The sequence below is a fragment of the Phyllostomus hastatus genome, unplaced genomic scaffold (genome assembly GCF_019186645.2).
Source record: "Phyllostomus hastatus isolate PE091 unplaced genomic scaffold, TTU_PhHast_1.1 phas_contig_303, whole genome shotgun sequence".
Classification (NCBI taxonomy): Eukaryota; Metazoa; Chordata; class Mammalia; order Chiroptera; family Phyllostomidae; genus Phyllostomus; species Phyllostomus hastatus.
In genome coordinates this window covers 1,067-73,155 of record NW_025333844.1, presented here as the reverse complement: position 1 = coordinate 73,155, position 72,089 = coordinate 1,067, and the positions used below count along the sequence as shown (strand labels likewise).

The window sequence follows — 72,089 nt, the reverse complement described above, 5'->3', positions numbered from 1 at the left end:
TACACTGCTAATGCCCTAGTCATTTTGCAGTTTTGGTTGTTTACCTACTCATTGTGAAAGTAAGAGTCAGATGATTGAACTTGCCAGAGAACTCATTTTAGTTGTGGTGCAGATCTCAAACTCACATCTAATCCAAGATACTCTTCTCTTTCCAGTATACTCTAATATTTTTCTCTTAAAATGTTAGAAATGAAACAGAAATGCATACACAGTTCATACAGAACAACTTCAATGACTGATGGCATTAATTCCCAGCCCCAGTGGACATGGCAGTGACTGCAGTTTGCAGGATTATTTGCGAAATTTGTATGAGTTGCAGGAACGGAGTATACAGACTCTGCTTGCTATTCCCCATCACAAGAAGTCTCACCCCATCAGCCTGCGGTCATACCACTGGTAATTTGGCAGTCTTCATGTGCGGGAGGCAGATGTGGAGGTTCTGATGTATCTCATCATTATGTAGCCAATATTCCAGCCTCACCTCATGCAGAGGCTAGAATACTGGAACAGCCCATAAAAATACAAGGATATTTGGAAATGACACAGAGACTCTAGAACTCCCAAGAGTCTGAGTTTTTATAAGGGAAAACTATCATCAATGTCTTTGGTTGTTGGTTTTTGTTCTCGTTATTTGGTAGCAAGATATGCACTTTACTTTCTCACAGACATAGTAGGAGGATTTGGAACACTCAGAAGCAACCATCTTCCTTGCTGTCATCCTTGCACAGTTTCCACTCTTTGGCTCTTGCCAGTTGCTTAACATAGAAGAGAAGCACATAGGTGATGTCAAATATTCATTCACTATTGCATACACAATAAGAGATATTGGTCCAAAATTAAGATGGTAGGTTCTTCTTACTTTATAGAAACTATCCCCTTGGAGCCCTAGGCTTTCCTAAAGAGGACCTTATGAGGAATACAGGCATAATGATGAAAAAAGTCCCTCTCTCCATGTGCTCATTACTGAACTTAAGTCCTTTTGTTGTATAGTATATACATGTATAAGAATATAAATGTTTCTATATATGTTTATGGATTATATGTGTGCATTTTTCATATACTCTTCCACAAATGTAAACCAGAATCTGTAAATGTAAGACTTCTGAGTTTGTTTCTGTCCTAGAGACTTACATTTTTAAAAAGTGTGGTGAGTTATCCTCCCATGTCCAGGAAGTCTTCACACCTTTACGGGACAATCCAATCCAATGGAAAGAGGACAGTTGGCTTTCAAGGAACTTCTGTCATAAAAGAGACTGATTATATGAGTAAAAACCTCTTCATATTTCTGCAGTGAAGTGAAAGTCTTTGGATATTTTTTATTATTGTGAATAAAAAGTATACAGAGATCAACTTTATTCTATTCAAACTGTAAAGTAATGTGATCCTAGTTTTGGTATTTTATTAAATATAGAGGCATAATTAGGAAAAATAAAGCTTTCTTAGTTTAGGTATTTTTATTTAGACTTAAGAATGAAATCTCTTAATTTATTTTCAAAACCATGCCTTGCCTCAAAGATGAGTTCTGAGAAAATTCTGTTTTCTACTTTGAGGTCTTGGTGTGAAAGCTGTGAGATTTCTACAAATGTTGTTTTCTATTTTTCCTCCATAAGGACCATGGATATTTCTTACAAAATGAGCATTGTGATATGGTGTCTACAAAGATGGATGGAAATTATTTTATAAGTATTAAGGTGTCTGGTATTCATCTTGTACTTTAATTTTACAGAGTATATGCACATATAATCTCCCATTTGATCTTCCTAAATATGATGGAAAGAAAATACACCCAGTTTTCTTCTTGTTTCCTGCACCTTTGAGAAGGTAAGGACAACTTAGTTTTTCTACTTAGAAAAAAAATTCACATGTTTCTAGACATAAAATGTACCATTCAATTTCAGCATTTTCATAGGTGTCTTTATTTCTCACTAAGGTACACTAAAGGAAAAGTAGGACTTCTAGACTCTGAAACTTATCTTGGACCCTCTGTACATCTATGAACTCCCAAGTTGAGATTTCTTAATCCAAAACATGCATTAACAGTGGATGACTCAGTAAGAGGACTACCGAATATAGCATCATGTATACTGCTATTCTGAAATTCTATAAGTCTATGAAAAGGCTGAGGGGTAAAGAAATTGAATTAAGAAGCAGACTTTCATAGGAAAAGCCAAATTTCCATGAGCACTTTCACTTCTTTGCTAATGTTTCTGTAAAAATTCAGAATGGTAAGAGTGTACATAGATATTTTTGAAAATCTGGTCACTATCCACTTAAATCCTACAGTTCTTATCTAAGAAAACTATAAATGATTTTTTCACTAAAGCATCATTATTGGTTTGTGATAGACAGAGATAATTATCAGGATACCCCATTCTCGCCCATACATGGCCACTTTTTAACATATTATATTTTCATAGAAGCTCTTTACCTTGTTTGTAAACAAAGTGGGCTTTAAAAAATGTATTTTATCAATAACAATAGATATTTTCTTTTTTTAAAAGTTGAGATGTAATTGACAGATGAGATTGTATTGTTTCAGGTATACAACATCATAGCTTGCTCTCCATATACATGTGAAATGATCTCCATGGTTAAGTCTACTTACCATCCATTACAATACAAGCAGTTTTCTGTTGGAGTACAAATGAGGTAAATCAGACTTTGCAAATGTTTGCTTTCTGGAGTCAAATTTTGCTTTGCTGTATGGTTTTTAAGTTCCTATTTTTTAATAGTGACTTTTGAGTAGTTCAAAGCTAAGCACATGGATTAACTAGCCCAGCACAAAAACATGATTGTTAGTGTTTACTAATCAAGTTTTTAGGGATTATTATACTATTATCCTTCATGTTGAATGTTAGGGTATATTAATGTTTTACAGAAATAATGGTAAAACACTAATTCTGTTTTTAAAGGAAATATAATGATAAAGATCATGAAATATTCAGTTCAGTTTTCTTTGGAAAGTGGTATGAGTTAAATTTTAATATGATTTAGAAACAATTGACCTTCAAACTTATATAAAGTTTTTTTTTCTTTACCTCAAATTCAATGGTAATGCTGTATTTCTTAATTTTCTTAGGGGTATAATAATTTTCTCCAGAAAGTCAGAAGGTAAATTTCTGTAAATTTATCAATATAGGACATGTAATTATTCTTGATAAGATAATGTATTTAAGGAGAAATTTTTCACAATTGTTTCATATTCAACTTTCTTGTGGAAATTCTAACTATGTATGACTTGGATGAATTAGTAAAATTTCTAAATTAATTTCCACTTGTATTTCTGACTTTACCACAGACACTGTCTGGGTCTGAGTCACTTTACAGATGTGAGCAGTGCTGAGAAACTCAAGTATTGTTTAGCATTAAGATTTAACCAAGAACTCATGACTAGATAAATAAAGTAGTGGGTAAAAGGAGATGTAGATTTGTGAGTACATAAAAGTGTTTATTCTTGTATTATTTATTTGTAGTATAGCTGTAAACCTACTATTGCCCACCCTATGCCTTGTGAGCTGGAAAACAGAAAATATACATCACCAGTTCTTTTTCATCGTCTATCTTAAGTAGTGCAGAGTTCATTTTGTTGCAGGATCTCCTACTCTCTTCAAAGCTCTTCAATTCATGGGAAAAATAGTAACACTTCTCTCCACAACATGACCATTTCCTCTCACACGTGCTGTTGTTTCCTTGAAAACAAAAGATATTCGCGGACCACTCAGTGTGTATCCTGAAAGGGAAGTCTGAGGCTCACATACTGAGAAGTCCTTCCAGGTCCTTCTAAAGACATTTATGTAATGAGACTGATGGCTTCATTTCAGCCTTCTAAAAAGTGCCCTGGCCTGAGAAGAAGGTTCTATTACTTACATTTCTCCAAGTTTATGCATAATCTTAGGAAAACATCCTAAGCCAAATTTGTAAGTAAATTAATATTTTTTTCTTACAACTTAAACTGAATGGACTTAACAATGGGAAGAGGCTTCTCTGTATTTCCTAGAACAGCAATTTTTAACCAGCGTGCTGACACAGTTGTGTTCCCAAGAATTTTTAAAAATGCCACAATTGACTATTTAATCAAGGGTCACTGATCTTTTTCACCTTAGATTGTCAAAGAATAAAAATAACATCCCACACAACAATTGCTGTCAGGTGTGAATGAATCAAAATTACACCTATATTTTTTGGGTCTGGTCAGTTGGCAACAAACATATATTTTGGTGTGCTGGAGAACATTAGTATTTTGTTTATGTGTGCCATAATGTGAAAAGGTTGAAAATTGCAGCTCTAGATTTAATAAAACCTATAGCTACAGAGAGATAATGAACTTAGTACCTGATGTACATACCCGTATTCCAGAGTATAAAATAATGATTAGAGAATCTGACAAGGAGATGTAAGTTTTTGTTTGTTTATTTGTTTTTATGTAGAAAGTGTATTACTTTGTAATCTAGTAACTAATCAATGAACAAGTGCTGGAGAGGTTGTGGAGGAAAGGTAAGCCTATATAGTGCACTGTTGGTGTGAATGCAGACAGGTGCAGCCACTGTGGGAAACAGTATGGAGTTTCCTCAGAAAATTAAAAATGGAACTGCCTTTTGAGCTGGAAATTCCACTGCTGGGAATATACTGTAAGAATACTGAAATCTAATCCAAAAGACCCTATGCACCCCAATGTTCATAGCAGCACAATTTACAATAGCCAAGTGGTGGACGCAATGTAGGTGCCCACCAACCAGTAAATGAGTGGATAAAAAACTATGGTACGTTTACACAATGGAATACTCTGCAGCAGAAAGAAAGGAGCTCCTACCCCTTGTGGCAATGTGGATGGAATTGGAGAGAATTATGCTAAGTGAAATAAGTCAGCTGGTGAAACACAAATATCTTATGATCTCCCTCATGAGTGTAACCTAATTGAGAAAACAAATAAGCAAGCAAAACATAACCAGAGACATTGAAATAAAGAACTAATTGACAATAACCAGAGGGGAGGGAGGAAAAGGATAATGGGGGAAAATAGCAGAAGGGCCATCAAGGAACATGTATAAAGGACACATAGACAAAGTCAAAGGGGGTATGTTCAATGGTGGGGGGGCATGGTGGGGTGGAAATAAAGACAACTGTACTTGAACAACAATAAAAAATAGTAATTAACATAAAACATATAATACCATGCCATGCATACAGAAAAATCTAACCTCTGGTAAAGATTGATATATTTTTCTTGTTCAATTAAAGAAAAGTGAAAGCTGATATCCAAAATTGGTTTAATCTAAAAATAAAGTCAAATTTGAGAAGGATATTTGGTGAGTAAGGAAAGAGAGAAGCAACTTGTTGGTCTCAGTGTTCAATGGATTTATCTGCATACCTGTGTTAAATGGTTCCACTACAACAGGTATGTTCTTCAACATGGAATTGTCTTCCAGTGGTGGTTTCTGTGGTTGGCATTTGTGATGACCCTGGAAAACTTTACTCAACAACATTAGCTCAAAGAAAACATAACATGGGACTGATAAAAAGTACAATTTTAATGTTAAAATGTCAGTTAAAGATCAAAAGTAAGCACTGTTTTTAATCATGTCCACTTTAGGCACTTCTCTGCATGTGATTTACACATTCATATCTCACTTGATAAAATACATTAATTAATGACAACAGGGCTTGGTTGACCTGATGATACAGCAATGAAAATGCAAAGGTTCTGTTCTCAAGGCATTCACTCACTGCAATGGGAAGAGTGCAGATACTACATGATGGGTGATATGAAAGTGATTAAGCTTTGCTGGTAGAACTCAGCAGAGAGCTGGCTGACTAAATATATGATTTAGAATAGTGAGATGTGCTAGCAAGACTTCACAGATTAGTGTGCATCTTACATTTGTTCTTTGTGGATGAAAAAGAGGTAGGAAAGTGACAAAGATAATACAATTCTAGATTGCTGCAATTAGTTTTGAAAGTAAACAAATAGAGAAAATATGACCTATGAAGGTAATCCAAAGTTAATCAAATGATAGGTTGTATATAAGGGGATTTAATGAGACAAGACTGAAAAGACAAACAAAAAATTACATAATCATAAAGAACAGATTTAAAATTCTAAAAGGCATATTGCGAATGTACATAGAGTAGTGTCCCGTCCCAGGACGGTGGCATGATAAGCTCAGCAAAACAGCCATATTAAACCTGCCATATTATGACAAATATGGCACTTTTTAAAATCTTTAAAATTTATCTCAAGGATATGTTTTTAATGAGGAAAATCTATCAATTCTTGAGAGCAGTAACAATCTGAAAAAATTGAATCACAACCTGTTCACTGTCCCCACCTGAGATCGGCATCATGGACCATCCACTATAAGTGGGTGTCAGCAGGAAGAGGAAGCTCCTTCTCCCTCCAGGTCCCAGTCTGTGTATCTCTCCATGGATATCATAAGCTAAGGTGATGTTATTTCTCCAGGAGGAGCAGGTCGCCAGTGATTGTTCTCCCTCCTAGCTCCATGTTGCACAAGTTAAATTCTAGGCAGTGGTGGCTATGTGGTTTGGGCTCTTCTCCCCTACCCATCCCATACTCATAGAGTAGAGGTACTCCCCAGTTGAAGAAGATCAAGAATATTGGGGAATCCATTGTCCTCATTGGAGCTCATACTCCTGCTTACCTCCCAGTAGGGGAGAGGCAAACCAAGAAAACCAGAGCTTACTATTCCCTCCTCCCATGACCAGGCTCATAAAACAAGAGTGTTATTCAGAAAATGGGCCACTGTCTGTGATCCAAGCTCCAAAGAAGTGCCTCAGAGATTTTTGTCCAGGGAAAAAGAATGTTGTAAGAACAAAGAACTCCAAATCTTTTCCCAAAGAACTGACTATTTGATTAAGGAAATTCAAGCCTAAGGATGCTCTTGAACACAATGTGGGTGAGGTGTGGGAGGGTTGCAAAGGGTTGGTAAGCAGTTGAGTGGACCTGTGTAGCTCAATGAAAGCAATCATTTTAACCATAGATGGGTCAGTTTACCAGAGGGAACCAAAGGAAGACAAAGCAAAGAAACACCTTCTTGGGTTTAGTACAAATATCAAAGATTGACCTCAGAACTACCCCTGAAAAAGGGCCCAAATTAAATTGGGTTAGACTGTGGAAAAGTTTGTTCACCAGGGCACTGTCAAAACCAGAGAGGCTATCAGCTGGTGATTAGTAGAATCTAATAAATGAGAGTGATACCAACAGAGCAGATATCTTAAGCATTTTAAGATTGACCTGGGAAAGAGAAAGCCAAAGAAAACCCTGCTAAAATCATGGTCAGATCTGGTGATTGTGCAGGTGCTCAAGGCTGCATCTTCTGCTGCAAGGCTGAATGCTTCCCCCTAAGATCAGGAACAAGTTGCCAATGTGCACTATCGCAACTTCTGTTCAACACTGTACTTGAGGTGCTATTTAGTTAAATTATCCAGTATATGAACACAATACTATCCACACATTTTACATGGAAAATATGAACGAATACACTCAAAACTACTAGAACCAATGAACTACAATGTCATATGGTATTAGAGCAATATACAAAATCAACTGTATTTCTCTATAGTAACAACTATGTGAAAATAAAATTAAGAAAATGCAATTTATATTAGCATCAGAAATAATGAAGGTCTCAGGAATAAACTTAAGAAGATAGTGTGAAATATGTATGCTAAAAACTGAAAGGCATTGCTGCAAAATACAAAAAAATCCAAAATGTAAGACATCTCATATTTACCAAAAGCGAATTTGAAATGGATAAATTGTGAGAATGTAAGAGATAAAATTATAAAATTCTCACTAGATAACATAGATGTAAACTCTTGTGGTCTTGAAGTGGGCCATGGTCTCTTAGATATGGCACCCAAAGTGCAAGCAGCCAAAGCTAAAGTAGATAAGCTGAACTTTATCAACATTACAAACATTTGTGCATCAAGGGTTATTATCAAGACAGTGAAAAGGTAACTGAAAGGATGGGAAAATATTTACAAATCTCATATCTGATAAGAGATTAATATGCAGATAAATTATATCCATGCAATAAAATACTTTTTCTGTCAATTTAAAGCATTGCCATGCTGATAGAATACATCATGAATGAACCATGGAAACTTTATGTTAAATGAAAGAAGCCAGCCTCAAAAGACAAAATGTCATATGATTCCTTTTTGTACAATGTTCAGAATAGGAAAATCAATAGAGATAGGAGGTAGATTAGTAATTGTTTCAGGTTGGCTGGCTTGAAAGGAAATGGCAAGCAACTACTAATGAGTTTAGGGTTTCTTTTGGAGTGACAAAATATTGTGATATTGATTATAGTTTTGGCTGTACAACTATGAATATAATGAAGCAATTAAATTTGATACTGTACACCAATAAATTGTATAAGACAATTATATATCAATATATGTCACTCACACACACACACATATCAAAGACACTGGTTTGTGAACCAGGAATCTTAAAGTCATGGTCATTAAACAAGATGGTTTTCGCCCTGGCTGGTGTAGCTCAGTGGATTGAGTGCGGGCTGGGAACCAAAGTGTCCCAGGTTTGATTCCCAGCCAGGGTACATGCCTGGGTTGCAGGCCATAACCCCCAGCAACTGCACATTGATGTTTCTCTCTCTCTCTCTCTCTCTCTCCCTCCCTTCCCTCTCTAAGAAATAAATAAATGAAATCTTAAAAAAAAAAAAAAAACAAGATGGTTTTCTTTAAAAAATATACACAGAGAATTATAAACACTCACCTAATTGGAATTGACTACAATTGCTTTAGATGCAAGAACTTGGCTGCTTATTTTTGCATCACACATAGTGTCTGACATGAGAGGAAAATCATCCACAGCACTGGTTCTCAACTGGGGATGATTTGACCCTGCAAGGTGTATTGGCCATATCTGGAAGCATTTTGGATGTAACTATCATCATGTAGTGAGTAGAGGGCAAGGTTGTTGCTAAATATCCTATAATGCACAACATAGCCTCCCTAACAAAGAATTACCCCACCAAAATATCAGTAATGCTGAGGTTCAGAAACCCTAATCTAGGAGAAAATGGCATGACAAAAATGATGAAAGGTAATAAGATGGGTTTTAGAAAGAGAAAATTAACATCTGGTTAAGGAATTAGAAAATAATCATGGTGGATTTAGAAAAGTCACTTATATTTTATAAAGTGGATTTGAGGAATGGGTATGATCCTCACTGGATGGGCCGGGGAACAGGCAGAAGGCTGTCCAGAAGGAGGAATGTCATACGAATGTGCTGGGACAGAGACACTTAGAGAACGTGAGGATAACACAGGTGATCTAGAATTATTTAAAGCTAGTTTGGACATGAGAATTTTTTAAAAAATATATTTTACTGATTATGCCATTACAGGGGTCCCATTTTCCTCCCTTTATCCCCCTCTGCCCTGCACCCCTCCTCTCATCTGCATTCCCTTCCTTTAGTTCACGTCCATGGGTCATACATAATAAGTTCCTCGGCTTCTACATTTCCTACACTATTCTTAACCTTCCCCTGTTTATTTTCTACCTACAATTCATGCTACTTATTCCCTGTATGTTTTCCCCTCTATATCCCTCCTATTCCCCTGCTGATAACTCTCCATTTGATCTCCATTTCTGTAATTCTGTTTCTGTTCTAGTTGTTTGCTTAGTTTGTTTTTGTTTTTGTATTTTTTTTGGTTCTGTTGTTAATAGTTATGAGTTTGTTGTCATTTTACTGTTCATTGTTTTGATCTTCTTTTTCTTAGATAAGTCCCTTTAGCATTTCATATAATAATGGCTTGGTGAAGATGAACTCCTTTAACTTGACCTTATCTGGGAAGCACTTTATCTGCCCTTCCATTCTAAATGATAGCTTTGCCAGACAGAGTAATCTTGGACATAGGTCCTCACCTTTTAAACTTAAAATTGTTTGATTGAAATAAGATTAAGATTATGATAGCAATCATAAGTAGGGGAATTTTAACATAATTCACTAGAGAATGAGAAATTGCTAATGATTATTTGGTGTTTTTAAAAAACATTTTTATTTATTTACTTTTTAGAGAGGTGAAGGAGAGAGAAAGAGAGGGAGAGATAAATCAGTGTATGGTTACCTCTCATGCTCCTCCTACTGGGGACCTGGCCTACAACCCAGGCATGTGCCCTAGACTGAAATCGAAATGGTGACCCTTTGGTTCACAGGCCAGTGCTCAATCCACTGAACCATATAAGCCAGGGCCAGTTCTTGGTGTTTTGATAACGTGATCAGAAATATATCCGGAGAAGAAGAATATTTGGTAATTTCAATAGGATTTTGAAGTCTGTTGAGTTTAGGATAATTTAGGAGGCAATTTCATAGTATAGAGGAAAAATATCATTGTGTTATAGTGGGCCTTTACAAGGATAAACAATTTAAAAAGTAAATTTGAGCTGCAGACTGAAGATTCAAAAATAAAAGCAAGGGCACTTGATGGCTTATTGAAAGTCAGTGTCAGAGAGGAGAGTGAAAATCAATGTACATATAGCATAATCAATCATCAAAAAAACCTCAATGTAGCTTTTCTAGCATTATCTTGAATATGACCCAGCATTTTTGAATAAAAGAGATGTCAGAAGTTTTAAACAAGTTTTAAATGGCCAAGTGATTACTTTAGTGGTGAAGGTGGAAGGGTTCCTGGGTTGAAATGGTGATCATAGCAATGGAACTAGTAGGAAAGAAATTCCAGTGGAGAAGGTAAGTGCTAAGGGGCGAACTACATAGTTCAGGGCACAGGGCTGGTTGAACTTACCCATGAGTCCCAAAATTCCAGTTGTCACAAGGAGAAAGAAACAGAAGATTCCAAGAATCACAACAGTGAGACACCAGGGAAACAGGACTGAAGACCCTGCTCAGAGAGAAAAAAGAGATCAAGTAACTCAGCAAAGACAAGACTGAAATGAGGAACAATGGTTAGAACAAGACTTCCTAAAAATTCATGTCCCTAATGTCTTCAAAGTTGGAATTATCAATTAAAAGGGATACTGACCAATTTGAAAACACAATGAATGGATAATTGAATGCATGGGTTTTCCTCCTTATGCTGTTACTGTTTCTCTTGGGGAAGTGACTTATTCTGGCTTTACCAAAATAATCCTTGCATCAGCTCAATGATTCATAAATAGAAAGTGGAATATTAGATATATAGATGTTTTTAAAACTGTGAATGTGCTCCTAAAATATATCTATATACATCACTTTAATTGATCCACCATTAGATGATTTTTCTTATTTTGGATGTATGATAAGCTTGCATACATATAACAGTTTTCTTATGGAGCTGCCCTCACCACTGTTCTTCATTTTTAAAAAAGATTTAGTTCTTTTTTATTTTTAAAATGATCACACAATAAAAATGGACTTTTTCAGCTACATTAGGATTAACCACAGCTACTGCACAGAGGAAATTATAATCACAAATATGTATCAAATGATGTTCATCAAATATTGTTCTTTGCAACTTTGTAGAATGAGCAATAGTGACATCAGGAGATTCACAATTGTTTCCAAACAAGTTGAAGAAAAATAATTTTTCTACCCAACTTTCTCAGTTATGCATGTGTACACAGCACCCAAACTACATTAATTCCCTGGAATAGACTAAATGTGGATATTTAATTTTCCACACTGCTTTTTCTGAAGCAGTATAGATATAAAATATGGTTTTAAAAACCTCGTGAAAATGGGCAGACTAACTCAGTTCTTCGGAGTAGTGGTTTCTGCCTGATCTTACTTGAATTACGTATGGAGAGGCTACACAGTTAGAGGACATGTAAGCTCGGCCCGCTTCATAAACTTTACCTTTTCTTTTAGAATATTTATTTCTTGTTATCTTTGTCTGATTGGAGTTTGAAGTAGTGTTTTTCACTTCTGAGTACATTGGTGGCCCTTTTATCTCTGGAAGTTCAAACAGAGATGTGGTTACTTCTTTATACTCACATTATTTCTTACAAAACCTATCAGCTGTTAATATGTGTGAAGAGAGTTGATAGAATAAGATTTTTACCAAGTAAAAGAAATCTATGGAATTGTTTTCTTCCTACTAGTTGAAGACCATCAAGTACATCTTTCAAATGACAAAATCTTGAAAATAAGTTACACATGTGTCATGTGCTAAATTATAATGAAAATCTTTAATGAAATTGTTTAACAAGGAACAGAAAAGAATAACAGAATTTAATAAGGATTGGGAAAAATACTTTCTTTTGGCATGTGCTTTTTTGGAAGGAAGATGTTTCAAATATATGTATGTTGTGTTCATTCATCTGAAAAATTTTGATATACACTTCTAAAAGAGACAATTTGACAGTTTTTTTAAAACATTAGTTTTCAGGTTCTGTCCTTTCTAGGCTGTGTGTATAATTAAAATCAGTATATTTATCTAGTGATGAATGATTTTACTTTTGAAATTTTTTCCAAGAAAGCCTTTTGCCTTAGATTACCTGCTTCCCCTTCTTTAAATTATCAGTTACCATTTTTCTTTACACACTTGGGTACTGTCATTTTCCCAGCTATGCCTGGACTTCTACTAATGTGATAGTTAGTTTAATTTACAAGGTTAACAATGCTATGATCAATGAAGTATTTATACTACATCTAAAATTGTCCCTACCCAGAAAATTCAAACAAATTTTTATGAGTCAATTGTATTTTAGAAATGTATGGTGTCACATCAAATGGATTGTTGGAAAGTATCTCCTTCATGATCTCTCCTAATATTTTCTTTCTATTCATCTTTACTTTTTATTAATGACTCAAAGACATTTGCTTCCTATAAATCATGAGATTGTTGCCATCTCTTCCAACTTGGTATTAAAAATGAATGTCCTACAACTAGGACACAAGTTGGTTAATCCATACTCCTATGGAGTGAGTTGTTTTATGCTCACAAAACATGAAAGCATAAGTTAAAAAAAGCAACTAATCCTGCTTGAAATAATAATTTGACTAGCAAAAGTTAAAAATGTATTTAACTTGTTTCAAGTATTTTAAATATTATTTAAATAATCAAACAAAGAAATTTACATGGGATAGAATTCTGATTATAGAAAAAAATGAAAAATGGTCACTAATTTCTCAATGTACATCAACTTAAACACTTTTTGCATATTTTTATTTCCTTGGCATAATGCTCCTGTTCTCCTTTATAATATGATTAAAAATGTAGGCCTCTGTGTGCTCATAATATTCACTTATGACATTTCATTTTTTCCCACAAGATATGTTCTCATGGAAAACATGATTGTACAGAAATATATTTATAATGTTTTAAAAAATTCTTTATGAAGTCTGCAATACATCAGAAATTATGTATATTACATTAATTAACAAAATCTAGAGGTGGATGTGAACTAAAGGAACTTATTACTATAGGAACAAGTAAAATTAAAAGTATATAAATTATTTTATTACTCATATCCTGTCCCAATTAATATGACCATTTGCCCTATTAATGCATTTGATTAATCCAACAGATATATTGAAATACGTACTAAGAAACAATCAATTATATTCAATGTTCAATCAAGAAAACTTTATAGGAGGTAATACACTTGCAAAGTTATTTTTAAACATGCATTGTTCCACTCCTTTGCCTGCAACATTGAATGTACTGGATTTTTTTTTTTAAAAAAGCAATCTATTCTTTCTGCTCTATATAGGCAATGAAGTGGCAGTAATAACAGTGACATGCGCTGAGAGCCACAGCTATAGACATAGTTGGCAATACCTGTGTCAGGGCAGTAGAGTTTTCGCTCCAGTGGAGTCTGGTCCAAATAGAAGAGGTGAGCCCCTGCAGGTGGATGGACTGGATGTGCGTGTTCTGGCAAAGAAGGTGATTCTTCTGGGCTCCCTATGTTATCTGCCCTCGTTTTCCAAGAGCCTTCAGTGCTGCTCAGCTGCACATGAAGATGTGAGAAAATAGTTCACATTTAAGCCTCAGGTTTCACTATCTGCATCCTTTATCACAAAGGCAAGCAGTTTCTTCTTACTATTTTTTTTAACAGAGGAGATGAGTGGGAAAAATAATTTAAAGAGCCATGCCTATTTTTCACAGAATACAAATCACACTTAAAAAAAAAAGACCGCTATCACCGCTTATGATGACCAACACCAAATAGATTCTAAATATATTCTGTATAACAGATGCTGATGTTTGGGGCTCTAAAGGGAAATTATACTTAATGAGAAATTTACATTTATCTTGTTAACTGCTATAATGTCTAAGTGAAAATACATTTACCCTAATAGTCTCCTTACATTTACCTGAAGGAGAGTTTGATTAATAAATTGTTAAGTTCTTAGACTGTATTAGAGTGAGAGCCACTCATTCCCTGGTTCTTTAAAAATACACCCCAAATCAATGGCTTTATTCTTTGAAATATTTTTTCCATAACATAGTCTTTACATAGTGTGCTTTTCAGTTTATTCCAACATAAATGGAGTATATTTGCTTAAAACTTCAGGGTTTGATGATTTTTGCTTTCTTTCCCTTGTAGTTATACTGTAGGTAAATAATATTTATATATATGCATATGTATTAGCTTCCTCCTTAGCAGTCTGATGTAGCATAGCTCACAGTGTACTACATAAACAATGACAATGAAGTTGAAATACATGAATCTTAGCTCAGTAGAAAAAGATTGAAATAGTTTTACTTGTTTCAACATTTAATAATAAAAGCACAGTAAAAGAATATATTTCAATTGTGGAATAACTTATACAAAAAACAGTTGGGAATGACATATTTGAAAAAAATTTCATTGAGTTTTAGAATGGAGAAATGATGAATGGAAAACAGATTCTGATACAAAATCAAGTCTTTACAGAAATTATCATACAGAATGTGTGTAAGGAAAGGATAATCATAGGTAACCTGTGAAAGAGGAATGTTTTTATACTCTGGATATATATTCCTTTTGGTTTTGTAATAGCCAAGGTCTCATTTTTGTTCTGTTCTCCCCAACTGCTATAGACTTTGTCCAAACAGCCAGATGGCAAGCTCAACATTTAACAGCCTTGCACACCCCTGAGTTGCTCATCCAGAATCAGTGCCTGGCATGTAAAGGTGCTCTGGGGTGTTTGTAGATGAATGAGTGGACAAATGAATGAATGGAGAAAACAGCTAGACCAGAAATTCTCCCCACCCCAAGACATGACCAGCAGAAAAGATTACATCTATGCATGTGTGTAGCTACTGTGTGGGAACCCTCCTGAATCCTGTAACATTGCTATTCTATCTCATTTGACAGTGGCATAAATCAAGTCTCCTGGAAATTAAGCAGCTGACCTAAGGTTTCTTGACTCCTAGGAGGCAGAGCCAATCTTGGAATCAATTCCATGGGATCCACAGAGCCTAGGACCTGCACCCTGTAGCTGGACTGTTGCAATGCAAAAGGCAGAGAAGCCCCCCTAGTAACCCTGTTGCCAAGGACTCTGTTGGTAGCACTTATCTTTTAGCAATAGATGTTCAGGTTTCCAGTGCTGGCTTGAAAGAAGCCAGTGCAACTGCCAGGGCCTCATGATTGCTCCATGGGTGGAGGGTTGTCCTACTTGGTAGGTTGTCCCAGGGCAGCCATGTCTGTTGCTGTAGTTGCCATGTGACAAGTGCTTCTATGATTGGGTCAGGGATGACAGTTGGCATTGCTCCCAGGACACCATGGACAAGGGGTGATGGAGGGGAATGGGGGGTGAAGGGAAGAGAGAGAGGAGTTCTGGTGCCTACTCCCCCAGCCCTCCCCTGCTTCTTCTCTGCACCCAGACACCCTGGATGTGCAGGAAAAGAAAAGCCTAATATGGCTCAGGTAGCAGAGAGGCTCATTGTCCTTGCAGGCCCCTGACGATGTCAACCCTGAGTAATGGTGGCCCCCAGATCCCTGTGCTGCCACTTCTTCATTGTGCCTTATCCTCCTTGGAGGAGCCCCACACTGCCCCCCTGTACCCCCTTCCTCCAACTAAGCAGAGCTTTCCCAACTGGAGAGAGAAAAAGAGAGAGAAAGGAAAAACTGCATCCCAGGACGGCTTGTAAAAGACGTTATTTGTGAGTATATATAGGTAGGTTTATGCCTGAAATTCAGGCCAGAGGTCAGGGGAGACACAGCTGATCTTGGAACTGAAGAGAAGGCCTTATGGGAGGTAGGGCCGATTTTGAGCTGGTGGCCTGCACAGGCAGCTGGCCACCCAACAGAGATGCCAGCTTTTGTCCCTGCAGCAGAAGTGATGATCCCTGGAGACAGTGAGAAAAAAGCTGCAGTTAGCAGGTCTCCATTGAGGGCTATCCCCACCCCAAATCTATATACAGGCTCCCTAGACCCACTGCTGCCAGTTTGGCTTTGGGCACAGCTCTCAATATGTCCAATCTGGAGAAAGTTTCCTGTGCCCAGCTCAGTTGTGACTAACACTTAAGCCATAAGTGATGGAAGACTGGGGTGAGGACAGGATGCTATATCCTCCACAGACAGGTGCATGTCCAGCCCTCTGTCAGGAGCAGAGGCATCAGTGTCCCCCTGTGCCATCCAGGTGTCCTGTGGGGCAGGGTTGGAAGTCTGCACAGGGCAGTGATGCCAGAGAACTGGTATTTGTGGAAACCAAAGGTCTACCAATTTTGACTTAAAGTCGATTTTGTCTGATACAAGGAGAGCCCGGCTTGTTCTCTTTCATTGTTCACTTGCATGTAGTATCTTTTCTCATTCCTTCAGTTTGAGCCTGTGTCTTGTCTTTAAAGCAATGTGAGTCTCCAGTATGCAACATATACTTGGATCTTAGAGATTTTTAAATCCAACAAGCCACCTCTTGTGTTTTGATTGGCAAGTTTAATCCATGTACTTTGAGCATTTTTTGATGTATAAGGACCTACTAATACCATACTACTGTTTTCTTGCTGTTTTGTAATTATCTTGCTCTTCTCTTACTCTTGTTCTTTGCTAATTGGTGATTTTTCAAGGTCATATGCTCCGATCCCTTACTTTACTTTCATGAATTTACTATAGTTTTTTTTACATTGTGGTCACCATGAGTATTACATACATCCACTTAGAAATGTAAGTCTACAGTATACTGAAACAACTTTAACCACATGCAAAACTCAGTCCTTCCGCTCAAATCCTTTTATATCCAACACTGCAATTTACTTCTGTGTATATTGTCTGTTCCTTAAAAATCTTGGTTGTTTTAGTAAATTTCATACTCCTGTCCTTTAACATTTAAGTTAGAGTTAAGTGGTTAACATACCATTATATTATTTTACATAATTATTTCTCTAAATCTGAGCGTATGTTTACATGTATTAGTGCATTGTATATTTTTGTATGTTTTCATGTTACTAATCTCTTTATTTCTGCTTGGACTGCTCTCAGCATTTGTTGCAACTCAGGAGTAGTGAGGATGAGCTCCCTTGGTTTTGGCTTATGTGAAAAAGTCTTTATGTTTTCTTGATTTCTGAAGGATAATCTTGGTAATAGATTATACCGTTATCTTTTTTTTCTTTCATCACTTTGAATATATATCATCTAAACCTCTTCTGGCTTGCAAAGTTTTTGCTGAAAAATCCACCAAAATCCCAAAGGGAGTTCCTTTGTAGGTTGCTGTCCTTTTTCTTTTGCTGCCTTAGAATTTTCCCTTTGTCATTGATTTTAGATGATTTTATTATCATGAATCTTGAGGAAGAGTGGTTTGGATTAAAATAATGCAGTGACTTTTTCAGCTTTATGAACTAAATGTCCAAGCTTTCTCCAGGGTTGGAAAGTCCTCTGCCATTGTTTCTGCAATAAGTTTTCTGTGGCCGCTCTGCCTGATCTGAGGAAGCACTCCTTCCTCTGGAAGGCCAGTGGTAGGTGCTCTCACTTTCTCATTCTGTTTTAGTTTTTGTTGTTGTTGTTGTTCTCCTCTTGCTGTGTTGTTTCAAAGCTTCTGTCCATAGGTCATGGATAATTTCTTCTATTTGGCCTATTGTGATATTGACGTTCTCTATGGCACTTTTTATTTAATTCGTAGAATTCTTCAGCACCAGAGTTTGTGTTGGTTTCTATTTATTTCTTTTTAATGACATCTATCTCTTTGTCAATTTTTCCATCTTGATGGTGTATTGCTCTGGGATATCATTTTTCTGTTTGAACCATCTTTCTTTGTTTTCTTTCAACAATTCAAATTTTCTTAATTAGTCAATTTGAAAATGTTTGGTGATTAAATCATAGATCTCATGTCTTTGTGTTGGGTACTAGAAAGTTGTGAACTTTTAGTGATATCATGTTTCTTTGATTTTTCATGTTCTTTGGAGTTTGTGTTGCTGTTTTTACATTTGAAGTAGCAGTTTCCACCTCCAAGCTTCACTGCCTTCAGAAGAGAAATACCCTTTGCCACTCCTGCTATTGACTCTGAGGCTTACCAAGACCTAGTATCATTTCACCTGCCCCCTGCTTCTTGTTGCCCCTTCTGACAGAATCCTTAAGCCTGTATGTCTTCTATCATGCCATGCATTAAATAGGTTGCTGATAGCCTCTTTTGTTTTCTTGAATGTGGTATTACAATTCAAATTTGTGGTTTCTGCCTTGCCTTGAGACTCTTACATTGTTTTTAATGGGCACTCTGTCTTCCAGAGCACACATATGCCTCTGTCCTTGGAGTGCACGTGGAGAGCCATGGTAGAGAGCGGAGACGGTTTATGGGGCACGTGGTGTATTGAGGGTGCCCACAGTTCCACTGGGGTTGTGCAAATGTTATTTTCCATGTGGTTCATAAGTGGGCTTGTGATGAATTGAAAAATGCATTTGACAAAAACAACCTATTTTTAATGATCTCTGAGAATCTTTTCTGACTTTTTAAAAATGTCTTCCTTACATAGGTCATGAAGCCAATTGGTTTAATACCCTTGAATCTGCTGAGGGTATTGAGTCCTTGGCAGCAGTCCGTATAGGTGGAGAAGCCAGGTGTTCACTTACTGTTACTCCCTTTTTCCCACAAGAAAAAGGCCACAAACCACAAACCAAGAAGATGTCATTTTTATACTAAGATGTGCTGCTTGAGAGCAGGGGTAATTCTGGTACATTCAAGTTGCTTTTATTACCTTCTCCAAAGCATGTAAACATTTTTTCTTTTCTCACCAGTGTACTAGAACCTCTCTTCAGAACCCTGGAATTCTACAAAGACCCCCTCCTCCGGAGGTGACTGCCCACGTTGGTGTTCCCCAGTGCTTCCAAACTGTGGCTGAGAGGGGCTAAAACTGGTCCATAGGCTCCTGCAGGTTCCACATTCAGTAACCTGTCTGTCTATGACTCAATGTTCTGTTTGACAGGACTCCTCTCAAGTCACTTGGTGTGGTGCTGGATGCCATGACTGCTACTTAGGCAATTTGTTTGTTAAAGGATGTTGAAATTTTGTATTGGGTGAGGGAAAAAATGAAGGACTTCTGATGCCGCCATCATGCTGGCAACACTTCTTACAAACTTTTTTTTTAATGGCAAGATTATAGAAATGACAAAGATGTCAGTGGTTATTTGTGGTTAGAGACAAGGTGAAAGGTAGCTTAAGAAAACTTCTTGTTTGGACAAAATAGTTCTATTTCTTGCTTGTGGTGTAGGTTATATAACTATATAAATGTGGTGAAATTGCATAGAACTATATACTCATGCACATACACAGATGAGTGCATGTAAAAATTAATGAAGGAGAGAGGTCAGCAGCCCTTCATCAATATGGCTTAGTAAAAACCTCCAGGCCCTCATTTTCTCTATATAACCATTGAATATACAGCAACATGTCAATCAAAGTGGCTTTACAACAACTGGAGTAATTGCAAGCAACATAGATTGTAAGCAAACATTATACAAGAGGCAATGGTGGACATTGTATAATGCCCTAAGTGTCAATTTGCTAAGAGAATACAGCAATTATAAATATATCAGAACTCTTAATGTATGAGGCAATCATTAGCAAAAACTGAAGGGAAAAAATAAACATACACACAATAATAGTAGGAGACTGATTCCTTTATCCATTATTGAATGTAAGGTATGGAAGTTCTTTCATAGATACAATAATTAAAAGAAGTATACTATGGGACTGGCTAAAGACAGGTATGCAGACCAAGGGAATATTATACGGAGTCCAGAAATAAACCATTTTATCCAGGGTCAACTGGTTTTCAACAAGTGTGCCAAGACAATTCAATGGGGGAAAGGACAGTTTCTCAACAGTCTGGAAAAACTGTATATCCACAAGTAAAGAATGAATCTTAACCCTAATCTTGTACCATACACAAAAGTTAACTCAAAATTGATGGGACTGTAATGTATGATATATTATAAAAGCCTTGCAAAGAAACAGAAAAATCTTCATAACATTGATTTTTGCACTGATTTTTTTAGATATGACACCAAAGCACAGACAAAATAGTTAAAATAAATCAACTGGACTACATCAATACTTTAAAAATCTCTGCATCAAAGACATAATCAACTCAATAAAATGGTATTCTATAGAATGCAGAGGGTGAAACAATGTACCTGATAAGGAATTGTATCTAGAATATATAGAGAATTTTTACAACTCAGCAACAACCAAAAAAATAACCTGATTATAAGATTAGAAGAGAACTGGGACAGGCAGTTCCCAAAGGGATGTGTGTGTGTATGTGTGTTTGTGTGTGTAACTGCATGTACATATATATATATATATATATATATATGTATATATATATACATGTATATGTATATATATATATATACACACACACACACACACAGTTAATAGGCATATGAAAAGATGCTTAACATCAGTAATCACTGAGGATGTGCAAATCAAAGCTACAGTAAGGTATTCTCTCACACCATTCTGATGGCTACAATAAAAAGGGGGGGCTGAGGGTGGGGATGAAAAACTTGGATGAATGTAATTAGGAGGTGCAACCTTAGAATTATAAGGTAAATAGGTACTAGAAATCTATGTACAACATAATAACTATAATTGACATTGTTATATGGTGTATTTCAAAGTTGTTAACAGAGTTGATCTTAAGAATAATCTTTGCAACAGCGTGAATGGAACTGGAAAGCATTATGCGAAGTGAAATAAGCCAGGCAGTGAAAGACAAATACCATATGATCTCACCTTTAACTGGAACCTAACCAACAAAAGAAAAAAGCAAGCAAAATATAACCAGAGACATCAAAATTAAGAACAATCTGACAGTAACCAGAGGGAAGAGGGGAGAGAATTTCAGGGGAAAAGGACGAAGGGTTTGCAGGAGCAATTATAAAGGACATATGGACAATAACAAGAGGGGTGGAAACAGGGGAGGGAGGTGGGCGGGCTGGCGTGTTGGGCTGGGTGGGGGGAAGAGGCAGAAAACTGTACTTGAACAACAATAAAAAATGAAAAAACAGAATAATCATCACAAGGAAAAAGTCATTTGCTTTTTTCTTTTCTTTTTTTTGTATCTGTATGTGATGATGGATGCCACCAAAACTGACTGTAGTAATCATTTTCGGTATAGGTCAAATCATTCTATACACCTCAAGCTTTCACAGTTTGGCATGTCCATTATTACTCAATAAGACTGGAAAAAAGTAAAAAGGAGACAAACAAAACAAGAAACCCACAACGTAATGAGTGTTGGCAAGGGTGTGGAGAGTTCGGAACCATTGTGCACTGTTGATGGAATATATGGTAGTGTAGCTGGTATGAAAAACAGTATGATGTTCCTCAAAATAATAAAAACAGAACTACCTTATGAGTCAGCAATTCCTTTATGGATACATCTCTACAGGAATTGAACAACAGTCTTGAGTAGACGTTCATACACCATGTTCACAGTAACATTGGACATATTAGCCAAGAACTGGAGGCAACCCAGGTGTCCATTTGTCAATAAACGTATAGGTGAAAAGGGGTGTGTAAGTACAATAAATTATTATTCAGCTTTAAATAAGAAAGAAATTCTGACACATGCTGCAATGTGGATAAAACTCAACAACATTATGTTATGTGAAATATACCAGTCACAAACAGAGAAATATTATTATTTACCTACTTACATGAAGTATCTATAGTAGTCAAATTCAGAAAGAAAGAATGTGGAATGTTGGTCTCCAGGGATGTTGGGGAGGGGAAATGAGGAACTATCATTTAATGTGGGTATAGAGTTTCAGTCTAGCAAAATAAAATTATGAAGATCTGTTGAGCAAGAATGTGAGTATAGGGAACATTACAGAAAGGTAGCAAATATAGGTAACTACATACTTAAAAGTAGCAAATGTGATGAATTTTATATTATGTGTAGTTGACCACAATTAAAAATTTTAAAAAGAGACAAAATTGGTGAAATCTAAATATGGTTCCATGATGGCACCAATATCAATTTCCTGGTTTTTAAATTGAGGTACATTTACCTGTAAGTCATTTTACAAATGCTCAAAGCTACATAAGATATTACCTTTGTGGAAATTTTGGTGTAAAGATACGTGTGATTTTTCTGTACTATTTTGCAAGTTTCTGTGTCTATATTTCACATCAAAAGGTAAAGAAAGTACACACACAACAAAAAAACACCAAAGAGTTGAATAATTCTTTGCATTACATGAAATGGAAACAATAAAAGAACTATACTCAGAATTTTTAAGTAACTTGTTCAATGGAATTAAAAAAGACAACTTCAATGTACAAAATGGTAATTATATGAACAGGCCATTCCACTAGTTGACAGAGATGTTTATTACAGCATTATTGGAGGAGATAAGTGAGAAACACTTCAGATGTCCCAGAGCAGAGACATAGATGAGAGAGCTGTCTTGTATGTCATACAATGGAACTCTCAACTGACATTCAAATGAAGTTCTCAATTCACTTGGCTCAATATGGGTGGAAGCTGGAAGACATATTGGTGAATAAAATTCCAGTGCAGAATGTACACAGTGGTGATGTCATTTATGTATACTTCCACTTTGCTATTGTTCATTCACAAATATGTCATATATAAATCAGTATATAGTGGTATATATGTAGTCATAGAAAATACAAGAGTTTTCACTCAAGTATTCACTCATATATAAAGAGTTTTCACTATGTACTCAAATATAAAATCATGAACAAAGATAAGCATAAACTTCAAGATAAGAGTTATGCATATAGAGGAAACTGAGTGGGTTTAGGAAGGAGTATAATGTCCTTTCCAACTATATCTGGATATGAAGCAAATAGACAAAACATCAGTATTTATTACATCTTTAAAATTAGTACCCATGTCTGGTAGAAGGTGCTTTAGAAATATTTCTAAAATATAATAAAATATAAATGTGATAGAACTGAAAAGGGAAGTAGAAAAATCTATGATAACTGAAGCCTTAAACACCCCTGTAGTTATCAATAGAATATGTAGTTATAAAATCAGTTTGGATATAGAAGACCTGAACAAATTAATAATCCTCATTGTTTCTGAATTAAGAAACTGGAATGAGGAAAAAAAACCCCAAATCAAGCTAAGCAAGCAGCTAATAAAATAAGAGGAGAAAATAGTAAAATCGGAAATAAAAAGATAAAGAAAATAATGTAACATTAAGTTTTTAAGAAGTGAGGAGTTCTGCCCCATTTCCTGAAGGCAGGAGTATGTATGTGATGTGGAATTTTTCTGCACAGATTTGTCTCATGTCCCTTATTAATTTATTCCCTTATTTATTTATTCAATCATCTCATACTATTATAGATCCATAGATATTTACTTGATATATTGTAAAAAATATTTTTAAATATTTTATTTATTTATTTTTTTTAGAGAGGGAAGGGAGGGAGAAAGAGAGAAACATCAATGTGCGGTTGCTGGGGGTCATGGCCTGCAACCCAGGCATGTGCCCTGACTGGGAATAGAACCTGCGACACTTTGGTTCTCAGCCCGCGCTCAATCCACTGAGCTACACCAGCCAGGGCTATTTCTTTAATATTTTAAGTATAATTCAATAATACTTTATTTTGTGGCCCAAATAGTTTCTGCTATGACCCCTAGGAATTCTTTTTACCTGGTTCCTGTATCCCTTTGACATACCCCCATCATTTTAAGCACTTCCCTACTTTCTAGCACCACAATGCTCCAGGCTCATCTTGTACGTTTCCTACCCCTGTCTTACAATCAGCCTTTTCTCCTGTAGCCCTAGTTCTTTTTACAGGGGAATAGAATTACAGTCAAAATGGTTACTAAGTGAATTTCTTTTTTTTTTTGCAGAAAACATTCAAAGAATTTTGAGAAGGGACAAAGTAGAACTCACATTGCATCAAGACTTACAATAAACTATACTGTATACCTGGAGCTGAAACAAAATAATGTCAAATATAAAGTGTAAATTAAAAATAAAAAGGGACTTACTATAAAGTAATGAAAATACTGGTGAAATAAGATAGGTACTCATAAATGAAATGGCGTAGATATTTGAAATAGATCTACACATAACTGACACATACAATTGACTATTTTGAAAAGTACCATGATAATTCAATAGAAGAGTGTGTTTTGAAAAGTGGTGCTGAGATAGTTGGTCATTTATATGCAAAAATTTCATAAAAAGAACTCGGTTGACACTTTTCACCTTATACAAAACTTAACATGAAATGGAGTCTAGAATTTAATGTAAATTAAAGTTCTAGAAAAAAGCATAAAGGAAAAAATTTCAACCTCAGTTTAATTTAAAATAAAAACAGAATTTTTTAGGATATAAAAATTTAAAATCATGGATGAAATAAACTGATTCAACTTTATCAAATGTTGAATTCTGCCTCTCTAAATTTTTCAAAATTTGTTCTAAGACAATATTAAGAGAATAAAATATGAAATAAAACATTGGAAGACAATGTTTACAAAACACATGCCTGATAAAATACTAGAATTCAAGTCATATAGAGAACTATTATAACTCAATAATAAGAAAACAAAAAACCCAAAGAAATAGGCAAAATATTCCCATCAGTACTTTAATATAATGCATGTGTGGTTGACATAAAAATATGAATAAGGGTTATTGGTATTTATTCATTAGGAAAATACAACTTCAAACCACCTTAAATTATACTACACCCTTATTGAAATGGTATTTCAGACCAATGATACTGAATTCTGAAAACATGCAAGCAAATGGAATTTTAATACACTGCTAGTGGTCCAGTCACTTTGCAACAACAGTTTGGTTGTTTACCTATGAATAAGAAAACTATGAGTCAGTAGTTTGAACTTACCAGAGCATATATTTTAGTTTGGGTGCAGATCTCAAATTCATATCTAACTCATGATACTATTCTCTTTCCAGTATACTCTACTGGTTCTCTCTTAAAAAGCAAAAAAATCAAACAGAAATGCATATGCCATTCATAGAAGAAATATCTTCAATGATTGATGGCATTACTTCCCAGCCCCAGTGGGCATGGCAGTGACTGAAGTTTGCAGGACTACTTGCTAAATCTGTGTGAGATGCAGGAACAGAGCATGCAAAACTCTGCTTCCTAATCACCATCAGAAGCACTCATACTGTTTTACTCCAGCACCTTGTGCTCATACTCATGGCAATTTGTCAGTCTTCAGGTGACAGGGCAGAAGTGGAGGGTCTGGTGTATCTCATTGTGATGTACCCACTATTCCAGCCTTATGTCATGCACAGGCTAGAAAACTGGTAGAGCCCATTAAAAAAAAACCACACAAGGATATTCTGAAATGAAACAGAGAACCTAGGACTCCCAAGAAGCTGAGTTTTTAGAAGGAAAATTTATTGTACTTGTCTTCTGTGGTTGCTTTTTTGTTCTCATTATTAGGTAGCATGACCAGCATTCTTCTTTTCGCAAACATAGTTGGAGGGTCTGGAACAGTCAGAAACTTGCATCTTCCTTACTGATATCCTCACACAGCTTCCAGTCTTTGTCTGTTGCCTGTTGCTTAACATAGAATAGAAAGATATAGATGAAGTAAAATATTCATTTACTATTGCAGACACCATAAGTGATATTGTGCCACAGTTAAATTAAGGTGGTAGGTTTTTCTTAGTTATAGAAACTATCCCTTGGAGCTCTAGGTTTTCTTAAAGAAATATCATGAAGGATATAGGCATAAAGTTGAAAACCTCTGTCTCTCCATGTGCTCATTTACTGAAGTTAAGTGCTGTCATTGTGTGTATACATGTGTATGTATACATACATGTATGTATACATGCCTATATACATATGGATGGATTTTCCCTATACACTTTCAGGAATATAAATCAGCATGCCTGATTATAGACCTTCTCACTTTGTTTTTATTCTAGAGACTTACTTTGTGATAAAGAACAGGGAGGGTAATGAGGGTGGTGAGTTATCTTCCCATGTCCAGAAATTGTTGTCTCCTTTACGGGACAATCCAATCCAAGAGTAATAGGTCTTAGAGGACAGTTGGCTTTGAATGAACTTCTGTCATAAAAGAAACATATTCTGTGAGTAAAATTCTTTTTATGTTATGTTTGTGAACAACTAAAAGTATAGAGATCAACTACCTGCTGATTGCATTCCGATCATAAAATAATGTAATCTCAGTGTTTGGTACTTTATAAGTCAATTAACACAGAATAAAAACACAGAGGTGATGAAAAATATTCACTTATTAAATGTTAAATATAAAGACATATATGAGATATCAAACCACTCAGTTTAGCGGTGTCTGAGACTTATGATTGATCTCTTCCATTTGAAACTGATTTGTGTGACTCAAAGATGATTTCTGATCAAAGTCTGATTTCTACTTTTGGGTTTTGGGCATCAGAGGTATGAAATTACTACTAATGTTGTCCATTTTTGCTCCACAAGGACTGTGGTTATTTCCTGCAAAATGAGCATCTTGAGGAAACATTCCTTACTCATCAGATGAGGTGTCTGTATATAATGGCTGGCTATAAGTTATTCATAAGTAAAAAAGTAAATGATGTTCATCTTGCACTTTCATTTTTACAGAGCATATGCACATATATTCTCTCACTTGATCTTCCTAAAAATGGTGGAAAGAAAACACACCCAGTTTTAGTTTTGTTTCCCACATTTTTGAGAAGATGGCAAAAGCTCAGTTCCCCTCCTGGCGGGGGTGGGGGCGGGCAACATGTATTTTTTTTTCTGGTCTAGACCAAGAAAAAAAAAATCATATATGAGTCTAGATATAAAATTTAGCATTCAATATCGGTTTTCATAGGTGTCTTTATTTAACAATTAAGCTACTCTGTATGGAAGTTAGGGTCCTTAGACTCTGAAACTCATTCTTAGAACTGCTGTATGCCCTTGGCACCCCAATTTAAGATTTCTTTTGCAAAATGATGCATTAGCAGTGGAAAATCAATAAAATAGTTATTGGATACAGCATCTTTTAGGATGTTATTTTGAAATTCTGTAAGTCTATAAAAAGGTTGAGGGTAAACAATTGAGTGAAGGTATAGACTTTCTTAAAAACCCAAAGTTCCATGGGCAAAACTTTTCACTTTGTTGATGTTTCTGTAATAATCCATGGTTGTATGAATATTGTTTAGTAAATATTTCTGAAAATCTGGGCATCACCATTTAAATTCTATAGCCCTCATTTAAGAAAACTATAAACACTTTTCTCACTAAAATGTCATGATTTATTTATGTAAAACAGATAGATATCAAGATATCACATTAGCTCCCTTACCTGGCCAATATTCAACATTTTCATGTAAGCTCTTTACCTTGTCAGTAATAAATAGGACATCTAAAATTTTTTTCTATCAATGACAATTGCAATTTTCTGTTTTTGGAAATTGACATATGAGATTATATTAGTTTCATGTATACAACGTCATGATTTGCTCTTAGTATATATTCAAAATGATCACTACATTAAGTCTAGTTAACTTCCATGATCATACATGTAGTTTTCTTTGGGAGTAAAAAAGAGGTCATTTCAGACTATGAAATATTTTTCTTTCTGGATTCTAGTTTTTCTTTGTTTTCTTGATGGTTTTCAGTTTCATACATTTTACAGTGGCTTTTGAGTTGTTGAAAACCACGTAGGTAGATAATTGGAGTAGAACAGAAAGCAGTGATTCTTAATGTCTGTTACTGTATTATTGAGAGAATAGTAAAACTTATTCTTAACCTGGAATGTTAGGATATGTTAATTTTTTGCAAGCTTAATAATAAATTTGGTATGGTTTTCTTTGCAAATTCCAAGTAAATTCAAAGCAAGGGAGAATGATAAAATTCATGAAATATTCAGTTCAGTTTTATTTGGAGGCTAATATGAATTAAAATTTAATATGATTTAGAAATAATTGACCTTCAACTTCAATTCATACAGAGTTTTACTTTTCACCTCAAGCTCAGTGGCAATGCTGTACTTCTTGGTTTTGTGGGTGGTATAAAGATTTTTTTCAGGGAGGCTGAAGGCCCATTTTTATAAAATACTCAATATAAGATATGCAATTACCCTTGATAAACATATATTGTAAAGATAGATTTGTCCTCACTGGTTTATGTTTGACTTTACATTTGCAATGTTGTGGAAATTTCAATTGTGGATGGATTAGATGAATTAAAGAAAATTCACATTTAATTTCCATTTGTATTTCTGACTGTAGCATGAGCACTGTCTGAATCTGAGTCACTTTACAAGGTAAGCAGTGCAGAGAAACTCAAGTATTCTGGAGCATAACATTTAGCCAATAATGACTAGATAAACTCTGTATGGTGTGAGCTGGGAAACTGAAAATAGACAGCCCTGACAGGTGTGGCTCAGCAGTTTGGGCATCATTCCTCAAACTGAAAGTTCACTGGCTCAATTCCCTATCAGGGCCCAAACCTGGGCTGTGGGACAGGTCTCTGGCTGGAGGCGTGTGAGAGGCAGCTGATCAATATTTGTCCTGCACATCCATTTTTCTCTCCCTCTCTCTTTTGCACCCTCTAATAATTAATAAGTAAAATCTTAAAAATAAACAGAAATTATACATCACCAATTCTTTTTCATCTTCTATCTTAAGAAGTGTGGTATAAAATTTCTTGCAGAGTTTTCTACTCTCTTCATAGGTCTTCAATTCACATGAAAAATAATAACACTTCTCTCCACTGCATGATTGTTTCTTCTCACATGTGCTGTTCTTACTTGTTTGAGAAGCTGTGATATTTCTTGGACCACTCAGTGTGTATGCTGAAAGGGATGTCTGAGGATAAGACACTGAAAAATTCTTCCTAGTCCTAAAAACTTTTATTTAATGAAATTGATGGGATTCACTTCAGCTTTCTAAATAAAATTTCTGGTCTGGGAAGAGTTATATTACTAATTTTTTCACTAATTCAATGCATAATATTTAAAAATTTATCTAAGAAGAACTTCTAAGAAGATTGACATTTTCCTTACAACTTCAACAAAAATAACTTAATAATGAGAAGCGACTTCTTTGAATTCTTTAGACTGAGTAAAATCTATAAGTACAGAACAGAGACAGTCTGAACTTATTCCCTGACTGCATACACATATTAAGAGATATAATAATGAATAGAAAATCTGATAATGAGACTTTGTTTTTTTATTTGTTTACTTGTTTTTCTGTAAAAAAAAGTATTATATTGAGAACTGGTAACTAACTTGAAAAAACAAAATATTGTACAAACAATAAAATATAATCTTTGGGAAAAGCAGATTTTTTCTTGTTCAATTAAGTAAAAATTAAATTTGGATCCTGCAATTATTTATGCATAAATATTCAATTTGAACAGGACATCAGGTGACTGACGGAAGCAGAGAAGGGACTTATTGGTCTCGGTCTTCAAGTTATTTATCTGCATACCTGTGTGAAGTGGTTCCTCTGTGAAAGTTATGATTTTGAACATGGAATTGTCTTCCTGTGTAACATTGTCCAGTGGTGGTTTCTGTGGCTGGCATTCCTGATGACCCTGGAAAACTTTACTGGACATCATTAGCTCAAGGAGAACATTATATGGGATTAAATAATAAGTATAGTTTTAATTTTAATATGTTAGTTCATGTTCAGGAGTGAGGACCATTTTTACTTCTGTCCCCTTTAGACATCTCTTCTCTGCATATGATTTTCTCATTCATATATCATTTATTCAAAAATCATAAGGTAATGATAGAACACCTTGGTGGATCTTGGATACAACAAAAAAACATGCTAAGGTTCTGGGGTTGAAGAAACTCACTCACTGTGATGGGAAGACTTGTAGGGTAATATATGTCTGGTGGCACAAGTAATTCAATCTTGCTGCTGAACCCAGCAGAGATTGGCTGACAATGTGAGCTCTAGAATAGTGTGACACACCAGCAAGGCTTCACATTTACAAACTTTGGTGCATTGAAAGTTAACATCAAGATAGTTAAAAGATAACCAAAAGGATGGGAGAAAATCTTTGAAAATCTATTGTCTGATAAGAATAATGTACATAATATTATATCCACACCATAACATAGAATGTTTTTGAATGTTTAATGTAGGGCATACTGATACATTCTATCATCCAGGAACCTTGGAAACATTACATTAATTGCAATAACCCAGGCTGAAAAGATAACGTATTACATGATTGCATTTTATGAGATATTCAGAATAGGAAAATCAATGGAGATAGAAGGTAGATTAGTGATTGTTTCATGCTGCCTAATTTGAAAGGAAATGGGAAACAAGTGCTAATGAACATAGGGTTGCTTTTTGGGTGAATAAAAATGTTCTATATTGATTACAGTTATGATTTTACTATCTGAATATATTAAAATCCATTGAATATTACCCTGTAAATAGGTGAATTGTACAGGTGATTTACATGTCAATGAATTTCACACACACACACACACAAATGAAAGAGTTTAATTTGCAAACCAGAAACCTAAGAGTCAAGGCCATGATATACGATGGTGCTTTTAAAAAAATATACACAGAGAATTACATACACTGTATATGACTATCACTGCTTTTAATGCAAGACTTGTTGGTTACTCATTTTTGAGTCACTCACAGTGACTAACATGAGAGGAAACGGCATACAGACATATGTGCTGCCACAGAGAAACTTAGAGAACATAAGGATAAGAGCAAATGATCTAGAGTTATTTGAAGTTACTTTGGACAAGAGAATTTAAACTTAAAATTATTTGACTGAAAAAGATGAAAATTATGAAAGCAAACATAAGTAATGGAGTTTTTACATAATTCAGTAGAAATGAAATATCTCTAGTGATTTCTTGGCATTTTGATAGATGGTCAGAGATACTTGGAGAAGAGTATTTTGAAGTGTGTTGACTTTAGCATAATTTAGGAGGCAATTTGAATAGTATAGGGTAAATATAGTGTTGTGTTGTAGTTGGTCTTTAGAAGAATAAACTATTCACAAAGTTAATTTGAGCTGCAGACTGAAGATTCAATGGTGAACCAAGGAGGCTGACAGTTTCTTGTAAGAAGGCATCAGAGAGGAGAGTGAAAATTAATGTGCACACAGCATGATTGACCATCACGAACACCTTAACAGAGCTTTCCTGGTGATATCCTGAATATGACCCAGTATTTGTGAGTAAAGAAGAAGTGAGAAGTTTTCAAGAATTTTGAACTGGCCAAGTGATCACTTTAGTGGTGAAGGTGGAAGGGTTTCTTGTATAGAAGTGGTGATCATAACAATGGAACTAGTAGGAAAGAAATACTAGTAGAGAAGTAAGTCCTAAGGGACAAGCTACACAGTTCAGGGCACAGGGCTGGTTGAACTTACCCATGAGTCCCAAAATTACAGTTGTTACAAGAAGAAAGAAACAGAAGATTCCAAGGATCACAACAGTGAGACACCAGGTAAATGGAACTGAAGATCCTGGTCAGAGATAAAAAAGTGAGATTGAGTAACTCAGCAAAGACAAGAGTGAATTAAAAAGAGTTAAAACGGCTACTTTTATGAAATTCAATACCCTACCTCCTGAATGTCTTCAAACTTGAAATTGTCAATTGAGTGTGGTACTGAACAATTTGAAACAACAATGAATGGAGAATTGGGTACCTGCATTCTGATTCCTCTTCTGTTTGTTTTCTTCTCTGGGGAAGTCATGTATTCTAACTTTACCAAAATTATCCTCTGTATCATCTAAATGATTTATGAATACAAAGTGGAATATTAGATATATAGACTTGGTGTTAAAACTGCAAATACACTTCTAAAGTATATCTGTATACATCACTTTTATTGATCCACTATCAGAAGATATTGTTTATTTTGGTGATATCAATAGCTTTCAAACAAGAACTCTTCTCACTTTGGAGCCTTACTTTCTACTGTTATTCTATATTAGCATTAACCTCAGCTACTACACATGAGAAATTAAAATCACAAACACGTATCAAATAATGTTCATCAAATACTGTTTCTTGCAACTTTGTAGACTGAGTGAGTGACATCTGGAGATTCACAATTGTTTCCAAACAAGTTGAAAAGAAATAATTTTCGTACATGACTTGCTCAGTTATGCACATGTGTACACAGCACCAAAACTACATTAATTCCCTGGAATATACTGAATATGGATTTAATATTCGACACTGCTTTTTTTGTAGGAGTATAGAAATGAAATGTGGTTTAAAAATCCTTATGAGCCTGGGTGGTTAACTGGGTTACAGCGAGTGTGGTTTGTGACTAATGCTAGTTGAATTATATTCACACAGGTACACAATTAGAGGACATGTAAGCTGGGTCCTCTACACAAATTTTACCTTTTCCTTTAGGTGATTTATTGTTTGTTAACTTTGTCTGACTAAAGTTCGAAGTAGATTTGTTCACTCCTGAGTAAATTATCGACTCTTTTATCTCTGGAGATTAAAAGAGGGATGTGGTAATTGCTTTGTATTTACACCATTTTCACAAACAGGGAGGGTGGTTGACTAAAATTTTTTCCAAATAAAAATATCTATGTAATTGTTTTCTTCCAACTAGGTCAAGTCCATCACTCAAATCTTTTAAATGGTTAAATCCTTAAAACATGTTAGACATAAAGTGCCATGTGCTAAATTATGAAGAAAATCTTTAGCAAAATTACTTAACAAGTAAGAGAAAATAATAACAGAATTCAATAGGGATTGGGAAAAATACTCACTTTCTTTTTGCATGTGCTTTTTGGAAGAAAGGTATTTCAAATTTACATATGTTGTATTTTTTTCATTCATCTCTGAAAAACTTTGAGGTACAATACTAAAAGATACAAATTGACAGTTTTTAAAATTAGTTTTCAATTTCTGTCATTTCTAGGCTGTCCATGTATAATTAAAATCAGTATTTCATAAAATTTAACTACTGATGAATGATTTTACTTTTGCAATATCTTTTCCATGATAGATTTTTGCCTTAGATAATTTTCTTTCCCCTTCTCAAAATTATCGGTTACCATTTTTCTTTACTTACTTAGGTATTATCATTTCACCAACTATACCTGAACTTATCCAAATATAATATTTAATTTAATGTAAAAGGTTAATAATGCAATGGTCAATAAAATATATATAAAACATTAAACAATTTTCCCTACCCTTAAAATTTCTAAGAAAAATTTTATGAGTAATCTGTATTTTGAAATTGTATCATGTTACATGTTGTTATTAGCAAATATAGCCATGATTTCTCCTAATATTTTCTGTGTTTATCTTTATTTTTTATTAATGACTCAAAGAAAGTTTGATTTCTATATGTTTGAAGAGATTTTTGTCATCTCTTCCTATGTGGTATTAAAAATGAATGTCTTACAGTTAGAACACTAGTAGACCGAGCCTGTACTCTCATGTGGTGAGTGGTTTTATGTCAATAGTGTTTGAAGGTATAGGCAAAAGCCAACTAATCTTGCTTGAAATAACAAGTTTACTTGCAAATGTTAAAAAATTAATTAATTTGTTTCAAGTATTTTATATATTATCTCAGTAATCAACAAAGAAATGTTTAAAAATAAAATTCTATTGCAGAAAAAATGTTACATTCTTATTCTCACCAGTTTCCCAGGGTATCATCAGCTTAAATACACTGTGCTTTGTTTTATTTTTTCAGCCTTATGCTTCCTTTATCTTTTATGATGTGACTAAAATATATAGGCCTCTGTGTGTTAATAATATTCACTATGCCATTTGATCATTTATCCCAAGATAACACCTTATAAGAAAAAGTGATTTACAGACATAAATGTATAATGCCTTTAAAATTTTTTACCAAGTCTTCAATACATGGGTAATGTGAACATATATCACATAAATTAGCAAAGTTCAGAGGTGGATGTGTAATAGAAAACCATCTTACTACGTAGACATGCCAAATCAATAGTTGATTAAATATTTACTTAATTTCTCATATCTTATCATTCATATGACCATTTAGTCTCTTGATACATTTGGTTAATTCATCAGATATACTAAGAAATTATCAGTTATATTCCATGTAAAGCTAAGAAAACTGTATAGGAGACAATTCACTTGTAAAGTAATTATTGAACTTGAATGGTTCAGCTCATTTGCTTACGAGATTGAACGTATTGATTATTTTAAAAAAGTCTATTCTCTATGCTCTGTATAGGCAATCAGGTGGCAGTAATAACAGTGATATGCACTGAGAGCCACAGCTATAGACATAGTTGGCGATACCTGTGTCAATGCAGTAGAGTTTTCACTCCAGTGGAGTCTGGTCCAAATAGAAGAGGTGAGCCCCTGCAGGTGGATGGGCTGGATGTGCGTGTTCTGGCAAAGAAGGTGATTCTTCTGGGCTCCCTATGTTATCTGCCCTTGTTTTCCAAAAGCCTTCAGTGCTGCTCAGCTACACATGAAGATGTGAGAGAATAGTTCACATTTAAGCCTCAGGTTTCACTATCTGCATCCTTTATCACAGAGACATTGGTTCCTTTCTGTCTTTTTTTTTCAACACAGATGAGTGAGAAACATAATTTAAAGGCCCATGCTAATTTTGCACAGAATATAAAGGAAACCTTAGCAAAAAAAGACCACTATTACCACTGATGACCTCCACCAAAGAGTAAGATTCTAAATATATTCTCTATAGCAGACACTAAAGTTTTGTGTTCCAAAAGGAAATTACACCTAATGAGTAATTTACATTCATCTTGCAAACTACTCTAATATTAGCTACTCAAAAATACATAAACACTAACAGACTCCACATATTTATCTGAATGAGAGTTTGATTAGTAAAGTTTTATGGACTTAAATTGTATTGGAATGAGAGGCACTCAATCTCTGGTTCCTTAAAAATAGATCTAAATCAGTGGTTTTATTCTTTGAAATATTTTTTCACAAAAGTTTTCTACAGTCTGTTTTTCCATGTATTTCAGCATAAACAGGGTATAGTTTGACAAAACTTCAGGTTTTGATGAGTTTTGGTTCCCTTCCCCTGTACTCAGTACTGTAAGTATAAAATACAGAAATATGTTATCTCCCTCCTTAAAGTCTGATGTAGCATAGCCCATGGTGTACTGGGTAGACAATGACAATGCAGTTGAAATATACTGGCCCTAGCTCAGTAGGAAAGATCGAAAGAGTTTCACCTGTTTACACCATAAATGAATGGGACATACATCCCAGAAGTAAACCCACATCTTTATAGTCAATTAATGATCAAGAGAGGAAGCAAGCACATCTAAAGTGGACTAAGGATAGTATATTCAATAGGTGGTGTTGGGAAAATTGGACACAAGTGCAGAAAAATGAAACTAGATTACCTTCTGACATCCCACTCAAGAATAAATTCAAAATGGATGAAAAATTAAATGTTAGATCTCAAATCACAAAAATCCTAGAAGGAGGCACAGGCACCAAAATCTTAGATATTGCTAGCCAAAAATTTTTATGAAATATATCTCCTTAAGCAAGGGAAACAAAAGGAAAAAAGCAGATGGAACTATATCAAACTAAAATGTGTTTGGAAAGCAAAAAAAAAAATCAACAAAATAAAAAGGCAACTCACAGAATGGGAGATCATATTTGCCATGCATCTGAAAAGAGGTTAACAACCAAAATTTATAAAGTACTTACAGAGCTCTATGCCAAAGAAAAGAAGCCAATTAAAAATGTGCAAAGGACTTGAATAGAAACTTCTTGAAACAGGACATACAGATGTCCAATAGACATAAGAAAAGATGCTCAACATCAATAATCATCAGAGAAATGCAAATTAAAACCACAATGAGATACCATCACACACCTGTCAGAATGCCTGTGATGAATAAATCAACAAACAAGTGCTAACAAGGATGTGGACAAAGGGTAACCTTTTACACTGTTGGTGTAGATGCAGACTGATGCAGCTCTGTGGGAAACAGGGTGAAGACACCCCAAAAAGTTAAATTTGGATCTGTCTTTTGAGTCAGAGATTCCACTTCTGGGATTATATCCGAACTCAGAAGAACATAAACCCTGCTGTGTTCACTGTAGCATTATTTACAGTGGCCAAGATATGGAAGCAGCCCACGTGTCCATCAGTAGATGAGTGGATAAAACATCTATGGGACATTTACAAAATGAAATTCTTCCCAGCCATTAAGAAGAAGAAAATTTTACTTTTTTCAACACCCTGGATGGATCTGGAGAACATTATGCTATTAAAATAAGCCAGTTAAGGAAAGACAAATACCATATGATTTCACTCATGTGTGGAATTTTCTGACCAAACTGAATGAACAAGCATAGCAGAGACAGACTCATAGATGGCGAGGAGATGACAGCTAGTCAGGTGTGACGGGTTTAGAAAGTGGAGGGACTGAGCAAAGAGGAAAAAGGACTTAGGAACAACAGTGTGGTGATTGCAGGCAGGGCAAGGTTGATATAAGGGACTAAATGGTAATGCGAAAATACAATAAAGTTTAAAATTTTAAAACACAGTAAAGAATACATTTCAATGGTGAATTTAATTTATTCAAAAACATACATGGATCTGGAGAGCATTATGGTAAGTGAAATAAAAGACAAATACTATATGATCTCACCTTTAAGTGGAACCTAATCAACAAAACAAAGAAGCAAGCAAAATATAACCAGACACATTGAAATTAAGAACAAATGGACAGTAACCAGAGGGGAGGTGGGCGGGGATAATGTGGGGAAAAGTGGGAAAGGTTTTTCAGAAACAACTATAAAGGACATTTGGACAAAACCAAGGGGGTGGAATCAGGAGGGGGAGGTGGGGACAGCTGGCGTTGGGGGGAAAAGAAGGGGGCAACGGCAGATATCTGTACAAAAATAATATAAAATAAATGAAAAGAAATGAAAAAAAAACATTTGGGTGTGACACATTAGAACATTTTTTTATTGAATTCTGGACTGGAGAAATGGTTAATGGAAAGCTGATTTTGCTATAAAAACAAGTCTTTACAGAGAGTATCAAACAATGTGAGTAATAAAAGGATAGCCATAGGTAGCCTATGAAAGAGGAATGTTTTTACTGTATGTTCTGGCTCTATGCTCTTTTTCTTTTTGTAGTACTCATTTCTCATTTTCGTTCTGTTCTCTCCAACCTCTATAGACTTCATCCAAACAGTTCACTGGCAAACTCAACACTCAACTTTATTGTGATTAAATTATTAGACCTTAAAATTATTTGTTTAGACTTTAACTTCTTTCTATTGTGAGTTTTTGATAATTATTTATTTTTATTCTATTACAGTTGTCTCAGTTTCCCCCCTTAGCCCTCCTCCACCAGTCCTCCCCCACATCCACAGTCAGTTCCCCACTCTCATCCATGTCCATGGGTCTTTCATACATGTTTTTTCCTAGTTCCCTCCCTTCTTTCCATCATTACCTCCACATCACCTCCCCTAGGTCACTTTCCATCTGTTCCACATTTCCATGCCTGTGGTCCTATTTTGTTCATTAGTTTATTGTGTTCATTAGATTCCTCTTACAGGTGAGATCATATGGTATTTGCATTTCACTGATAGCTTATTTCACTCAGCATAATATTCTCCAGTTCCATCCATGCTGTCAAAAACGATTGGAGTTCCTTCCTTCTTTCTGCTGCATAGTATTCCATTGCCTAAATGTACCATGATTTTTTTGATCCACTCATTTACTGATGGGGACTTAGGCTTTGTTCAGCACTTGGTGTCTAAATAGTACCACTGTTAATATAGGGATGCATAAGTTGTCTTGAACTGGTGACCTGAGATCCTTACAGTATATTCCCAGCAGCCGAATCCTGGGGTCAAAAGGTGGTTCCATTTTTAGTGTTCTGAGGAAATTCCATACTGTTTTCCATTGGCTGAATCAGTCTGCATTCCCACCAACATTACACTAAGGTTCCCTTTTCTCTACATCCTCAACAGCACTTGTTGTTTGTTGATTTGTTTATGATGGCCATTCTGACTGGCCTGAGGTGATATCTCATTGTGATTTTAATTTGCATCTCCCTGATGACTAGTGATGTTGTGCATCTTTTCATATGTCAATGGACCATGTGTATGTCCTCCTTGCAAAAGTGTCTGTTCAGGTCCTTTGCCCATTTTTAAATTGGATTATTTGTCTCCCTGGTGTTCAGTTGTATGATTTGTTTTTATATTTTGAAGATCAAACCCTTGTCCTATGTATCACTGGTAAACATGATTTCCCATACAGTTAGTCCCATTTTATTTTTAAACATTTTTTATTATCATTCAATTATAATTGTCCCCATTTTCCCATTACTCTCCCTTACTGTACTACCCCCCACATGCCATATTGAATCTTCCTCCACCATTGTCTTTGTCTATGGGCCTTTTTACATGCTGTTTCATTTTGATGATGGTTTCTTTACCCATGCACAAGCTTTTGAGATTGATATAATCCAATTTGTTTATATGTTTTTTTATTTCCCCTGCCTTATGAGATGTATTGGCAAAAATATTGCTATGCAGAATATCTGAAATCTTCCTATGTTTTCCTTTAGGACTTTATGATGCCATTACTTATCCTTATGCTTTCTAATTTTAAGCCTGATGTATGGTGTATGTTATTGGTCTACTTTCTTTATTTTTGTATTTACTAGTCCATTTCTCCCAAACGAATTTATTGAATTGGACTTCTTTGTTATATTCTCATGCCCCCTTTATCAAATATTCACTGACCAAAGAGACTTTAGTTTATTTCTGGGTTCTCTATTGTGTTCCATTAATCTATGTGTCTGTTGTTACGCCAGTACCAGACTCTTTTGATTTCAGTGGCTTTGTAGTATAATTTGATATCAGGTCTTGTGATCCCCCCTTCTTTGTTCTTCTTCCTTAAGATTGCTAGCAACATAATATAGCACATAAGAGAATGAAGAACAAAAATTACATGATGATATCAATGGATGCTGAAAAAGCCCTTGATAAAATCAATCACCAATAAATGATAAAAGCAAGCAGCAAAGTGGCAATAGAGGGAGCATACCTCAACATAATAAAAGCCGTATAAGAGAAACCTGTAGCTGATATCATACTCAATGGGAAGAAACAAAATATTCTTCCCTAAAATTAGGAATAGGAAGAGGGTGTCTGCTCTCACTATTTTATTAGAAAACTAAGACTCAGTAGTTTGAACTTGCCAGAGAATATATTATAGTTGTGGTGCAGATTTCAAATTCATATCTAATTCATGATACTATTCTCTTTCCAGTATACTCTACTGGTTTTTTCTTAAAAAGGAAAAAATGAAACAGAAATGCATACACACTTCATACAGAAAATACCTTCAATGACTGCTGGCATCACTTCCCAGCCCCAATGTACATAGTGGGACTGAAGTGTGCAGGACTACTTGCTAAATCTGTGTGTTTCAGGAACAGAACATACAAAACTTTGCATCCCAATATCCATCAGAAGCACTCATACTATTTTACTCCATCACCCTATGATCATACTCATGGTAATTTGGCAGTCTTCATGCGACAGGGCAAAAGTGGAGTGTGTGGAGTATCTCATTGTGGTGTACCCATTATTCCAGCCTTATCTTCTGCAAAGGCTAGAATACTGTTAGAGCCCATTAAAAAAAATCAGGGACATTTTGAGATGAAATAGAGACCCTAGAACTTCCAAGAATCTGAGTTTTTAGAAAGAAAATTTTCTGTACTTGTCTTCTGTCGTTGTTTTATTTATTTATTTCTTTTTTTGTTCTCATTATTAGGTAGCATGACCAGCCTTCTTTTCACAAGCATAGTTTGAGAGTCTGGAACAGTCAGAAACTTCCATCTTCCTTGCTGCTATCCTCACACAGCTTCCAGTCTTTGTCTGTTGCCTGTTGGTTAACATAGAATAGAAACGCACAGATGAAGTAAAATATTCATTTACTATTGCAGACACAATAAGTAATATTTTTCCATGGTTTGGTGGTAGGTTTTTCTTAATTTATAGAAATTATCCTTTGGAGCTCTAGGTTTTCTTACAGAATAACTCATGAAGGATATAAGCATAAAGTTTAAAAACTTCATATCTCCATGTGCTCATGTGCTGAAGTTAGTGCTATCATTGTGTGCGTACATGCGTATGTACATGTACATGTTATATGCATGCCTATATATGTATGGTTGGAGTTTTCCTATAAACTTTCAGGAATATAAACCAGCAGGTATGATTATAGACCTTCTTACTTTGTTTTTATTCCAGAGACTTACTTTGTGAGAAAGAACAGTGAGGGTAATGAGGGTGCTGAGTTATCTTCCCATGTCCAGAAATCATTAGTTCCTTTACGAGACAATCCAATCCAAGTGTAGTAGGACTTAGAAGACAGTTGGTTTTGAATGAACTTCTGTCATAAAAGAAACATATTCTATGGTAAAATTCTTTTAATATTATTTTTGTGAATAACTAAAAGCATGAAGATCAACTACCTCCTGCTTGCATTCCCATTATAAAATAATGTAATCTCAGTTTTTGGTACTTTATTAGATTCCTTATTACAGAATAGAAACACATAGGTGATATAAAATATCCATTTAGAAAATGTTAATATAAAGACACATTTAAAGCAGGAAAACTCTCTCTGAGTTTAGCCATGTTTGTTTAGACTTACGACTGAAAACTCTTCCTTTTGAAACTTATTTGTGTAACTCAAAGATGAGTTCTGACAAAGTCTGATTTCTACTTTGGGCTCCAGGCATCAGAGGTATGAGACTACTACTAACACTGTTGTCTTTTGTTGCTCACAAGGACTGTGGTTATTTCCTGAAATATGAGCATCTTGAGAAAACATCCCTTACTTGTCATATGAGGTGTCTATGTATAATTAATGGCTGGCTGTAAGTTATACAATTAATTAAAAAATAAATGATGTTCACATTGCACTTTTTTTTATAGAGCATATGGGCATATATTCTCTCACTTGATCTTTCTAAATATGGTGGAAAGAAAATACTCCCAGTTTTCTTTTTGTTTCCCACGTCTTTGAGAAGATGGCAAAAGCTTAGTTCCTCTACCCAGAGGGCAGAAAGAACATATATGTGTCTATAGGCACATATTAGACACATGTACACCACTGTATTAGACATTACAGACCAGAAAACAAATTCATATGTGAGTCTAGACATAAAATTTACCATTCCCTGTCTGGGTTTTCACAGGTGTCTTAATTTGACAATTAAGCTACTCTGGAGGAAAATTAGGACCATAGACTCTGAAACTCATTCTTAGAATATCTGTATATCCATGGTACCCCAAGTTAAGATTTCTTTTGTGAAATGATGCATTAACAGTGGAAAATTGATAAGAGGATTATCGAATACAACATTGTTTAGAGTGTTATTTTGAAATTCTGTAATTCTATAAAAAGGTTGAGGGTAAACAAACTATGTAGTGGTATGGAGTCTCTTAAAATCCCAAAGTTCCTTAGGCAAACACTTTTCACTTTGCTAATGTTTCTGTAGTAATTCATGGTTGTGCGAGTGTAGTTATGTAAATATTTCTGAAAATCTGGACATCACCATTTAAATTCTATAGTTCTTATCGAAGAAAACTATAAATATTTTGCTCACTAAAATGTCATGATATATTTATGTAAAACAGATAGATATCAAGATATCACATTAGCTCCCTTATCCTGGTAAATATTCAACATTTTCATGTAAGCTCTTTACCTTTTCAGTAATAAATAGTACATCTAAAATTTTTTCTGTCAATGACAATTGCAATGTTATGTTTTTTGAAAACTGACATATGAAATTATATGAGTTTCAGGTATTTCATCATGATGTGCTCTTAGTGTATATTAAAAATGATCACCACATTAAGTCTATTTAACTCCCATTACCATACATGTGGTCTTCTGTTGGAGAAAAAAAGTGGTTAATTCAGACTTTGTAATTTTTTCCTTTCCTGATTCAAGTTTTTCTTTGTGTTCTTGATAGATTTCAATTTCATATATTTTACAGTGGCTTTTGAGTTGTTGAAAATCAAATAAGTAGATAACTGGACTAGTACAGAAAATAGAGTGATTCTTAATGTCTGTTATTGTATCGTTGAGAGAATATTGAAAATTATTTTTAACGTGGAATGTTAGGATATGTTATTTTTTAATGATAAGTTAATTCTGTATTCAGTGCCAGATAAAATGATAAAAATCATGAAATATTCAGTTCAGTTTCATGTGGTGGCTGAGTTAAAATTTAACCTGACTTAGAAATAATTAACGTTCAACTTCAATTCATAGCAGTTTTCTTTTCACATCAAGCTTGTGACAATACTGTATTTCTTGATATTGCTGGAAGTGTAATGATTGCTTTCAGAGAGACTGAAGTCCCATTTTTATAAAATAATTGATATAAGATATGCAATTGTCTATTTTTGTCATTGACAAAAATATATTGTAAGGATAGATTTGTCCTCATTGGTTTGTGTTTCACTTTACATTTGCAATGTTGTGGAAATTTTAATTGTGGATGTATTAGATGAATTAAATAAAATTCTAATTTAATTTCCATTTGTATTTCTTATTTTCTTTTTTTAAAAGATTTTATTTATTTATTTTTAGAGAGGGAAGGGAGGGAGAAAGAGAGAGAGAGAAACATCAATGTGCGATTTTGGGGGCCATGGCCTGCAACCCAGGCATGTGCCCTTACTGGGAATCGAACTTGCAACACTTTGTCTCGTAGCCCAGGTTCAATCCACTGAGCTATGCCAGCCAGCCTTTCCATTTGTACTTCTGACTGTAGTATGAGCACTGTCTGAATCTGAGTCACTTTACAACTGTAGGCAGTGCAGAGAAACTCAAGTATTCTAGAGCATAATAATTAGCCAATAATGATTAGATAAATACTATATGGTGTGAGCTGGGAAACTGAAAATAGACAGCCCTGACATGTATCGTTCAGTGCATTAAGTGGCATTCCTCAAACCGCAAGTTCGCTGGTTCAATTCCCTGTTAAGGTGCAAACCTTGGTTGTAGGGCAGGTCTCTGGTTGGAGGCCAGTAGGAGGCAGCTGATCAATATTTGTCCCACACATCCATGTTTCTCTCCCTTCCATTCCCTCTCTCTAATAGTTAATAAGTAAAATATTATAAATAAATAGAAAATATATATCACCATTTCTTTTTCATCTTCAATCTTAAGAAGTTTATAGTTCATTTTCTTACAGGATTTCTTACTGTCCTCATAGGTCTTCAAATCACATGAAAAATAATAACACTTCTCTCCACTGCATGAGTGTTTCCTCTCACATGTTCTGGTCTTACTTCCTTGAAAAGAAAAGATATTACCCAGTGTGCACCCTCAAAGGGGAGTCTGAAGATGAGACACTGATAAATCCTTTCTAGTCCTAAACACATTTATTTAATGAGATTGATGGGCTTCATTTTAGCTTTCCAAATAAAATCTCTGGCCTGGGAAGAGATATATTACTAAAAATTTTCACTGATTCTATGCATAATATTTTAAAATTTTTCTATGAAGAATTTCTAGGAAGATTGATATTTTCCCTACAACTTCAACAAAAAGGACTTAATAATGAAAAGAAACTTCTTTGAATTCTCTAGACTGAGTAAAATCTGTAGGTACAGAGACAGTTGAACTTATTCCCTGACTGCACAACCATATTGAGAGGTTTAATAATGATTAGAAAATCTGATAATGAGACTTTGTTTTTTATGTTTTTTTTTGTTTTGTTTTCTGTAGAAAACATATTATTTGGAGAACCAGTAAGTAACTTAAAAAATATAATATTGTAAAAACAATAAAATCTAATCTCTGGGAAAGGTAGATTTTTTTCTTGTACAATTAAGTAAAAATTAAATTTGGATCCTGTGATTATTTATGCGTAAAAAATCCAATATAAACAGGATATCAGCTGACTGAGAAGAGCAGAGAAAAACCTTATTGGTCTCAGTCTTCAAGTTATTTGTCTGCATACCTGTGTGAAGTGGTTCCTCTGTGAAAGTTGTGTTTTTCAACAGGGAGTTGTCTTCCTGTGTGAGGTTGTCCAGTGGTGCTTTCTGTGGCTGGTATTCATGATGACCCTGGAAAACTTTTCTGCACATTATTAGCTCAAGGAGAAGATAACATGGGACTGAATAATAAGCATAGTTTTAATTTTAATAATGTTAGTTCATGTTCAGGAGTAAGGACCATTTTTATATGTGTCCACTTTTGGCACCTCTTCTCTGTATAGGAGTTACACATTTACATATCATTTGTTCAAAATATATTGGTTAATGGTAACACAACTTAGTGGATCTTGGATACAAGAGTAAAAAGTGCAAAGGTTCTCTTTTGAAGAAACTCACTTGCTGTGAGGGGAAGACTGTGGGGACTACATGACGGGTGACACAAGTAATTCAGTGTGGCTGCTGAACCCAGCAGAGACTGGCTGACAATGTGAGCTCCAGAATAGTGTGACACACCAGCAAGACTTCAATTTACAAACTTCAGTGCATAAAAACTTAACATCAAGAGAGTGAAGAGATAACCGAAAGGATGGGAGAAAACATTTGAAAATCTATTATCTGAGAAGAATAATGTACATAATATTATATCCACACCATATAATAGAATAGTTTTGGATGTTTAACGCAAGGCCATACTGATACATTCCATCATCCAAGAACCTTGGAAACATTACATTAATTGAAATAACCCAGCCTGGAAAGATAATGTATTATGTGATTGCATTTTATAAGATACTCAGAATAAGCAACTCAATGGAGATGCAAGGTAGATTAGTGATTGTTTCAGGCTGACTAATTTGAAAGGAAATGGGCAATAAATGCTAATGCATATAGGGTTGTTTTATTGGGGCTAAAAATGTTTTATATTGATTACAGGTATAATTTTACAATTTGAATATATTAGAAGTCATTGAATCATACACTATGAAGTGGTGAATTGTATAGGCGAATCATATGTCAATAAATTTCACATAGACATATAATTATCAAAGCGCTGGATTTGCAAACCAGGAAGCTTAGAGTCAAGGCCATTAAACAGAATGGTGTTCTTTAAAAAATATACACAGAGAATTATATACACTGTATATGTCCATAACTGCCTTTAATGCAAGCCTGGTACCTCATTCTGAGTCACTCACAGTGTCTAACATGAGAGGAAAATGATCCAGAGCAGCACTTCTCAAGGGGGATAATTCTACCCTCCAGAGTGCATTGGCCACATCTGAAGTCAATTTGGATGTAACTACGATCCTCTAGTGAGTAGAGGACAAGGATGCTGCTAATATTCTGTAAATCACAAAACAGCATCCCTAACAAAGAATTACCCCCCTAAAATGTCAATAGTGCTGAGGTTGGAAACCCTTATCCAGGGTACAAATTACAAGATGCAAATAAGAAAAGGTGAAAATAATGAGTCTTTGAATAAAGAATTAACACTTGGTTAGGTAATTAGGTAATACTCCTGGAGGATTTGGAAAAGTCTTCAATATTTTACAAAATGGGTTTGAGGATTGGTATGGTCTTCTCTGGCAGAGACAGGCTGCAGGCAGAAGGCTGTCCAGCAGAAAGGAATGGCAGACAGGCAGATGTGCTGGGACAGAGACACTTAGAGAACATGAAGGTAAGAGCATGTGAGCTAGAGTTACTTGAAGTTAAATTGGACATGAGAATTTAAACTTAAAATTATTTGACTGAAAAAGACAAAAATTTGAAAGCAGATATAAGTAATGGAGTTTTATCATAATTCAGTAGAGAATGAAATATCTCTAGTGATTTCTCATCATTTTGATACATGGTCAGAAACAATTAGAGAAGAGTATTCTGAAGTCTGTTGACTTTAGGATAATTTAGGAGGCAATTTCAATAGCATAGAGGAAATATATTATTGTGTTGCAGCAGGTCTTTAGAAGAATAAACTAATTACAAAGTAAATTTGAGCTGCAGACTGAAGATTCAATGGTGAACCAAGGAGGCTGACAGTTTCTTGTAAGAAGGCATCAGAGAGGAGAGTGAAAATTAATGTGCACACAGCATGATCAACCATCACAAACACCTCAACAGAGCTGTCCTGGTGATATCCTGAATATGACCCGGTATTTGTGAGTAAAGAAGAAGTGAAAAGTTTTCAAGAACTTTGAACTGGCCAAGTGATTACCTTAGCGGTGAAGGTGGAAGGGTTTCTTGTATAGAAGTGGTGATCACAACAATGGAACTAGCAGGAAAGAAATACTAGTAGAGAAGTAAGTCCCAAGGGATGAGCTACACAGTTCAGGGCACAGGGCTGGTTGAACTTACCCATGAGTCCCAAAATGCCTGTTGTTACAAGGAGAAAGAAACAGAAGATTCCGAGGATCACTACTGTGAGACACCAGGTAAATGGGACTGAAGACACTGCTTAGAGATAAAAGAGAGCGACTGAGTAATTCAGCAAAGACAAGACTGAATATAAAAGCAAAGTTCAGAAGGATATTTTTCAGAAATTCAGCACCCTACCTCTTCAATATCTTCAGACTTGAAATTATCAATTGACTGTGGTACTGAGCAATTTGAAACAACAATGAGTAGAGAATTGGATGCCTGCATTCTGTTCATTTTCTGTTTGTTGTGCTTCTCTTGGGGAAGTCACATATTCTAACTTTACCAAAATTATCCCCTGCCTCATCTAAATGATTTATGAATTCAAAGTGGAATATTAGATATATAGACTTGGTATTAAAACTGCAAACACACTTCTAAAATATATCTATATACATCACTTTTATTGATCTCCTCTCAGAAGATATTTCTTATTTAATATATATTTTATTTTGATATTTCTAAATATCAAAGGCTTGCAAACATACTATAATTTTCTCATTGGAGCCTTACTTACTGCTGTTCTTCAACGTTAGGATTAACCTCAGCTACTACACAGAAGAAATTATAATCACAAATACATGTCAAATAATGGTCATCAAATACTGTCTTTTACAACTTTGTAGAATGAGTGAGTGACATCAGGGGATTCACAGTTGTTTCCAAACAAGTTGAAAAGAAACAATTTTCCTACCTGACCTGCTCAGTTATGCATATGTGTACACAGCACCCAAACTACATTAATTCCCTGGAATACACGAAAGGTGGATACTTATTTTTTTACAGTGGTTTTTCCGAAGGAGTATAGACATAAAATATGACTTAAAAAGCCTCATGAAACTGGGCAGGCTAACTCAGTGATAGCAAGCAGTGGTCTGTGACTAATGCTAGTTGAATTAGATTCATACAGGCTACACAGTTAGAGGACATGTAAGCTGGGTCCTCTACACAAATTTTACCTTTTCCTTTAGGTGATTTATTCCTTGTTATCTTTGTCTGACTGGAGTGTGAAGAAGATTTGTTCACTGCTGAGTAAATTACTGACTCTTTTATCTCTGGAGATTGAAAGAGAGATGTGGTCATTGCTTTGTATTTACACTATCCTCACAAACAGAGACGTTATTAAGATGTGTGAAGGTGGTTGACTAACATTTTTTCCAAATAAAAATATCTATGTAATTGTTTTCTTCAGACTAGGCAAAGTCCATCACACAAATCTTTTAAATGATAAAATTCTGAGAAGATGTTAGACATAAAGTGTCATGTGCTAAATTAAGAAAAAATCTTTAGCAAAATTAACAAGTAAGAGAAAATAATAACAGAATTCAATAGGGATTGGAAAAATACTTACTTTCTTTTTGCATGTGCTTTTTGGAAGGAAGGTGTTTTAAATATACATATGTTGTATGTTTTTCATTCATATCTGAAAAATTTTCAGGTACAATTCTAAAAGACAGAAATTGACAGTTTTAAATTAGTTTTCAGTTTCTGTCATTTCTAGGTTTCCCACAAATGATTAAAATCAGTATTTCATACCATTTAACTACAGAAGAATGATTTTACTTTTGCAATATCTTTTCCATGAGAGTTTTTCCCTTACATGATTTTCTTTTCTCTTCTCAGAATTATCAGTTATCATTTTTCTTTCCATACCTGAAAGTATTGTCATTTCATCAACTATGCCTGGACTTATCCAAACACAACATTTTATTTAATGTAAAAGGTTAACAACACTATGATTAATAAAACATATATAAAACATTAAACAATATTCCCTATCCCAATAAATTCCAAGAAAAATTTGATGAGTCATTTGTATTTGAAAACTATGTTGTGTTACATGGTGTTATTAGCAAATATCTCCATGATCCCTCCTAATATTTTTCTGTTTATCTTTACCTTTTATTAATGATTCAAAGACAGTTTGATTCCTATAATATTTTAAGACATTGTTATCACTTCCAATAAAGCATTGAAAATGAATGTCCAACAATTAGGACACAAGTGGACTGGGGTGTACTCCCGTGTGGTGAGTGGTTTTATGCCCATAATATTTGAAGGCATAGGCTAAAGTCAACTAATCTTACTTGAAATAACAAGTTTACTTACAAATGTTAAAAATTGAATTAATTTGTTTCAAGTATTTTAAATATTATCTCAGTAATCAGCAAAGAAATGTATAGAATTAAAATTCTGTTTACTGAAAAAAAAATTTAAATTCTTAATCTCACCAGTTTCCCAGTGTACCATCAATTTAAACACTTTTTGCTTGGTTTTGTTTTCTCAGCATTATGCTCCACTTATGTTTTATGATGTGACTAAAGTATATAGGCCTCAGTTTGTTAATAACATGCACTATGCCTTTTGATCATTTACCACAAGATAACATCTTATGAGAAAACCTGATTTACAGACATACTTTTATAATGCCTTTAAAATGTTTTACCAAGTCTGGAATATATCATTAATGTGAACATATATTACACAAATTAGCAAAGTCTAGGCATAGATGTGAAATAGGAAAACATCTTATTATACAGACAAGAAGATTTAATAATTAAATATTTACTTAATTTTTCATATCTTGTCCTCTTTGATATGACCATTTACTCTATTGAAGCATTTGGTTAATTCAACAGATATATCAAGAAAGTATCAGTTATATTTCATGTTAAACTAAGAAAACTGTGTAGGAGGTAATTCACTTGTAAAGTAATTTTTGAACTTGAATGGTTCAGCTCATTTGCCTACAAGATTCAACGTATTGATTATTTTAAAAAACAATCTATTCTCTGTGCTCTGTATAGGCAATTAGGTGGCAGTAATAACAGTGATATGCGCTGAGAGCCACAGCTATAGACATAGTTGGCGATACCTGTGTCAGTGCAGTAGAGTTTCCGCTCCAGTGGAGTCTGGTCCCAAATAGAAGAGATGAGCCCCTGCAGGTGGATGGACTGGATGTGCGTGTCCTGGAATAGATGATTCTTCTGGGCTCCTTATGTTATCTGCCCTTTTTTCCCAAGAGCCTTCAGTGCTGCTCAGCTACACATGAAGATGTGAGAAAATAGTTCACATTTAAGACTCAGGTTTCACTATCTGCATCCTTTATCACAGAGGCATTGGTTCCTTTCTCTGTTTTTTTTTTTCTAGCAGAGATGAGTGAGAAACATAATTTAAAGGCCCATGCTAATTTTGCACAGAATATAAAGTAAACCTTAGCATAAAAAAAGACCACTGTTACCACTGATGACCTCCACCAAAGAGTAAGATTCTAAATATATTCTCTATAGCAGACACTAATATTTTGTGCTCCAAAAGGAAATTATACCTAAGAAATTTACATTCATCTTGTAAAGTACTATAATATCAGCTACATGAAAATAAATAAACACGCATAGAATCCACATATTTATCTGAATGAGAGTGTTATTAGAAAAGTTTTATGGACTTAAATTTTATTGGAGTGAGAATCACTCCATCCGTGGCTCATTAAAAACACGTCTAAATTCAATGATTTTATTCTTTGAAAGATTATTTTCCACAAAAGTTTTTTAAAAGCTGATTTTTCTGTATTTTCCAGCATAAATAGGGTATATTTTAACAAAACTCCAGGTTTTGATCAGTTTTGCTTCCCTTCCCTTGTATTCAGTGCTGTAATTATAAAATCCAGAAAAGTGTCAGCTCCCTCCTTAGCAGTCTGATGTAGCATAGTCCACAGTGTACGGGGTAAACAACCACAATGTAGTTGAAATATACAGATCTTAGCTCAGTAGGAAAAGATTGAGTTTCACATGTTTACACCATAAATCAATGGAACATACATTGCAGAAGTAAACCCACACTTTAATAATGATCAAAGGAGGAAGCAAGCACATATAAAATGGACTGAGGATAGTATATTCAATAAATGATGTTGGGAAAACTGCACAGATATGTGCAGAAAAATGAAACTAGATCGTCTTCTCAAATCCCATACAAGAATAAATTCAAAATGCATGAAAAAATTAAATGTTAGATTCCAAACCACAGAAATCCTAGTGGGATGCATAGGCAGCAAAATCTCAGATATTGCCTGTCAAAATTTCTTTTGAGATATATCTCCCTAGGCAAGGGAAACAAAAGGGAAAAAGCATATGGAACTACATCCAACTAAAACATTTTTGGAAAGTAAAAAAAAAATCAACAAAATTAAAAGACAACCCACAGAATGGAAGATCATATTTGCCAATACATCTGAGAAGAGGTTAATATCCAAAATATATAAAGCACTTGCAGAACTCAACACCAAAGAAAACAACCCAATTAAAAATGTCCAAAGGCAATGAATAGAAACTTCTTTAAAGAGGACATACAGATGACCAATAGACATGTGAAAAGATGCTCAACATCACTAAGCATCAGAGAAATGCAAATTAAAACCACAATGAGATACTGTCTCACACCTGTCAGAATGACTATCATGAACAAATCAACAAGCAACAAGTGCTATCAAGGATGTGGAGAAAGTGGAACCTTTGCGCTGTTGGTGTGCATGCAGACTGATGAAGAACTGTGGGAAACAGGGTGAAGACACCCCAAAAAGTTAAATTTGGATCTGTCTTTTGACCCAGAGATTCCACTTCTGGGATTATATCAGAAGGAACTGAAAATGCTCACTCAGAAGAGCATAAATCCTGCTGTGTTCATTGCAGCATTATTTGCAATGGTCAAGATATGGAAGCAGCTCAAGTGTCCATCAGTAGATGAGTGGATAAAACAACTATGGGACATGTACAAAACGGATTTCTTCTCGGTCATAAAAAAAGAGAAAATTTTACCTTTTGCAACACCCTGAATGGATCTGGAGAACATTATGCTATTCAAATAAGCCAGTCAGGGAAACACAAATACCACATGATTTCACTCACAGGTGGAATTCACTGAACAAACTGAATGAACAAGCAAAATACAGACGGACTCACAGATGGCGAGTAGATGGCAGCTAGTCAGGGGTGATGGGTTTAGGGAGTGGAGGGCCTGAGCTAAAAGGAGAAAGGACTCATTGACAACAGTGTGGTGATTGCAGACAGGGTGAGGCTGGTACAAGGTGACTAAATGGTAATGGAAAAAATACAATGAAGTTGAAATTTTTAAAAATCACACTTAAGTTTTCAATGGTGAATTTAATTTATTCAAACATATTTGGGTGTGACACATTAGAAAAATTTTTATTGAGTTCCAGAATGAAGAAATGATTAATGGAAAACTGATTTTTTTATAAAAACAAGTTTTTGCAGAGATTATCAAACAATGCATCTAGTCCATGGATAACTCTAGTTAGTCTATGAAAGAGGAATGTAAAATACTGTATGGTCTGGCTCTATGTTCTTTTTGGTTTCATAATAGTTATTTCTCATTTTTGTTCTGGTCTCCCCAACTACTATAGTCTTCATCCAGACAGCTCACTGCAAACTCAACACTCAACTTCATTGTGATTGGATTATTCTACCTGGAAATTCTTTGTTTACACCTTAACTTCTTTTTATTGTGATTTTTAAATCATTTTTATTGTTATTCCATTACAGTTGTTCCAATTTTCCCCCTTAGCCCACTTCCACCAATCCTCCCCCTTCGTCTACAGTCAGTTCCCACATTGTTATGTATGTCCTTGGGTCATTCATTCATGTTTTTTGTTTAGTTTCTTTCTCTTCTTTCCACCATTATCTCCATACCACCTCCCCTAGGTCACTTTCCATCTGTTCCACGTTTACATGACTGCGGTTGTATTTTGTTCATTAATTTATTGTGTTCATTAGATTGGTCTTACAGATGAGATCACATGGTGTTTGCATTTCACTGATTGGCTTATTTCACTTAGCATAATATTCTCCAGTTCCATCCATGCTGTCAGAACAGATAGGATTTCCTTTCTTCTTCCTGGTGTGTAGCATTCCATTGTCTAAAACTACCATGGTTTTTTGATCCGCTTATTTACTGATGGGTACTTAGGTTATATTCAGCATTTTGCTTGTAAATAGCATCATTATGAACATAGGGATGCATAAGTTATCTTGAGTTGGTGACTCAGGATCCTCACAGTATATTCCCAGCTGCCGAATTGTGGGGTAAAAAGGTGGTTTCATTTTACATTTTCTAAGGTAATTCCATACTGTTTTCCATTGACTGTATCAGTCTGCATTCCCACCAACAGTGCACTAGGGTTCCCTTTTCTCCACATCCTCAACAGCACTGGTTGTTTGTTGATTTGTTTATGATGGTCATCCTGACTGGAATGAGGTGGTATCTCATTGTGATTTTAATTTGCATCTCCCTGATGACTAGTGATTTTGATTATCTATTCATATTTTGATGGGGCATATGTTTGTCTTCCTTGGAGAAATATCTATTTAGATCCTTTGCCCATTTTTTTAATTGAATTGTTTGTCTTCCTAGTGTTCAGTTGTATGATTTGCTTATATATTTTGGGTATCAAACTCTTCTCCAATGTGTCATTGCTAAGTATGTTTAACCATCCTGTCAATCATATTTCATTTAAAAAATTTTTCTATTATTGTTCAATTACAGGTGTCTCCATTTCCCCCCCAGGACTCTTCCCTTTCCTACTACCTCCCACATCCCATATTCAATCTTCCTCCACAAATGTCTTTGTCTATGGGCCCTTCATACATCCTATTTCTGTTTGATGATGGCTTGTTTACCCATGCACAAGCTTTTGATTTTGATATAGTCCAGTTTGTTTATATTTTCTTTTATTTTTCTTGCTTTATGAGATATACTCACAAAAATATTGCTATGTGGGATATCTCAAAATTTTCTGTCTGTGTTTTCCTTTAAGACTTTTATGATGTCATGACTAATCTTTAAGCTTTCTATCCATTTTGAATTTATTCTGGTGTATGGTATAAAGTTTTGGTCTACTTTCATCATTTTTATATTTACTAGTCCATTTCTCCCAACACCATTTTTTGAAGAGGTCTTCTTTACTCCATTTTATGCTCATGTCCCCTTTGTCAAATATTCATTGACCATAGAGACTTTAGTTTATTTCTGGGTTCTCAATTGGGTTCCATTCATCTATGTGTCTGTTGTTATGCCAGTACCAGACTGTTTTGATTTCAGTGGCTTTCTGGTATAATTTGATATCAGGTCTTGTGATCCCTCTTGCTTTGTTCTTCTTCATTAAGATTGCTAGCAACATAATATAGCACATAAATAAAATGAATGAGAAAAATCACATGATCATAACAAGGGGTGTGGAAAAAGTACTTGATAAAATCAACTAATAGTGATTAAATGATAAAAACAAGCAGCAAAGTGGCAATAGAGGGAGCATACCTCAACATAATAAAAGCCATATAAGAGAAACCTGTAGCCGATATACTCAATGGGAAAAAACAAAAAGGTTTTTTCCTAAAATTAGGAACAGGAAGATGGTGTGTACTCTCACTACTTTATTAGAAAACTAAGAATCAGTAGTTTGAACTTGCCAGAGAATATAAATATATTGTTGTGGTGCAGATACCAAATTCATATTTATTTCATGATACTATTCTCTTTCCAGTATACTCTACTGGTTTTCTCTTAAAAAGCAAAAAATCAAACAGATGCATACATGATTCATACAGGAAATACCTTTAATGACTGATGGCATTACTTCGTAGCCCAAGTGGGCATGGCAGTGACTGAAGTGTGCAGGACTACTTGCTAAATCTGTGTGAGTTGCAGGAACAGAGCACACAAAACTCTGCTTCCTAATTTCCATCAGAAGCACTCAGGCTCTTTTACTCCATCACCCTGTGCTCATACTCATGGTAATTTGGCAGTCTTCATGGGACAGGGCAGAAGTGGAGGGTCTGGTGTATCTCATTGTGATGTACCCACTATTGCAGCCTTATCTCATGCAGAGGCAAGAATACTGGTAAAGGCCATCAAAAATAAACAAGTATGTTCTGTAATGATACAAAGACCCTAGGACTTCCAAGAAGCTGAGTTTTTAGAAGGAAAAGACACAATGCTTGTCTTCTGTGGGTTTTTTTTTTTTGTTCTCATTATCAGGTAGCATGACCAGCCATCTTCTTTTCACAAACATAGTATGAAGGTCTGGAACAGTCAGAAGCATCCATCTTCCTTGCTGCTATCCTCACACAGCTTTCAGTCTGTGTCTGTTGCCTGTTGCTTAACATAGAATGGAAACATATAGATGAAGTAAAATATTCTTCTACTATTGCAGACACAATAAGTGATATTGTACCATGGTTATGGTGTAGGTTTTTCTTAATTTATAGAAACTCTTCCTTGGAGTTCTAGGTTTCTTAAAAAAATTCATGAAGGATAGGCTTAAAGTCATAAAACTGTGTCTCTCCATGTGGTCATTTACTGAATTCAAGTGTTAATGTTGTGTGTATAAATGTGTATGTACACATACATGTATGTATATAAGCCTATATATATATGTATGGATATCTTTTTCCTATATACTTTGGAATATAAGCCAGAATCCATGATGTAGACCTTCTTACTTTTTTTTATTCTAGAGACTTACTTTGTGATAAAGAACAGGGAGGGTAATGAATGTGGTGAGTTATCTTCCCATGTCCAGAAATGGTTGGCTCCTTTACGGGTCAATCCAATCCAAGAGTAATAGGGCTTAGAGGATAGTTGGCTTTGAATGAACTTCTGTCATAAAAGAAACATATTCTATGAGTAAAAATCTTTTCATGTTATTTTTTTCAATAACTGAAAGTATAGAGATCAACTACCGGCTGATTGAATTCCGATCATAAAATAATGTAATCTCAGTTTTTGGTACTTTATTAACTCACCTAACACAGAATAGAAACACACAGGTGATATAAAATATCCACTTAGAAAATATTAAACATAAAGACACATTTAAGGCAGGAAACCACTCTCTTAGTTTAGCCATGTTTGCTTAGACTTATGACTGAAATCTCTTCCTTTTGAAACTTATTTGTGTAATTCAAAGATGACTTCTGGTCAAAGTCTGATTTCACTTTGGACTCCAGGCATAAGATGTATGAGATTACTAATAATGTTTTCATCTACTTTTGCTCCACAAGGGCTGTGGTTATTTCCTGCACAATGAACATCCTGAGGAAACATTCCTTACTTGTCAGATGAGGTGGCCATATAAACCAGCTGGCTTTATGTTAATCAATAAGTAAAAAAATAAATGATGTTCATCTTGCACTTTAATGTTTACAGAGCAAATGCACATATATTCTGTCACTTGATCTTCCTAAATATGGTGGAAAGGAAATACACCCAGTTTTCTTTCAGTTTCCCACATCTTTGGGAAATTGAAAAAAGCTTAGTTCATCTACCCAGAGTGCGGAAAACACATATATGTGTCCAGATCCTGAAAGAAAATTATAGGAGACTAGATATTAAATGTAGCATTCACTGTCAGGGTTTTCACAAGTGTCTTCATTTTTAATTAAGCTACTCTGTAGGAAGAGCTTAATTAAAAAGAGCTTAAGACCTCTAGACTCTGAAACTCATTCTTGAAAAATCTGTATACCGATGGAAACCCAAGTTAAGATTTCTTTTACAAAATGATGCATGAACGGTGGAAAATCAATAAGAGAATTATTGAATACAGCATCGTATAGAATGTATTTTGAAATTCTGTAAGTCTATAAAAAGGTTGAGGGTGAACAAACTAAGTTACAGTATAGAGTCTCTTAAAATCCCAAAGTTCCATGGGCAAACATTTTTCACTTTGCTAATGTTTCTGTAATAATTCATGGTTGTGTGAATATAGTTATGTAAATATTTCTGAAAATCTGGTCATCACCCTTTTAAATTCTATGGTTCTTATTGAAGAAAACTATAAATTTTTTCTCACTAAGAGGTCATGAATTATTTGTGTAAAACAGATAGATATCAAGATATCACACTAGCTCCCTTACCTGGCCAATATTCAACATTTTCATGTAAGCTCTTTACCTTGTTAGTAATAAATAGGACATCTAAAATGTATTCCATCAATGATAATTGCAGTGTTCTGTTTTTGGAAATTGACATATGAGATTATATTAGTTTCAGGTATACAACATAATGGTTTACTCTTAGTGTATGTTCAAAATGATCACTACATTAAGTCTAGTTAACTTCCACTACCTTACATGTAGTTTTCTGTTGGAGTATAAAAGAGGTTAATTCAGACTTTGTAATTTTTTTCTTTCTGGATTCAAGTTTTTCTTTGTTTTCTTGGTGGTTTTCAATTTCAAATATTTTATAGTGGCTTTTGAGTTGTTGAAAACTAAGTAAGAGGGTAATTGGACTAGTTCAGAAAACAGAATGATTCTTAATGTCTGTTGTATTGTTGAGAGGATATTAAAAATTGTTCTTAACCTGGAGTTTTAGGATATGCTATTTTTTGCAAAGATAACGGTAAGTTAATTCCATATTCAAAGGAAGGTAGAATAATAAAAATCATGAAATATTCAGTTTAGTTTTATTTGGAGGCTAATATGAGTTAAAATTTAATATAATTTAGAAATAATTGACCTTCAATTTCCATTCATGTGGAATTTTTTCTTTTCACCTGAAGCTTAGTGGCAATTGCTGTACTTCTTGATTTTGTAGTAGGTATAATGATTTTTTTCAGTGAGGTGGAAGGCCCAGTTTCATAAAATAGTCAGTGTAAGATATGCAATTATCCTTGATAAACATATATTGTAAGGATAGATTTGTCTTCTTTGGTTTATGTTTGACTTTACATTAGAAATGATGGAGAAATTTACTTGTGGATGGATTAGATGAATTACATAAAATTCTAACTTAATTTCCATTTGTATTTCTGACTGTAGCATGAGCACTGTCTGAATCTGAGTCACTTAACAACTGTAAGCAGTGCAGAGAAACTCAAGTATTCTGGAGCATAATATTTAGCCAATAATGACTAGATAAATTCTGTATGGTGTGAGCTGGGAAGCTGAAAATACAGAGCCCTGACTGGTGTGGCTCAGTGTTTTCGGAATCATTCTGCAAAATGAAAGTTCACTGGCTCAATTCCAAATGAGGGCACAAACCTGGGTTGTGGGAACGGTGTCTGGTTGGAGGTGAGTGAGAGGCAGCTGATCCGTACTTGTCCTGCACCCCCATATTTCTCTCCCTCTCTCTCTCTGTTCTGCCCCCTCTCTCTAATAATTAATAAGTAAAATCTTAAAAATAAACAGAAAATATACATCACCAGTTCTTTTTCATCTTCTATCTTAAGAAGTGTGGTGTAAAATTTCTTGCAGAACTCTCTACTCTCTTCATAGGTCTTTAATTCACATGAAAAATAATAACACTTCTCTTTGCTGCATGGCCATTTCTTCTCACATGTGCTGCTGTTACTTTCTTGAAAAGAAAAGATATTACCCAGTGTGTATCTTCAAAGGGAAGTCTGAAGATGAGACACTGATAAATCCTTTCCAGTCCTTCTAAAAACATTTATTTAATGAGGATGATGGGCTTCATTTTAATTTTCTAAATAAAATCTCTGGCCTGGGAAGAGTTATATTACCTAAATTTTTCACTGATTCTATGCATAATATTTAAAACATTTTCTAAGTAGAATTTCTAAGAAGATTGACATTTTCTTGCAACTTAAACAAAAAAGACTTGACAATGAAAAGCAACTTCTTTGAATTCTCTAGACTGTGTAAAATCTATAGATACAGAGATAGACTGAACTTACTCCTTGACTGAATATACATTTTAAGAGGTGTAATAATGATTAGAAAATATGAAAATGAGACTTTGGTTTTTTACTTGTTTGCTTGCTTTTCTGTAGAAAGAGTATCATTTTGAGAACTGGTAACTAACTTGAGAAAACATAATATTGTACAAACAATAAAACCTAATCTCTGGGAAAGGCAGATTTTTTTTCTTGTTCAAATAAGTACAAATTAAATTTGGATCCCACAATTATTTATGCATAAGAAATCCAATATAAACAGGATATCAGCTGACTGAGGAGAGCAGAGAAGAACCTTATTGGGTCAGTCTTCAAGTTATTTGTCTGCATACCTGTGTGAAGTGGTTCCTCTGTGAAAGTTGTGTTTTTCAACAGGGAATTGTCTTCCTGTGTAACGTTGTCCAGTGGCAGTTTCTGTGGCTGGTATTCATGACGACCCTGGTAAACTTTTCTGGACATAATTAGCTCAAGGAGAACATAACATGGGATTGAATAATAAGCATAGTTTTAATTTTAACATGTTAATTCATGTTCAGGAGGAAGGACTCTTTTTATTTCTGTCCACTTCAGGTATCTCTTCTGTACATATGATTTACACAATTATATATCATTTATTAAAAAAACATTAGTTAATGATAACACATCTTAGTGGACCTTGGATACATCAATGAAAAATGCAAAGGTTCTCTTTTGAAGAAACTCACTCACTGTGAGGGGAAGACTGTGGGGACTACATGACGGGTGACACAAGTAATTCAGTGTGGCTGCTGAACCCAGCAGAGATTGGTTGGCAATGTGAGCTCCAGAAGAGTGTTACACACCGGCAAGACTTCACTTTACAAACTTTAGTGCATAAAAACTTAACATCAAGAAAGTGAAAAGATAACTGAAAGAATGGGAGAAAACATTTGAAAATCTATCATCTGAGAAGAATAATGTGCATAATATTATATCCACACCATACAAGTGAATAGTTTTGGATGTTTAATGCAAGGCCATATTGATAGATTCCAGTATGAAAGAACCTTGGAAAGATTACATTAATTGAAATAACCCAGTCTGAAAAAATAATGTATTATATGATTGCATTTTATGAGATGTTCAGAATAGGAAAATCAATGGAGATAGAAGGTAGATTAGTGATTGTTTCAGGATGGCTAATTAGAAAGAAAATGGGCAACAAGTTGTAATGCATTATAGGTTTGCTTTTGGGGGGTAAAAATGTTCTATACTGATTACAGTTACAATTTCACTATTTGAATGTATTAGAAGCCATTGAATGATACACTATTAAGTGGTGAGTTGCATAGGCAAATTATATATCAATAAATTTCACACACACACACACACACACACATCAAAGGGATTGATTTGCAAACCAGGAATTTTAGAGTCAAGGCCATTAAACAGGATGGTGTCCTTTAAAAAATATACACAGAGAATTATATACACTGTATATGACTATAACTGCCTTTAATGCAAGACTTGTTGGTTACTCATTTTGACTCACTCACAGTGTCTAACATGAGAGGAAAATGATCCAGAGTAGTTGTTCTCAACAGGGATGATTCTACCCTCCAGGATGTATTGGGCATATCTGAAGTCAGTTTGGATGTGACTACTATCCTCTAGTGAGTAGAGGGCAAGGGTGCTGCTAATATCCTATAAATCACAAACAGCACCCCTAACAAAGAATTACCCCACCAAAATGTCAATAGTGCTGAGATTCGGAAACCCTTATCCAGGGTAAAAATTTCCAGATGAAAATAAGAGAAGGTGAAAAAACTGAGTTTTTGAATGAAGAAATAACACTTGGTTAGGTAATTATGTAATAATCATGGAGGATTTAGAAAATTCTTCAATATTTTACCAAATGGGTTTGAGGATTGGTATGGTCTTCACTGGCAGAGACAGGCTACAGGTGGAAGGCCGTCCAGCAGAAAAGAATGGCAGACAGTCAGATGTGCTGGGACAGAGACACTTAGAGATTGTGAGAGCAAGTGAGCTAGAGTTACTTGAAGCTAAATTGGACATGAGCATTTAAACTTAAAATTGTTTGCCTGAAAAAGATTAAAATCATGAAAGCAAAAGTAAGTAATGGAGTTTTTACATAATTCAGTAGAGAATGAAATATCTCTAGCAATTTCTTGTCATTTTGATACATGGTCAGAGACATTTGGAGAAGAGTATTTTGAAGTCTGTTAACTTTAGGATAATTTAGGAGGCAATTTGAATAGCATAGAGGAAATATACTGTTGTGTTGTAGCAGGCCTTTATAAGAATAAACTATTTACAAAGTAAATTTGAGCTGCAGACTGAAGATTCAATGGTGAACCAAGGAGGCTGACAGTTTCTTGTAAGAAGGCATCAGAGGAGAGTGAAAATTAATGTGCACAGAGTATGATCAACCAACACAAACACCTTAACAGAGCTTTTCTGGTGATGTCCTGAATATGACTCAGTATTGATGAGTAAAGAAGAATTGAGAAGTTTTCAAGAACTTTGAAATGGCCAAGTGATTACTTTAGTGGTTAAGGTGGGAGGGTTTCTTATACAGAAAGGGTAATCATAACACTGGACTAGTAGGAAAGAAACACTAGTAGAGAAGTAAGTCCTAAGGTTGAACTTACCCATGAGTCCCCAAATTCCAGCTGTTACAAGGAGAAAGAAACAGATGATTCCAGTGATCACTATAGTGAGACACCAGGTAAATGGGACTGAAGATGCTGCTCAGAGATAAAAAAGAGAGATTAACTCAGAAAAGACAAGACTGAATTTAAAAGCAGAGCTCACTGGGATACTTTCAGAAATTGAAGATCCTACCTCTTGGATGTCTTCAAACTCGAAGTTATCAATAGAGTGTGGTACTGAACAATTTGAAACAACAATGAGTGGAGAATTGGATGCCTACATTCTGCTCCTTATCCTATTTGTTTTGTTTCTCTTTGGGAAGTCACACTCTCTAACTTTACCAAAAATATCCCCTGCATCATCTAAATGATTTATGAATTCAAAGTGGAATGTTAGTTATACAGACTTATTTTCAAACTACAAATACACTTGTAATATATATCTGTATACATCATTTTTATTGATCCACTATCAGAATATATTTCTTATTTTGGTAATATCAAAACTTGCAAACATAATTTTCTCATCGAAGTCGTACTTACTACTGTTCGTCAACCTTAGGATTAATCTCAGCTACTGCACAGAAGAAATTATAATCACAAACATGTACCACACAATGCTCATCAACTACTGTTTCTTGCAACTTTGTAGAATGAGCGATAGTGACATCAGGAGATTTAGAATTGTTTCCAAACAAGTTGAAAAGAAATAATTTTCCTATGTGACTTGCTCAGTTATGCACATGCATGCACAGCACCCAAACTACATTAATTCCCTGGAATACACTGAAGGTGGATACTTAATTTTTTACAGTGGTTTTTCTGAAGGAATATAGATATAAAATGAAGTTTAAAAAGCCTCATGAAACTGGGCAGGCTAACTCAGTTACAGCAAGCAGTGGTTTGTAACTAATGCCAGTCGAATTACATTCACACCTGCTATACAATTAGGGGTGATGTAACCTGGGTCCTCTACACAAATTTTACCTTTTCCTTTAGGTGATTTATTCCTTGTTATCTTTGTCTGACTGGAGTTTGAAGAAGATTTGTTCACTTCTGAGTAAATTACCGACTCTTTTATGTCTGGAGATTGAATGAGAGATGGGGTCATTGCTTCGTATTTACACTATTCTCACAAACAGGGAGGTTATTAAGATGTGTGAAGGTGGTTGACTAACATTTTTTTTCCAAATAAAAACATGTATGTTATTCATTTCTTCTGACGAGGTAAAATCCATCATGCAAATCTTTAAATAGTAAAATCCCAATAAGATGTTAGACATCAAGTGTTATATACTAAATTATGAAGAAAGTATTTAGCAAAATTATTTAACAAGTAAGAGCAAATTTAAAGAGAATTCAATAGGGATTGGGAAAAATACTCACTTTCTCTTTGCATGTGCTTTTTGGAAGGAAGGTGTTTCAAATCTACATATGTTGTATTTTTTTCGTTCATCTCTGAAAAATTTTAAGGTACAATTCTAAGAGAAACAAATTGACAGTTTTTTAAATTAGTTTTCAATTTCTGTCATTCTAGATTGTTCATATATAATTAAAAAGTATTTCATAGCATTCAACTACTGGTGAATGATTTTACTTTTGCAAAATATTTTCCAGGAGAGATTTTTGCCTTAGATTATTTTCTTTCCCCTTCTCAAAATTATCAGTTACCATTTTTCTTCATATACTTGGGTATTGTCATTTCACTAACTATGCCTGGACTTATGCAAATATAATATTTAATTTAATGTAAAAGGTTGATGCTATAGTCAATAAAATATATATAAAACATTAAGCAGTTTTCGCTATCCCAAAAATTCCAAGAAAAATTTTATGATTCATGTTTGAAAAATATATTGTGTTACACAGTGTTATTAGAAAATATAGCCATGATCTCTCCTAATATGTTTTTCTGTTTATCTCTACTTTTTATTAATGATTCAAAAACAGTTTGATTCCTATAACATTTTAAGAGATTGTTGTCATCACTTCCAATTTGGTATTAAAAATAAATATTATACTGTGAGTACACAAGTTGACTGAGCTGTAGTCCCATGTGTTGTGTGCTTTTATGTCCATAATATTAAAAGCATAAGTTAAAGCCAACTAATCTTGCTTAAAATAACAAGTTTACTTGCAAATGTTAAAAATTTAATTAATTTGTTTCAAGTATTTTAAATATTATCTCAGTAATCAACAAAGAAGTGTATATAAATAAAATTCTATTGCAGAAAAAATGTTAAATTCTTAATCTCACCAGTTTCCCAGGGTACCATTAACTTAAACACTCATTGCTTGGTTTTATTTGCTCAGCATTATGCTCCCTTTATCTTTTATGATGAGACTAAAAATATATAGGCCTCTATGTGTTCATAATATTAATATACCATTTGATCATTTACCAGAAGATAATATCTCATAAGAAAACATGATTTACAGACACACATTTATAATCCCTTTAAAATTTTTACCAAGTCTGCAATATATCAGTAATGTGAACATATATCACATAAATTAGCAAAGTCTAGACATAGATGTAAAATAGGAAAACATCTTAGTATACAGATAAGGAAAATTAATAATTAATTAAATATTTACTTAACTTCTCATATCTTGTCCTCATTGATATGACCATTTACTCTCTTGATGCATTTGGTGAATTCAACAGATATACTAAGAAACTATCAGTTATATTCCATGTTAAACTAAGAAAACTGTATAGGAGGCAATGCACTTGTAAAGTAATTTTTGAACTTGAATGGTTCAGCTCATTTGCCTACAAGATTGAATGTATTGATTATTTTAAAAAAACTCTATTCTCTGTGTTCTGTATAGGCAATCAAGTGGCAGTAATAACAGTGATATGCGCTGAGAGCCACAGCTATAGACATAGTTGGCGATACCTGTGTCAGTGCAGTAGAGTTTTCGCTCCAGTGGAGTCTGGTCCAAATAGAAGAGGTGAGCCCCTGCAGGTGGATGGACTGGATGTGCGTGTTCTGGAGGAGAAGGTGATTCTTCTGGGCTCCCTATGTTATCTGCCCTAGTTTCCCAAGAGCCTTCAGTGCTGCTCAGCTACACATGAAGATGTGAGAAAATAGTTCACATTTAAGCCTCAGGTTTCACTATCTGCATCCTTTATCACAGAGACATTGGTTCCTTTCAGTCTTTTTTTTTTCAACAGAGATGAGTGAGAAACATAATTTAAAGGCCCATGCTAATTTTGCACAGAATATAAAGTAAACCTCAGCAAAAAAAGACCACTATTACCACTGATGACCACCACCAAAGAGTGAGATTCTAAATATATTCTCTATAGCAGACACTAATGTTTTGTGCTCCAAAAGGAAATTACACCTAATGAGAAATTTAAACTCCTGTAAACTACTATAATATCAGCTACATGAAAATAAATAAACACTCATAGGGTCCACATATTTATCTGAATGAGAGTTTGATTAGTAAAGTTTTATGGATTAAGTTGTATTGGAGTGAGAGCTGCTCAATCCCTGGTTCTTTAAAAATACATCTAAATTCAATGGTTTTATTCTTTGAAAGATTTTTTCCACAAAAGTTTTTTGCAGTCTGTTTTTCTGTATATTTCAGCATAAATAGGGTCTACTTTAACAAAACTTCAGGTTTTGATGAGTTTTTGTTCCCTTCCCTTGTATTCAGTACTATAAATATAAAATTCAGAAATATGTTATCTACCTCCTTAGCAATCTGGTGTGACGTAGCCCATGGTGTACTGGGTAGACAATGACAATGTATTTGAAATATATGGATCTAAGCTCAGTAGGAAAAGATTGAAAGAATTTCACCTGTTTACACTATAAGTGAATGGAACATACATTGCAGAAGTAAACCCACACCTTTATAGTCAATTAATGATCCACAGTGGAAGCAAGCACATCAAAAATGGACTAACGATAGTATATTCAATAAATGATGTTGGGAAACTGCACAGATATGTGCAGAAAAATGAAACTAGATCACCTTCTCACATCCCACTCAAGAATAAATTCAAAATGCATGAAAAAATTAAATGTTGGATCCAAAACCACAAAAATCTTAGAAGGAAGCATAGGCAGCAAAATCTCAGATATTGCTCATCAAAATTTCTTATGAGATATAAGAAAGGTATATATGCTTATCTCCCCAGCAAGAGAAACAAAAGGGAAAAAAGCATATGGAACTACATCAAACTAAAACGTTTTTGGAAAGTAAAGAAAAACATCAACAAAAAAGACACCCACAGAATGGGAGATCATATTTGCCAATGTGTCTGAGAAGGGGTTAACATACAAAATTTATAAAGTACTTACAGAACTCACACCAAAGGAAAAAAAAACAATTAAAAATGTGCAAAGGCAATGAATAGAAACTTCTTTAAAGAGGACATACAGATGATCAATAGACATTTGAAAAGATGCTCAACATCACTAAGCATCAGAGAAATGCAAATTAAAACCACAATGAGATACCATCTCATACCTGTCAGAATGCCTGTCATAAATAAATCAACAAGCAACAAGTGCTATCACGGATGTGGAGAAAGCGGAAACTTTTGCACTGGTGCTGTGGATACAGACTGATGAAGAACTGTGGGAAACAGGGTGGAGACACCTCAAAAAGTTAGAAATAGGTCTATCTTTTGACTCAGAGATTCCACTTCTGCGATTATATTAGAAGAAACCCAAAATGCTCACTCAGAAGAACATAAGCCCTGCTGTGTTCATTGCAGCATTATTTACAGTGGCTAAGATATGGAAGTAGCCCAAGTGTCCATCAGTAGATGAGTGGATAAAACAAATATGGGACATGTGCAAAATGGAATTCTTCTCAGCCATAAAAAAAGAAAATTTTAACTTTTGGAACACCCTGAATGGATCTGGAAAACATTATGCTATTAAAATAAGCCAGTCAGGCAAAGACGAATACGCATATGATTTCACTCATAGGTGGAATTCACTGAACAAACTGAATGAACTAGCAAAATACAGACAGACTCACAGATGGCGAGTAGATGACAGCCAGTCAGGGGTGACGGGTTTAGGGAGTGGAGGGCCTGAGCAAAAAGGAGAAAGGACTCGTTGACAACAGTGTGGTGATTGATTGCAGACAGGGTGAGGCTGGTACAAGGCAACTAAATGGTAATGGAAAAAATACAATGAAGTTGAAATTTTTAAAAATCACACTAAAGTTTTCAATGGTGAATTTAATTTATTCAAACATATTTGGGTGTGACACATTAAAAAAATTTTTATTGAGTTTCAGAATGGAGAAATGATTAATGAAAAACTGATTGTGTTATAAGAAAAAGCCTTTACAGAGATTACCAAACAATGCATGTAATCCAAGGATAATCCTAGGTAGTCTATGAAAAAGGAATCTTTTTACTGTATGCACTGGCTCTATGTTCTTTTTGGTTTTATAATAGTTATTTCTCATTTTTGTTCTGTTCTCCCCAAGTGCTATAGACTTCTTCCAAACAGCTCACTGGCAAACTCAGCACTCAACTTCATTGTGATTGTATTATTATTTGCTTAGACCTTAACTTCTTTTTATTGTGAGTTTTTAATCATTTTTTATTGTTATTCTATTACTCTTGTCCCAATTTTCCCCCCTTAGCCCTCTTCCACCAATCCTCCCCCTACGTCTACAGTCATTTCCTACACTGTTATCCACGTCCATGGGTCATTCATACATGTTTTTTGCCTAGTTCTTTTCCCTTCTTTCCACCATTATGTTTGTGCTACCTCACCTAGGTTACTTTCCATCTGTTCATTGTTTACATGCCTCTCTTTCTATTTTGTTCATTTGTTTATTGTGTTCATTAGATTTGTCGTATAGGTGAGATCATATGTAATTTGCATTTCACTGACTAGCTTATTTCACTCAGCATAATCTTCTCCAGTTCCATCCATGCTGTCAGAACAGATAGGAGTTCCTTTCATCTTCCTGCTGTGTAGTATTCCATTGTCTAAAACTACGACGGTTTTTTGATCCACTCATTTACTGATGGGTACTTAGGCTATAGTCAGCATTTTCTTATAAATAGCAGCACTATGAACATACGGATGCATAAGTTGTTTTGAATTCTTGACTTGGGATCCTTACAGTATATTCCCAACAGCCAAATTGTGGGGTCAAAAGGTGGTTCCATTTTTAGTGTTCTAAGGAAATTCCATACTGTTTTCCACTGGCTGTAGCAGACTGCATTTCCACAAACATTTCACTCGGATTCCCTTTTCTCCACATCCTAAACAGTACTTGTTGGTTGTTGATTTGTTTATGATGTTCATTCTGACTGGCCTGAGGTGGTATCTCATTGTGATTTTAATTTGATGTCTCTGATGACTAGTGATGTGGTGCATCTTTTCATATGTTGATGGGTTATATGTATGTTCTCCTTGCAAAAGCATCTATTTAGATCCTTTGCACATTTTTTGATTGGATTTTTTGTCTTCCTGTTGCTCAGTTGTATGATTTGTTTATATATTTTGCATATGAAACTGTTCTCCGATGTATCTTTGGTAAATATGTTTTCCCATACAGTCAATCACATTTCATTTGAAAAAAATTTCTATTATTGTTAAATTACAATTGTCCCATTTTCCCGTTACTCTCCCTTACCTTACTACCCCCCACATCCCATATTCGATCTTCCCCCACCATTGTCTTTGTCTGTGGGCTCTTCATACATTCTGTTTCATTTTGATGATGATTTCTTTAGTCAGGCACAAGCTTTTGAGTTTGAGCTTTTGTCCAATTTGTTTATATATTTTTTTATTTCCCATGCCTTATGAGATGGATTGGCAAAAATATTGTTATGTGCAATATCTGAAATTTTCCTGTCTGTGTTTTCCTTTAGGACTTTTATGATGTCATTACTTATCTTCAAGCCTTCTACCCATTTTGAGTTTATTCTGGTGTATGGTGTAATTTGTTGGTCTAGTTTCATCATTTTTGTATTTACTAGTCCATTTCTCCCAACACCATTTATTGAAGAGAACTTCTTTACTCTGCTGTATGCTCATGCCCCATTTGTGAAACATGAATTGACCAAAGAGAATTTAGTTTATTTCTGGGTTCTCTATTGTGTTCCATTTACCTATGTGTCTGTTCTTATGCCAGTACCAGACTGTCTTGATTTCAGTGGCTTTGTAGTATAATTTGATATCAGGTCTTGTGATCCCTCCTACTATTGTTCTTCTTCCTTAAGATTGCTAGCTGCATAATATATCATATAAACAAAATGAAGGACAAAAATTAAATGATCATATCAAGAGGTGCTGAGAAAGCACTTGATAAAATCAATCATTTATTTACCAATAAGTGATAAAAACAAGCAGCAAAGTGGCAATAGAGGGAGCATACTTCAAAATAATAAAAGCCATACAAGTGAAACCTATAGCCAATATCATACTCAATGGGAAAAAACAAAAAGCTTTTACTCTAAAATCAGTAACAGGAGGAAGGTGTATACTCTCACCATTTTATTAGAAAAGTAAGAATCAGTAGTTTGAACTTGCCAGGGAATATATTTTAGTTGTGGTGCAGATCTCAAATTCATATCTAATTCATGATACTATTCTCTTTCCAGTATTCTCTACTGGTTTTCTCTTAAAAAGCAAAAAGTCTAACAGATATGCATACACACTTCATACAGGAAATACCTTCATTGAATGATGGCATTCCTTCCCAGCCCCAATGTGTGTACAGTGACTGAAGTGTGCATGATTACTTGCTAAATCTGTGTGAGTTTCAGGAACAGAGCATACAAAACTCTGCTTCCCAATATCTGTCAGAAGCACTCACACTCTTTTTCTCCATCACCCTGTGCTCATACTCATGGCAATTTGGCAGTCTTCGAGTGACAGGGCCGAAGTGGAGGGTCTGGTGTATTTCATTGTGATATACCCACTATTCCAGCCTTATCTCATGCAGAGGCTAGAATACTGGTAGAGTCCATTTAAAAAAAAAAACAAGGATATTCTAAAGTGAAATAGAGACACTAGGACTTCCAAGAATCTGCATTTTTACAAAGAAAATTTTTCTGTGGTTGTCTTCTGTGGTTGCTTTTTTGTTCTCATTATTAGGTAGCATGACCAGCATTCTTCTTTTCACAAACATGGTATGTGGAGCCAGAACAGTCAGAAACATTCTTCTTCCTTGCTGCTATCGTCACACACCTTCCAACCTTTGTCTGTTGCCTCTTGCTTAACATACAATAGTAACATACAGATGAAGTAAAATATTCATTTACTATTGCAGGCACAGTTAAGTGATTGTGCCAGAGTTATGGTGGTAGGTTTTTCCTAATTTATAGAACCTGTCCCTTGAAGCTCTAGGTTTTTTTAAAGAATAACTTGTGGAGGATATAAGCATAAAGTTGAAAAACTCAGTCTCTCCATGTGCTCAATTACTGATGTTAAGTGCTATTGTTGTGTGTGTGTACATGTGTATGTACATATGCCTATATACATGTGGATAGGTTTTTCCTACACACTTTCAGGAATATAAACCAGAATCTATGATTATAGACCTTCTTACTTTGTTTTATTCTAAAGACTTACTTTGTGATAAGGAACAGTGAGGGTAATGAGGGTGGTGAGTTCTCTTCCCATGTCCAGAAATCACTGGCTGCTTTACGGGACAATCCAATCCAAGAGTAATAGGACTTAGAGGACAGTTGGCTTTGAATGAACTTCTGTCATAAAAGAAGCATATTCTATGAGTAAAAATCTTTTAATATTATTTTTGTGAATAAATAATAGTGTAGATATCAACCACCTGCTAATTTTATTCCAATCATAAAATAATGTAATCTCAGTGTTTGGTACTTTATAAATCACTTAACACAGAATAGGAACACATACTTGATATAAAATATTCAATTACTAAATATTAAACATAAAGACATATTTGAAATAATAAACCACTCAGTTTAGCCATGTTTTTTTAGACTTATGACAGAAATCTCTTCCTTTTGAAACTTTTTTGTGTAACTCAAAGATGAGTTCTGATCAAAGTCTGATTTCTACTTTGGGCTCCAGGCATCAGGTGTGTCAAGCTACTACTAATGTTGTTGTCTATTTTTGCTCCACAAGGACTATGGTTATTTCCTGCAAATTGAGCATCTTGAGGAAACATACCTCACTCATCAGATGACGTGTCTGTATATAATGGCTGGCTGTAAGTTATTTGATAAGTAAAACAGTAAATGATGTTCATCTTGTACTTTCATTTTTACAGAACATATGCACATGTATTCTCTCACTTGATCTTCCTAAATATGGTGGAAAGAAAATACACCCAGTTTCCTTTTTGTTTCCCATGTCTTTGAGAACATGGGAAAGCTTAGTTTCTCTGCCCAGAGGGGGAAGAACACATATATGTGTCTAGACCCAGAAGAAAAATTCAGATATGAATCTAGACATAAAATTTTATATTCCTTGTCAGGGTTTTTCACAGGTGCCTTTATTTAACAATTAAGCTACTCTGGAGGAAAATTAGGACCCCTAGACTCTGAAACTCATTCTTGGAACCTCTGTGTATCCATGGAACCCCAAGTTAAGATTTCTTTTGCAAAATGATGCATTAACAGTGGGAAATCAATAAGAGGATTATTGAATACAGCATCATTTAGAATGTTAATTTGAAATTCTATAAGTTTATAAAAATGTTGAAGGCAACCAAACTAAGTTTTGGTATAGACTCTCTTAAAATCTCCAAGTTCCATGGGCAAACACTTTTCACTTTGCTAATGCTTCTGTAGTAATTTATGGTTGTATGAGTGTAGTTACGTAAATATTTCTGAAAATCTGGTCATCACCCTTTTAAATTCTATAGTTCTTATCAAAGAAAATTATAAATATTTTTCTCACTACAATGTAATGATTTGTTTGTGTAAAACAGATAGATATCAGATTTCACATTAGCTCTTTTACCTGGCCAACACTCAACATTTTCATGTAAGCTCTTTACCTTGTCAGTAATAAATAGGACATCTAAAATTTATTCTATCAATGACAATTGCAATGTTCAGTCTTTGGAAATTGACATATGAGATTATATTAGTTTCATGTACACAACATCTTGATTTGCTCTTAGTACATGTTAAAAATGATCAGTACATTAAATCTAGTTAATTTCCATGATCATACATGTAGTTTTCTGTTGCAGTATAAAAGAGGTTAATCCAGACTTTGAAATTTTTTTCTTTCTGGATTCAAGTTTTTCTTTGTTTTCTTGATGTTTTTCAATTTCATCTTTTTATAGGGGCTTTTTAGTTGTTGAAAACCAAATATGTGGATAATTGGACTAGTAGAGAAAATAGAGTTATTTTTAATGTCTGTTATTGTATGGCTGAAGGAATATTAAAAATTATTTTTAACCTGTAATGTTAGGATATGTTAATTTTTGGTGAACTTAATGGTAAAGTCAATGCAGTTTTCTTTGCAATTTCAAACTATATTCAAAGCAAGGGAGAATGATAAAAATCATGAAATATTCAGTTCAGTTGTCTTTGGAGGCTAATATGAGTTAAAATTTAATATGATTTAAAAATAATTGATCTTCAACTTCAATTCATATAGAAGTTTTCTTTGCACATAAATACAGTGGCCATGATGTACTTCTTGATTTTGTGGGAGGTATAATGTATTTTTTTTTCAGAGAGGCTGAAGAAGGCACATTCTTATAAAATTATCAATATAAGATATGCAATAACCCTTGATAAAAATATATTGTAAGAATAGAGTTGTCCTCATTGGTTTATATTTGATTTTACATTTGCAATCTTGTGGAAATTTTAACTGTGGATGGGTTAGGTAATTAAATAAAAATCTAATTTAATTTCCATTTGTATTTCTGACTGTATCATGAGCACTGTCTGAATCTGAATCACTTTACCACTGTAAGCAGTGCAGATAAACTCATGTATTCTGGAGCATAATATTTAGCCAATAATGGCTAGATAAATATTGTACGTTGTGAGCTCAAAAA

General features: G+C 34.6%; 2 protein-coding genes across 3 annotated transcripts; both read right to left on the bottom strand.

Moving 5' to 3' along the window:
• Positions 1–19: 19 nt before the first annotated feature.
• LOC123819179 (killer cell lectin-like receptor 5) lies at positions 20–13,948 on the bottom strand. Its single transcript, XM_045839472.1, has 7 exons — positions 13,767–13,948; positions 11,840–11,935; positions 10,791–10,886; positions 5,369–5,467; positions 3,541–3,689; positions 1,132–1,238; positions 20–755 (listed from the first exon to the last, which is right to left on the bottom strand). The coding sequence occupies exons 2-7, from the start codon at positions 11,916–11,918 to the stop codon at positions 596–598; spliced, it is 690 nt and encodes a 229-aa protein (XP_045695428.1). The 5' UTR covers positions 11,919–11,935; positions 13,767–13,948; the 3' UTR covers positions 20–595.
• Positions 13,949–25,611: 11,663 nt separating this feature from the next.
• On the bottom strand, positions 25,612–48,109 carry LOC123819180 (killer cell lectin-like receptor 7). 2 transcript variants are annotated; one of them, XM_045839473.1, is made up of 8 exons: positions 34,642–34,816; positions 33,117–33,211; positions 32,030–32,113; positions 31,751–31,846; positions 29,824–29,937; positions 28,990–29,183; positions 26,313–26,446; positions 25,612–25,936 (listed from the first exon to the last, which is right to left on the bottom strand). In XM_045839473.1, exons 2-8 carry the CDS (start codon positions 33,184–33,186, stop codon positions 25,813–25,815), a joined length of 816 nt encoding a protein of 271 aa, XP_045695429.1. In that variant the 5' UTR covers positions 33,187–33,211; positions 34,642–34,816; the 3' UTR covers positions 25,612–25,812. The 2 variants fall into 2 exon arrangements, with proteins under 2 accessions (XP_045695429.1, XP_045695430.1); XM_045839474.1 differs by lacking the exons at positions 33,117–33,211; positions 34,642–34,816 and adding an exon at positions 48,094–48,109.
• Between the last annotated feature and the right edge of the window lie 23,980 nt (positions 48,110–72,089).

What these genes read in the sequence shown, in the direction of transcription:
- LOC123819179 (XM_045839472.1), bottom strand. Translation starts at nt 11,918, where the DNA reads ATGTACTCAGAAGTGAAAAACACTACTTCAAACTCCAATCAGACAAAG. An exon ending in TAAATATTCTAAAAGAAAAG is followed by an intron (nt 10,887 to 11,839) that starts GTAAAGTTTATG and finishes CTCTCTGAGCAG; the next exon opens with GGTCTTCAGTCCTGTTTCCC. An exon ending in TAGACGATGAAAAAGAACTG is followed by an intron (nt 1,239 to 3,540) that starts GTGATGTATATT and finishes CTTTTATGACAG; the next exon opens with AAGTTCCTTGAAAGCCAACT.
- LOC123819180 (XM_045839473.1), bottom strand. Translation starts at nt 33,186, where the DNA reads ATGAATGAAAAAAATACAACATATGTAAATTTGAAATACCTTTCTTCC. An exon ending in GAAGAGGAATCAGAATGCAG is followed by an intron (nt 31,847 to 32,029) that starts GTACCCAATTCT and finishes ATCTCTGACCAG; the next exon opens with GATCTTCAGTTCCATTTACC. An exon ending in TAGAAGATGAAAAAGAATTG is followed by an intron (nt 26,447 to 28,989) that starts GTGATGTATAAT and finishes CTTTTATGACAG; the next exon opens with AAGTTCATTCAAAGCCAACT.